At 36.7% G+C, this 72,089-nt stretch overlaps 1 long non-coding RNA gene across 1 annotated transcript; it reads right to left on the bottom strand.

Moving 5' to 3' along the window:
• Positions 1–12,990: 12,990 nt before the first annotated feature.
• LOC130683407 (uncharacterized) lies at positions 12,991–61,084 on the bottom strand. The gene is made up of 2 exons (XR_008997104.1): positions 61,013–61,084; positions 12,991–13,031 (listed from the first exon to the last, which is right to left on the bottom strand). It is a non-coding gene; the product is annotated as an uncharacterized LOC130683407 (long non-coding RNA).
• Between the last annotated feature and the right edge of the window lie 11,005 nt (positions 61,085–72,089).

The raw sequence follows: 72,089 nt of genomic DNA, 5'->3' as shown, positions 1-72,089 counted from the left end.
CTATTTGCAGATGACATGATACTGTACATAAAAAACCCTAAAGACTCCACCCCAAAACTACTAGAACTGATATCAGAATACAGCAAAGTTGCAGGATACAAAATCAACACACAGAAATCTGTGGCTTTCCTATATACTAACAATGAACCAACAGAAAGAGAAATCAGGAAAACAACTCCATTCACAATTTCACCAAAAAAAATAAAATACGTAGGAATAAACCTAACCAAAGAAGTGAACGTCTTATACTCTGAAAACTTCAAGTCACTCTTAAGAGAAATTAAAGGGGACACTAACAGATGGAAACGCATCACATGCTCGTGGCTAGGAAGAATTAATATCGTCAAAATAGCCATCCTGCCCAAAGCAATATACAGATTTGATGCAATCCTTATGAAAATACCAGCAACATTCTTCAATGAACTCAAACAAATAATTCAAAAATTCATATGGAAACACCAAAGACCCCGAATAGCCAAAGCAATCCTGAGAAAGAAGAATAAAGTAGGGGGGATCTCATTCCCCAACTTCAAGCTCTACTATAAAGCCATAGTAATCAAGACAATTTGGTACTGGCACAAGAGCAGAGCCACAGACCAATGGAACAGACTAGAGAATCCAGACATTAACCCAGACATATATGGTCAATTAATATTTGATAAAGGAGCCATGGACATACAATGGCAAAATGACAGTCTCTTCAACAGGTGGTGCTGGCAAAACTGGACAGCTACATGTAGGAGAATGAAACTGGACCATTGTCTAACCCCATATACAAAAGTAAACTCAAAATGGATCAAAGACCTGAATGTAAGCCATGAAACCATTAAACTCTTGGAAGAAAACATAGGCAAAAACCTCTTAGACATCAACATGAGTGACCTCTTCTTGAACATATCTCCCCGGGCAAAGAAAACAACAGCAAAAATGAGTAAGTGGGACTATATTAAGCTGAAAAGCTTCTGTACAGCAAAAGACACCATCAATAGAACAAAAAGGATCCCTACAGTATGGGAGAATATATTTGAAAATGACACATCCGATACAGGCTTGACATCCAGAATATATAAAGAGCTCACACGCCTCAACAAACAAAAAACAAATAACCCAATTAAAAAATGGGCAGAGGAACTGAACAGACAGTTCTCCAAAACAGAAATACAGATGGCCAACAGACACATGAAAAGATGCTCCACATCGCTAATTATCAGAGAAATGCAAATTAAAGCTACAATGAGGTATCACCTCACACCAGTAAGGATGGCTGCCATCCAAAAGACAAACAACAACAAATGTTGGCAAGGCTGTGGAGAAAGGGGAACCATCCTACACTGCTGGTGGGAATGTAAGTCAGTTCAACCATTGTGGAAAGCAGTACGGAGGTACATCAAAATGCTCAGAACAGACTTACCATTTGACCCAGGAATTCCACTTCTAGGAATTTACCCTAAAAACACAGCAATCAAGTTTAAGAAAGACAGATGCACCCCTATGTTTATCGCAGCACTATTTACAATAGTCAAGAATTGGAAGCAACCTAAATGTCCATCGATAGATGAATGGATAAAGAAGATGTGGTACATATACACAATGGAATACTACTCAGCCATAAGAAAAGGGCAAATCCAATCATTTGCAGGAACATGGATGGAGCTGGAGGGTATTATGCTCAGTGAAACAAGCCAAGCGGAGAAAGAGAAATACCAAATGATTTCACTTATCTGTGGAATATAAGAACAAAGGAAAAACTGAAGGAACAAAACAGCAGCAGAATCACAGAACTCAAGAATGGACTAACAGGTACCAAAGGGAAAGGGACTGGGGAGGATGGGTGGGTAGGGAGGGATAAGGGGGGGGAGAAGTAGGGGGGTATTAAGATTAACATGCATGGGGGGGTAGGAGAAAAGGGAGGGCTGTACAACACAGAGAAGGCAAGTAGTGATTCTACAACATTTTGCTATGCTGATGGACAGTGACTGTAAAGGGGTTTATAGGGGAGACCTGGTATAGGGGAGAGCCTAGTAAACATAATATTCGTCATGTAAGTGTAGATTAGTGATACCAAAAAAAAAAAAAAAAGGATAGTTCCTGTGTGGTAACCTCCTATGAGTTCTACACAAGGTATAAAGGGCATATAAAAGTGTAGGCAAAGGGTCTGTTTGTGTTTATACAGAGGATCAAAGCCTAATTGGGCTACCCCGAAAATGAACTAAGATACGATATGAAAGAGAACTTCCAACATCAGCACTCTCTGGAAGACTCATGCCAGAAGATGATCATCAAAAAACCCCAACAGTGATCCACGCACTGCTACAGCTTTAGATGCACTCATCCCACCAGCTCCTGGACTTGCCATGGGAATGATGAAGGAGATATCTAAGCTGGCCTGTGCATACAGTAAAACAACAAATTTGACTGGATCTATACTGTTGGAACTCATCCAAGAAATAGGAGAAGTGCAAATTGTAGCGCTCCAAAATCTTACAACTACAGACTATTTACTGTTAAAAGAACATAAGGGATGTGAACATTCCCCAGGAATGGGTTGTTTTAATTTGTCTGATTTCTCTCAGACTGTTCAAGTTCAGTTGAACAATATCCACCATATCATAGATAAGTTTTCACAAATGCCTAAGGTGCCTAACTGGTTTTCTTGGTTTCACTGGAGATGGCTGGTTATTACAGGTATGCTTTGGTTATGTAACTATACTCCTATTATGTTAATGTGTGTGTGCAATTTAATTAGTAGTTTAAAACCTATACATGCTGAAGTTACTCTACAAGAAGATATGTCAAAGAAATAATCAATCTTCCCATGTTTTCTTCCGCCTGCTACTTCTATAGCTTTTCTTCTTCCTTCCTAATTACAACCCTTAAATAGAATTCGTGCCTCATATCAAATTTACCGAGTATCATAATTCTTCCAAGTGATAAAGATACCTCAAGACAAATGCTGGGCATAGAAGCCACAGGGCATAAATATGCAAAGAAGTAAAAAGCTATCCTTTTCAAACTTTAAGGCTTCTCTCTCACTTACCAACTTTACATTTCCCTGTATGGACCCGGAAGATGACTGGCTAGCCAGAGACGGGTAAGATTCCTCAAGGGAGGAACAACCTAAGACAGGCACAGTCGCAGGGGGGCCATCAGGTGAGAAATTGGGGATCAACAGAGGTGAGGCTTAGAACCTCACCCCCCCTGTTCTGAGAGAAATCTTCTGCATACGTGGATGTTTTATTGCCCTGGTCTAGCTTGGATTAACACATGGTCTACAGGCATACACCTGATCATCTACATTTGCTCTCTTACAACACTAAACTATGTTTTCTACCTTTATCTTGTATCTACCTACCACTTCAGCTTTTTATTAAAAATAATAACAATAAAGAGAGAGATGTGGTATCCACATATAAATCAAGTGTAGAAACCAAATGAGTATTCATATTTGAACTGACTGTTTAGAGTTCATAATGCATGAGCAAAACCGAAAGTTTCTGTGATGACTGCCCTTGTACTGTTCACTATGTAACTTATTCATTATGTAAGAATTTGTTCTACATGTAAGAACTTGTTTGTTATGCCTCAGAAGATTGGAGACTGATGAAAGTTAGGCTTGGGGTGGATTAATGATTGTGCATTGAGCATTGACTCCCCTATACAGAATTTTATTGTCGTTAACAACCATTTGATCAATAAATATGAGAGATGCCCTCACAAAAAAAAAAAATAAATAAATAAATATAAATAAATAAATAAAAAAGGACAGACTTCCAATGGTAAAATAAATAAGTAACCGGGATGTAATGTATAGCATAAGGAATATAGTCAAGATATTGTAACAGCTTGGTAGGGTGATAGCTGGAACCTAGAATTATGTATATAAATGTTTTATCACTGTGTTGTACAGTTGAAACTAATGTAATGTAATAGTGTGCGTCAACTACCCTTCAATAAAAAATAATTATTTAAAAAAAAAATATCCCGTTCTAAGAACATACCATATTTATCAGTCTCCTAGTGATTGAGCTTTTATGTCTTTTACAATATTTTACAAGTGGAAAAATGCTCAAATTACTAATTTTTAACATATTTCACACAATGCAAATATTTCTATATAGGATAAATCTCAATAAATAAAGTTCTCTATGCATTTACAATTTTGATAGATATTACTACCAATTTGTGTTCCTCAAAGCAATCTAAGAAAGTGCTTATTTCTCCATAATTGCCAGCATACTGTTAACAGACTTTGCCTTTTGCACAACTTACGTGAAAAATAGCATTAGTAGTGAATCTTTAAACAACATTTTCTTACCATAGGAAAAATTTATGTATCTTCATATGTTAAAGAGCTATTTGTATTTCCATTTCTGGAAATAATTTTTTTATTAGAAATATAATTTTATCTGGAAAATAATTTTTTTCCATTTTTCTATTGGACCTATCCATTTTTAAATAACAATTTTATAGTTCTTTTATCTATATTATATTAATGAAATTTGTCCTTTGTGATCAGTGTAGAAGATATTTTCCCCAAATTTATAATTTCTCTTTAGATTCTTTTTCCTCATAATGATTTTCTGCCAGATAGGTTTTAATTTTTGTGTTGTTAAACTTATCAGTATTTTTTGTTATGATTTGTGTGTTTAGTAAATAGTTAGAATACTCTTCTTCATGCTTTCATTGTTATAAAAATACTCCCATAATTTCTTGTAGCACTTTTTGGTTTCATGTTCCTAATTTGAATATGTTCTTCATTTGAAATTAACCCTGGTAAAATATAAGGTATGGATCAGAATGAATCTACTTCTAGATAACTACCAAATTCTTCAAATAGATTTATTAAATAGTGTATCTTTTCTTCACTGATTTAATATATCACATTTTTCATATACTTTATCAGTTATTGTTGCATAACAAAGCATTAAAGTACTTTATTTGCTTACATCTCTGTGGGTCAACAATATGGACCATGCTCAGCTAGGCACTTGTACTGCTAGTTTCATGTCAGGTCACTCATGTGACTGGGGATTGATTGGTCTGGAGGGTTTCTGCTGCTTTCCTAAAATTTATCTTCTTATTTAAAATTTTAAAAAATGTATTATTTTGGGTTTTCCAGGTGAACAATCATATTATCTACACATAGCAGTAATTATCTTCCTCCTAACTTCTACAATCTAAATTTCTTTCTATTGTCTCATTGCTGTTTTTTTTTATTATTTCCAAACAATGTTAAACAATGGTGGTGAGAATGGGCATCCTTTCTCTGTTCTTTTTAAAAACAGCTTTATTCCTTGCATCTCTGGAATAAATCCCACTTGATCATGATGTATTTTTGGATTTGGTCTGCTAATATTTTGTTGAGGATTTTTGAATCTGTGTTCATCAGGGATATTGGTTTCTAATTTTCTTTTCTTGTGGTGTCTTTGCCTGGTTTTAGTATTAGAGTGATGCTGGCCTCACAGAATGAGTTTGGAAGTATTTCCTCTTCTACTTTTTGGAATGCTTTAAGAAGGATGGCTCTACTTTAAACGTTTGGTAGAATTTGTCTGTAAAGCCATCTGAACCTCAGATTTTGTTTTGGGGTTTTTTGATTATTGATTCAATTTCACTGCTGGTGGTACACATACATAATGGAATATTATTCAGACATAAAAAGAAAAGAAATGCAATTTGTAACAACATGGATGGATCTAGAGGGTGCTATGCTTGGTGAAACAAACAAATGCCATATGATTTCACTTATTTGTGCAACATAAAAACAAAACAAAACAGAAGGAACAAAACAAACTCTTGGACACTGAGAAATGATTAGTGGTTACCAAGAGGGAGGGGAGGGGGAGACAGACTGTTGAACCACAGTAATGTACATTTGATAATAATTTCAAAAAAATACATAATGCAATTACAGCCTAAAAAAACCCCAGTGAGGTATAACTGATAACAGAAATGTCATATTTAATGTGCACAATTTGATGAGTTTGGATATATGTGAACTCCCATGATATGATCACCACAAAGTAGTAGACATATTCAACAACTCCCAGATTTTGTTTATGTACCTTTGTTTATTTTTAGTGTAAGAATATTTAACATGAGATCTATCCTCTTAAATTTTTTTTTTGAGAGGGCATCTCTCATATTTATTGATCAAATGGTTGTTAACAACAATAAAATTCTGTATAGGGGACTCAATGCACAATCCTTAATCCACCCCAAGCCTAATTCTCATCAGTCTCCGATCTTCTGAAGCACAACAAACAAGTTCTTACATGGTGAACAAATTCTTACATAGTGAATAAGTTCTTACATGGTGAACAGTACAAGGGCTGTCATCACAGAAACTTTCGGTTTTGATCACGCATTATGAGCTATAAACAATCAAGTCACATATAAATATTTGTTTGATTTTTATACCTGATTTATATGTGAATCCCACATTTCTCCATTATTATTATTATTATTGTTATTATTATTATTATTTTTAATAAAATGCTGAAGTGGTAGGTAGATGCAAGATAAAGATAGAAAACATAATTTAGTGCTGTAAGAGAGCAAATGTAGATGATCAGGTGTGTGCCTATAGGCTAAGTATTAATCCAAGCTAGACAAGGGCAACAAAACATCCACGGATGTAGAAGATTTCTCTCAAAACAGGGGGGATGAGTTTCTAAGCCTCACCTCTGTTGATCCCCAATTTCTCACCTGATGGCCTCCCTGCCTGTGCCTGTCTTAGGTTGTTCCTCCCTTGAGGAATCTTACCCATCTCTGGCTGGCCAGTCATCTTCCGGGGCCATACAGAGAAATGTAAAGTTGATAAGTGAGAGAGAAGCCATATCATTTGAAAAGGTTAGCTTTTTACTTCTTTGCATATTTATGCCCTGTGAGTTTTATGCCCAGCATTTGTCTTGAGGTATCTTTACCACTTGGAAGAATTATGATACTCAGTAAATTCGATATGAGGCACGAATTCTATTTAAGAGTTGTAATTAGGAAGGAAGAAGAAAAGCTATAGACGTAGCAGACGGAAGAAAACATGGGAAGATTAGTTATTTCTTTGACATATCTTCTTGAAGAGTAACTTAAGAATGTATAGGTTTTAAACTACTAATTAAATTGTGCACACACATTAACATAATAGGAATACAGTTACATAACCAAAGCAGACCTACAATTACCAGCCATCTCCAGCGAAACCAAGAAAACCAGTTAGGCACCCTAAGCATTTGTGAAAACTTATCTATGACATGATGGATATTGTCTAACTGAATTTGAATAGTTTGAGAAAAATCGTCCATTTGAAACAACACATTCCTGGGAACTGTTCACATCCCATATGTTCTTTTAACAGTAGATAGTCTGTAGTCTCAAGATTTTGGAGCACTGCAACTTGCACTTCTCCTAATTCTTGGTTGAGTTCCAACAGTATAGATCCAGTCAAATTTGTTATTTTACTGTATGCACAGGCCAGCTTAGATATCTCCTTCTTCATTCCAATGGCAATTCCAGGAACTGGTGGTATGAATGCAGCTACAACTGAAACAGCACCAAGATCTTTGTTGACGTTTTTTGATGATCATCTTCTGGAAAGACTCTTTCAGTGTATGTTGATGTTGGAACGTCTTCTTCATATCCTATCTTATTTCATTTTCTGGGTAGCCAAATTGGGCTTTGATCCTCTGTATAAACACAAACAGACCCTTTGCCCACACTTTGATATGCCCTTTATATCATTCTGAAGAACTTATTGGAGGTCACCACACAGGAACTGCTTTTTTTTTTTAAGAGAAAGGAATATTATCAGAAAAATGTACTTCCATAGCTGATCATCTGACACCCTTTAAATGATCAAAATTAAGGATATTTAAAGCATGCATTAATTGTTGATTTACACTTAGTTTTATCCTATCAGGGAGTAAACCCCTTTGTTTTTTTGTTGTTGTTGTTATCATTAATCTACAATTACATGAAGAATATTATGTTTACTAGGCTCTCCCCTATACCAGGTCCCCCCTATAAAGCTCTTTACAGTCACTGTCCATCAGCATAGCAAAATGTTGTCGAATCACTACTTGTCTTCTCTGTGTTGTACAGCCCTCCCCTTTCTCCCACCACCCCCCATGCATGCTAATCTTAATACCCCCCTTCGTCTTACCCCCCCTTATCCCTCCCTACCCACCCATCCTCCCCAGTCCCTTTCCCTTTGGTACCTGTTAGTCCATTCCTGGGTTCTGTGATTCTGCTGCTGCTTTCTTCTTTCAGTTTTTCCTTTGTTCTTATACTCCACAGATGAGTGAAATCATTTGGTATGTCTCTTTCTCTGCTTGGCTTATTTCACTGAGCATAATACCCTCTAGCTCCATCCATGTTGCTGCAAATGGTAAGATTTGTTCTCTTCTTATGGCAGAGTAATATTCTATTGTGTATATGTACCACATCTTCTTTATCCAATCATCTACTGATGGACACTTAGGTTTCTTCCAATTCTTGGCTATTGGAAATAGTGCTGCAATAAACAAAAGGGTGCATCTGCCTTTTCAAACTTGAGTGCTGCATTCTTAGGGTAAATTCCTAGGAGTGGAATTCCTGGGTCAAATGGTAAGTCTGTTTTGAGCATTTTGAGGAACCTCCATACTGCTTTCCACAGTGGTTGAACTAACTTACATTCCCACCAGCAGTGTAGGAGGGTTCCACGTTTTCCACAGCCTTGCCATCATTTGTTGTTGTTTGTCTTTTGGATGGTAGCCATCCTTACTGGTGTTAGGTGATATCTCATTATAGTTTTAATTTGCATTTCTCTGATAATTAGCGATGTGGAACATCTTTTCATGTGTCTGTTGGCCATCTGTATTTCTTTTTTGGATAACTGTCTGTTCAGTTCCTCTGCCCGTTTTTTTAGTGGATTGTTTGTTTTTTGTTTGTTGAGGTGGATGAGCTCTTTATATATTTTGGACGTCAAGCCTCTATTGGATCTGTCATTTTCAAATATATTCTCCCATACTGTAGGGTTCCTTTTTGTTCTATTGATGGTGTCTTTTGCTCTAGAGAAGCTTTTCAGCTTAATATAGTCCCACTTGTTCATTTTTGCTGTTGTTTTCCTAACCCGGGGAGATACATTCAAGAAGAGGTCACTCATGTTTATGTCTAAAAAGTTTTTGCCTATGTTTTTTTCTAAGAGTTTTATGGTTTCATGACTTATATTCAGGTCTTTGATCCATTTCGAATTTACTTTTGTGTATGGGGTTAGACAATGATTCAGTTTCATTCTCTTACATGTAGCTGTCCAGTTTTGCCAGCACCATCTGTTGAAGAGACTGTCATTTCACCATTGTATGGCCATCGCTCCTTTATCAAATATTAACTGACCATATATGTTTGGGTTAATGTCTGGAGTCTCTAGTCTGTTCCACTGGTCTGTGGCTCTGTTCTTGTGCCAGTACCAAATTGTCTTGATTACTATGGCTTTGTAGTAGAGCTTGAAGTTGGGAGTGGGATCCCCCCTACTTTATTCTTCTTTCTCAGGATTGCTTTGGCTATTCGGGATCTTTGGTGTTTCCATATGAATTTTTGAATTATTTGTTCCAGTTCATTGAAGAATGTCGCTGGTAATTTGATAGGGATTGCATCAAATCTGTATATTGCTTTGGACAGGATGTCCATTTTGACAATACTAATTCTTCCTAGCCAGGAGCATGGGATGAATTTCCATCTGTTAGTGTCCCCTTTAATTTCTCTTAAGAGTGACTTGTAGTTTTCAGGGTATAGGTCTTTCACTTCTTTGGTTAGGTCTATTCCTAGGTATTTTATTCTTTTTGATGCAATTGTGAATGGAATTGTTTTCCTGATTTCTCTTTCTATAGTTTCATTGTTAGTGTATAGAAAAGCTACAGATTTCTGTGTGTTAATTTTGTATCCTGCAACTTTTCTGTATTCCGATATCAGTTCTAGTAGTTTTGGAATGGAGTCTTTAGGGTTTTTTATGTACGATATCATATCATCTGCAAATAGTGACAGTTTAACTTCTTATTTACCAATCTGGATTCCTTGTATTTCTTTTTTCTGTCTGCTTGCCGTGACTAAGACCTCCAGTACTATGTTAAATAGCAGTGGGGAGAGTGGGCATCCCTGTCTAGTTCCCGATCTCAGAAGAAAAGCTTTCAGCTTCTCGCTGTTCAGTATAATGTTGGCTTTGGGTTTATAATATATGGCCTTTATTATGTTGAGGTACTTGCCCTCTATTCCCATTTTGCTGAGAGTTTTTATCATGAATGGATGTTGAACTTTGTCAAATGCTTTTTCAGCATCTATGGAGATGATCATGTGGTTTTTGTCTTTCTTTTTGTTGATGTGGTGGACGATGTTGATGGATTTTCGAATGTGGTATCATCGTTGCATCCCTGGGATGATTCCCACTTGGTCATGGTGTATGATCCTTTTGATACACTTTTGAATTCGGTTTGCTAATATTTTGTTATGTATTTTTGCATTTACATTCATCAGGGATATTGGTCTGTAATTTTCTTTTTTGGTGGGGTCTTTGCCTGGTTTTGGTATTAGGGTGATGTTGGCTTCATAGAATGAGTTTGGGAGTGTTCCCTCCTCTTCTATTTTTTGGAAAACTTTAAGAAGAATGGGTATTATGTCTTCTCTGTGTGTCTGATAAAATTCTGAGGTAAATCCGTCTGGCCCGGGGTTTTGTTCTTGGGTAGTTTTTGATTACTGTTTCAATTTCTTTGATCGTAATTGGTTTGTTTAACTTTTGTGTTTCTTCCTTGGTCAGTCTTGGAAGGTTGTATTTTTCTAGGAAGTTGTCCATTTCTTCTAGGTTTTCCAGCTTGTTGGCATATAGGTTTTCGTAGTAGTCTTTAATAATTCTTTGTATTTCTGTGGAGTCTGTCGTGATCTTTCTGATCTCATTTCTGATTCTGTTGATTTGTGTTGATTCTCTTTTTCTCTTAATAAGTTTGGCTAGAGGCTTATCTATTTTGTTTATTTTCTCAAAGAAACAGCTCTTGGTTTCGTTGATTTTTGCTATTGTTTTATTCTTCTCAGTTTTGTTTATTTCTTCTCTGATCTTTATTATGTCCCTCCTTCTGCTGACTGTAGGCCTCATTTGTTCTTCTTTTTCCAATTTCGATAATTGTGATGTTAGACTATTCATTTGGGATTGTTCTTACTTCTTTATGTGTGCCTATATCGCTATATACTTTCCTCTTAAGACTGTTTTCGCTGCGTCCCACAGAAGTTGGGGCTTTGTGTTGTTGTTGTCATTTATTTCTATATATTCCTTGATCTCTATTTTGATTTGTTCATTGATCCATTGATTATTTAGAAGGATGTTGTTAAGCTTCCATGTGTTTGTGAGCCTTTTTGTTTTCTTTCTGGAATTTATTTCTAGTTTTATACCTTTGTGGTCTGAAAAATTGGTTGGTAGAATTTCAATATTTTGGAATTTACTGAGGCTCTATTTGTGGGCTAGTATGTGGTCTATTCTGGAGAATGTTCCATGTGCACTTGAGAAGAATGTATATCCTGCTCCTTTCGATGTAGAGTTCTATAGATGTCTATTAGGTCCATCTGTTCTAGTGTGTTGTTCAGTGCCTCTGTGTCCTTACTTATTTTCTGCCCGGTGGATCTATCCTTTGGGGCGAGTGGTGTGTTGAAGTCTCCTAAAATGAATGCATTGCAGTCTATTTCCCCCTTTAGTTCTGTTAGTATTTGTTTCACATATGCTGGTGCTCCTGTGTTGGGTGCATATATATTTAGAATGGTTGTATCCTCTTGTTGGACTGAGTCCTTTATCATTATGTAGTGTCCTTCTTTATCTCTTGTTACTTTCTTTGTTTTGAAGTCTATTTTGTCTGATATTAGTACTGAAACCCCTGCTTTATTCTTGCTATTGTTTGCCTGAAATATGTTTTTCTATCCCTTGACTTTTAGTCTGTGCATGTCTTTGCGTTTGAGGTGAGTTTCTTGTAAGCAGCATATAGATGGGTCTTGCTTTTTTATCCATTCTGTTACTCTGTGTCTTTTGATTGGTGCATTCAACCCATTAACATTTAGGGTGACTATTGAAAGATATGTACTTATTGCCATTGCAGGCTTTAAATTCGTGGTTACCAAAGGTTCAAGGTTAGCCTCTTTAGTATTTTACTGCCTAACTTAGCTCGCTTATTGGGCTGTTATATACACTGTCTGGAGATTCTTTTCTTCTCTCCCTTCTTGTTCCTCCTCCTTGATTCTTCATATGTTGGGTGTTTTGTGCTGTGCTCTTTCTAGGAGTGCTCCCATCTAGAGTAGTCCCTGTAAGATGTTCTGTAGAGGTGGTTTGTGGAAAGCAAATTCCCTCAGCTGTTGTTTGTCTGGGAATTGTTTAATCCCACTGTCATATTTGAATGATAGTCGTGCTGGATACAGAATCCTTGGTTCAAGGCCCTTCTGTTTCATTGTATTAAATATATCATGCCATTCTCTTCTGGCCTGTAGGGTTTCTGTTGAGAAGTCTAATGATAGCCTGATGGGTTTTCCTTTATAGGTGTCCTTTTTCTCTCTAGCTGCCTTTAAAAGTCTTTCCTTGTCCTTGATCCTTGCCATTTTAATTATTATGTGTCTTGGTGTTGTCCTTCTTGGATCCTTTCTGTTGGGGGTTCTGTGTATTTCTGTGGTCTGTTCAATTACTTCCTCCCCCAGTGTGGGGAAGTTTTCAGCAATTATTTCTTCAAAGACACTTTCCATCCCTTTTCCTCTCTCTTCTTCTTCTGGTACCCCTGTAATATGGATATTGTTCCTTTTGGATTGGTCACACAGTTCTCTTACTATTGTTTTGTTCCTGGCTATCCTTTTCTCTCTCTCTACGTCAGCTTCTATGTGTTTCTGTTCTCCCTGGTTTCTATTCCTTCAATGTCCTCTTGCATCTTATCCATTCTGCTTATAAATCCTTCCAGGGTTTGTTTCACTTCTGTAATCTCCTTCCTGGCATCTGTGATCTCCCTCTGGACTTCATCCCATTGCTCTTGCATTTTTCTCTGCATCTCAATCAGCATGTTCATGATTTTTATTTTGAATTCTTTTTCAGGAAAACTGGTTAGGTCTGTCTCCTTCTCAGGTCTTGACTCTGTGATCTTTGTCTGCCTGTAATTTTGCCTTTTCACGGTGATAGGAATAGTTTGCAGAGCTGGCACAAGTGATGGCTGGAAGAGCTTTCCTTCTTGTTGGTTTGTGGCCTTCCTCTCCTGGGAGAACAGCGACCTCTAGTGGCTTGTGCTGCGCAGCTGCAAGCAGACAGGGCTTCTGCTTTTTGACCGGCTGCTGTGGAGTTAATCTCTGCTGTTGCTGTGGGCGTGGCCTGGCTCAGGCCGCTGCTCCAAAATGGTGGAGACCTTTTGGAGGGGGAGCGGCTGGGAGGCTATTTATCTCCATAAGAGGCCTCCGTGCTCCCTGATGCCCAGGGGGTAAGAGTGCCCATAGATCCCCAGATTCCCTACCTCTGGACTAAGTGTCCCACCCTGCCCCTTTAAGACTTCCAAAAAGCACTCGCCAAAAAAAAAAAAAAAAATTGGCTGCTCTCTTTTCTTTGTTCTCTGGTGCCGGCCTCAGACACCCACTCACTGGTCTTGCTGGCCTGTTTCCCTAGTATCCAGGACCCCACGCATGCACTCTGTCTGTGCTCTGGTCCGAATGGCTGGGGCTGGGTTTTCAGCAGTCCTGGGCTCCCACTCCTTCCCCGCTCAGACTCCTCTCCTCCTGCCAGGAGTTGGGTGGAGGGGCGTTCGGGTCCCATGGGGCCGGGGCTTGTATCTTACCCACTTCAAGAGACACTGGGTTCTCGCAGGTGTGGATGTGATCTGGATGTTGTCCTGTGTCCTCTGGACTCTATTCTAGAAAGATTTGTCTTTGTTATATTTTCATAGATATATGTGGTTTGGGGAGGAGATATCTGCTGCTCTACTCACGCCACCATCTTGGCTCCAGGATATCCTCTTAAATTTTGAATTATACAATACTATTTTTCTAACTATAGCCACTATGTTTTACAGCAGATCTCTAGAATTTATTAATCTATTATAGCTGAAACGTTATACCCACTGAATAACAGTTTCCCATATTTCCTACCCTCTAGCCTGTGGCAACCACTATTATATTCCCTACTTCTATGATTTTGATGACTATTTTAGATACTCATGTAAATGCAATCATTCAGTTTTTTTTCTTCTATGACTGGCTTATTTTAATTAGCAACTACCCTCCAGGTACATAGAAAACACTAGAGAAATGTTAACATTATTATGTTGTTATTATTTTTCTCATTCAATCCATTAATTATATTAAATTTGTCCAATGGAACCCTCTTTGCATTTCTCGAATAAATCTCATCTAGTTATTAGTCCTTTAACAACCTGCATTATATTTGTTAATATTGAATTTAGCATTCTTGCACTGATATTAATATATTCATTTAGTCTTCAATCGTCTTTTCTTAGGCAACTTTTATATGTTTTTGAATCAATGTAAATATTTGTAAATGCATCCATTTTATACATTCAGGAACAATTACGAACCCCATAAATATTTGGCAGAATTTTCTCTATGAAAACATTTGAATGTAGAGTATTTTTTCAAGAAGTAGCTCACAGCCAATTTATATTTCTTCCACAGACATTGTTTAGATTTTCTGTTTCATCTAGAATTGGACCTAACAATTTATATTTTCCTAGATAAATATCCATTTTAATCAATTTTAAAATTCGTTTATGTAGCATTAAGTAAAGAATATCATAATCTTTTATTTTCCTCTAAGTCTGATCATTTTCTCACAATTTTTTATTTTGTGATTTTTGTGCTTTTTCTGTTTGTGCATTTTTCTTCAGTAAGCAAAATGGATAACTGGTAACCATTGTGTGTTTTCCCAACTATCAGCTTTGGATTTATTTTTTTATTACCTCTTTGATTTATCTATTATCTGTTATCTAGCTCTAATGTCTGCCTTTTCTCTATTAAATCTCTTCTTATATTTCCCATTGTTTACATTTTTCCAAATTTTCAAGTTAAATACTTTTTACTCTTTATTATGTGTTACTATAAATATTTAAGATTATAAATTTTCCTCTGAGCCCTTTTTTATTTGCCATCTCATTGTTCTGATATGTAGCATTTTAGGAGCTTCCATGTTTTAGATTTTCTGTAATTTGTATTTGGGCTTTCTCTTTTCTTTAGGAATTCTATAAGAGCTTTATTTCCAGTTGATAAGATGTATTTTTTGGTTCTGACTTGGTATTAATTTCATTTTATTATATTGCATTTAGAGGATATAATCTGAAAAGTTTTCACTTTGGAGAAGTTTTAAAATTTTCTTTGTGGCCTAATATTTGGTTAATTTTGGGAAATGTTTTATGCACCTTTGGTCTGTCTGCTCAGAGAGTTATATAGTTAGGCTAATTAAAGTCTCATCACTAGTTTGTTTCTACCAATTTCTCCTTATCTCTTATATTTACTGCTTCTTGATGTTGATATTAAATTATTTGCTATAACTTTAATATTTATTGTTGACGGAAAATTTAACACTGTAAGGTGCTCTTCGCTCTTTAACTTGAATTTAATCTTATATTAAGACCATCACCTTCTTTTTGTTTGCATCTATGTTGTATATATTTGCAGTCTTTGATTATTAATCTTTCAGTAGCTTTATTTTAGGTGTGTGCTTTGTATTTTATATCAGTATGAGTTTTGCTTTGTTATCCAATTGGAAAGACTTTTTCTTTTATTAGGTTGGAGTGATTCATTACATTTACTCATTTAACATATATGTTTACTTTTAGCTTTGCCTATTAATTTCTGGAATTTTTCATTTTAATGGTTAAAGGACCTTGCTTATTTTCTTTTTTTAAGTACTTATTTTAATATTTAGGGACATTTGCTTCTGGATATACTTTATTAATATTCTGCAGCCAGTCCCATTCCCCATGTATATATTTTCTTGAATTGCAGAAGCTGGAAACAAACAAAAAACCCTCTATTTTCATTCTTTTTTCCTGCTAGATTTGATTGGAAGTTAGTTTTCTCCAGAATAGACCAGCAGTCAGTGATAAGAATTTGAGTAAACAGGAGGACAGGGTGGCACCAGTGGGGTGGCAATTAAACTGTAGTTGTGTGAGTGTTTGTGTCTATACTGATCTCCTGGACTTTAGACCCATGGAGTATTATTGAACTAATGGTAGTACTGATCTGGCCTTCCTAAAAAGGTGACCCTTTGTCTCTAACTTGTCAGACATAAAGAACCTCAGTATCATGTAACTCCCTCATGATTAACCAGAATCCAGTTCTAGCCATGTAATCTGTCCTTTTCAATTTTTAAACCACAGTTGACAATTCCTAATAATTGACTGAGCAGACAGCCTCTAGCTTGGAGAAGTTAACTTCAAGGACAATATCCTAAGGGAAACCTGGATGTCTGACAGTCTATCATAACCTTGCACATGTAATCAAGAGGAAAGAACAAGGTTGTATCATTGCACATGCCATGAAAGATGTCATTGCATATGCCAGCTTTGGATGAGAGCAATTTCATGAAGGTTGAGGGCAGAAGCAAAAAAAAATCAAAGTTGGAAGCTAAGTGGGGAGAAGACAAATGAGCAATAAGCGTATACTGATTTTTTCTAAAGTTTGAGAGAAAGGGGAAGAAACAAATAGGGTGTTCACAAGAACAAAGTGGGAGAAGGGCAACATTTTAAAATGGAAATTGTTGGAATATTTCCATTATGATGGATAAAAACTGAGTAAAAGGAAAGAGAATGAAGATAGTGAAGAAAAGAGATAAATGATAGAAGTTGTCTAGGTGGATCTAGAGCGTGGGCAGAATGATTAACTTCAGGCATGAAGAGGATGATGCTGCATCTACAATGTTGCAGAAATGTAGGCAAACCTGGATGCAGTTGGTTAAGTCTGTACCTTTTGTGTTAGAATGTTGACTAATTTCTTGTTTGTTTGCTTCTATTTTCTTTGTGACATGTGGGATAAGATCATCAGGTGAGAGAGTAAGAAAAGCGAAGTGTGGCTTGTAATCTAAACAATTTGGAAAAGATTTGGAATAGCTCTTTTGGATAATAAACACAAAAGAGAAGGCAGGAAAAGAAAATCAAGGTTCCTACCAGCAATCCTGACCTGACCCTGGAGGCACTTAGTGAATTTTAGTCCACGTTATGATATTAAACAAGTTCACTTTTAAGACTGCCCAGCCCTGTTGTGAAGTCCCCAAGTATGACTGATTTGTTTCTGTTTCTAAGACTCTGTCCTCCTGTTTTCTCAAGTCCTTACTATTGGCCTCCTGGTTTGTTCTCAAAACTGAGTTCTTCTATTTACTGAACTCTTGTTCCTAAATTCCTGGACTAGTGACCCATCTGTTGCTACTGTATGTCAGTAATTTTTTGATGCATAACAAAACAAACCATTCCCAAACTTAGTGGCTTAAAAAGATAACCATTAATTTAGCATGTAATTCCATGTATTGGCAGTTTGGACTTGGCTTGGCTGAGTGGTTCTTCCACTAACTTTGGCCAGGCTTGCTCATTTACTGCAGGCAGCTGCTTGTTAGTCAGATGGTTCTGCTACTGTTGATTGGCAGATATCCATTGGCATGGGTGATGAGGGTGACAAGGACATGCATCTCTCATCATGCAATAGACTAGCCTAGGAGCTTCACATGGTGGCAATGGCCAGGGTTCCAAGAATGGTAACAGATAAGACAAACCCCAAAGAGCAAGTTATTTTCAAGCATCTACTTACAACATGTTCTCCAAAATGAGTCAAATGGTCAAAGGGGTAGAGAATCAATCAATGAAGAAGAACAGATTCCATCTTTTGCTGATGGGACAAACTGGAAAGTTTACATTGCAAAAGAACCATTTTTACAAAAGAAAACACTACACTTCCTGCCCAATTTGATACATGCCTTCCTCTTACTAGTCAGCCCCACATCAGGTGCCAGTTCCTGTGGCTTGGAGCAGTTACTTACCCACTGGCAGATCTCCAAGATGCTATGAATCTGGAATCCTTAACAGTATATATGGATTCCCATTCCTGTGTTTACCCACCTGAGAGTATACCCTTTCACATTATTTTAAGAACCCTCCACTGCATCTCCATAGTTACTGGGATCTTGTATTCTCTGGGACATAAAACACACAGTGGGTCTCTTGTCTACCAGATTACACTGCTTTTAGCAATGGTGGCTAGATAAGTATGCTGCATTTCCTTCACACTCTCTATGTTGCCTCTACTGCATTCTGCCCTTTATCCATTTTACACTCTTTGCCAATACACCTTTTCACTCCATTTTCCCCTCTATTTACTTTCTGGCCACAGATACGCTCCCCTGTCTTCTTCACTTAGGTTCAATTAGCCAGTATGCCTCAACTAACATGATACTCCTAAACTCATCCTAAAATGATACAGAATATCAAATTGTTCAGAGAATGGAGTAAACTCAGCCAACCCTTGCTTATACTTTTCTAACAATTGAACTAGCAGCAGAATAGGAAATTTTGCTGGAGTACATTATACTGTCAGTCTGAAGTTTGCTTTTAGTATAAGTAAAATTGATCTATTATACCTCCACATCGCTTTGCTCTTGAGGGTGTGTGTGTGTGTGTGTGTGTGTGTGTGTGTGTGTGTGTGTGTGCATGCACGTGCAAGAATATGTAAAGAAAAGACAGCAGGAGTCACAGCAAATGAACCAAGAAGTGAAAGGAAAAACATGAAAGGGAATTCAAAGGAGAAAGTGTGTGAAGACAGATGCCTCATACTAGAGGCCTGTAAATTTGTAAGCATGTGTGTAAAGTTGTCCATTATACACTCAAGTTTTATCAGTCACTCAACATGTGTTTATTGGGTGTCTGCTATGAGACCCACTTCAATCTAGAGGTTATGAAGTTGACCCCATGGGCAAGCATTGCACTGGATATAATTCTATCACTGGCCTAGTTTGGCCTTTTTGGAGAAAGATTCTGGTGCAAGAAAAGGTGAAGGAGAGAAGCCAGGAGGCTCCCACATGCAACCTCAACTGATTGAAACCATATTCTCTCCTGTGAAATATTCATTCTGACTTTACTGTTGGGAGATAAAACATCATTCTTCCCTCCTCTACATGTGGAGACGTTTTACAGATAATGTGGCTTTCACTGGAGAGATCCTCTCTGTAAGACGGAGCCCCCTCCCTGTTCTCTCAAGCATGAGGAGAAGGGAAGGGCCAGGAAAGTAGGCTCAGCTGGGGGCTCCTGGAAATTAGTTCCCATTTCAGGAAGGGTTAGGTGAAAACTAGATCTTGCTTCTCATTCTGTTTTTGTCACTTTCAGAAGCTAAGCCGCTCAACTTCAAATCAGGATTGAATGGCCTGCCTCCCCTCAGGAAGCCAAGTATAGAAGTGGAATAGTGAGCCTAACTCTCTTCTTCCAACTGGAAAACTAGCATTTTCCACAGAGGTAGAGTGAAGGAGAAGTGATTTCACTCTCAAACTCCAGGGTTCTTTCACCTAAGTTGTTTATTTTTGTTAGCAATAAAATTAAAAATATTCCGTATCTCTTATATGGCAAACACCCCTTTAGGTAACTGATAGGAAAAAATATGCTGTCTTATTTAATGCTCATAACAAGTGACACATGCCATCTTATTTAACACTCATTAAATAAGGCGCTAATTATTCCTACTTTGCAGATGAATACAAGGAGATTACCAAAGCCCATAGGCTATTCAAAGCCAAGGAGCTGGGAAAGCCCTGGATGTAAAGTCAGAAGCTTGGGTTCCTATCCCAGCTTTTCCATGAACTAATTAATTGTGAACCTACTTTGGCCTGTCCAGTGAACACCTTTAAGCATCAGTGTCTTCATCTGTAAATAGAGAATACCCAAACACAGAACTACTATGGTGATGAAATAAGATGATACAGTTGAACATTGATTCAGTCATTCAACAAATTTTATTTGTGGCTTTTTTCACTGCTGCACACCGTGGATGCAGTAGTGAACAAAACTGATATGATTCCTGCCCCCTTGAAGCTTGCAGTTTATTGGGAGAGACAGATAACTAAAGCTGGTATGAGGGGAGGGTAGTGAGGCACTTGCCTCTGGTGTGACATTAAGGGAATGCCAAAAACTCAGTCATCAAGATCAATGATATTTTAGTGCAATATTTAAAAAATAAAAATTAATGCAAAAATTTCATGAAGGAAAAATCAAAAAATTAAATAATGTCGTGGTCATTATTGCTAATATTTCTTTTTGCCTCAGGATCTGGTATGGTTTAGCATGGTGCTTCATATAACAAATAAGTATACACAAAAAAATAAAAACAAATATGTATATGTAAGAATTTTAGCTGAAAAAGAATGGGGGAATGATTCCTGGTAGAGGGAACATTTGCAAAGGCCCTGAGGTGGGGAAGTGCAAGAAAGTGGGTGTTGTTGGACTGTGATAGGCAGTGTTGGCCAGTATTGGCCAGTGTTGGCCAATGATGGACTGTGATGCCCCAGAACCAGTTACACAGGGCTGGGTGGCCTCAGGAAAGGATGGGGTTATGTTCTAAGTGCAATGGAAAACCACAGAAAGGTTTTAAGCAAGGAAGCGAGTTATGTCTGTTTTTAAAAATGTTACTCTGGCTGCTAAGTAGAGACAAGATTGATAAGGGAGGAGCAGAAGCACGAAGACCAGCTGAGGATCTACTGAGACAGTCCAGACCAGAGAGGAATGTCTTTGCTTGTACTAATACAGTTACTCATGTATTCTGCTAGGTACAAGGAGTACAGTGTGGGCTTTCTCACCCTCTAACTGTATGGCTCTCAGCAAATTATTTTGCCTCTCTCATCTCGGACCCTCATTGGTGAAGTGGAGAAAATAATAATGACGATGGCACAGAGTTGTTGTGAGAACAAAGTTAGATAAGGTACATAAAAGGCTGGGAATGGCAAATCGTAGGTAATGAAAAACATACTTGTTTAATGACTACTTCATACTTAGCTTCATATTCCTGTCAGTGTCTTCTAGTAGGTGCTCAGTAAAGATGTAGTGCATTAAAATGTTGTTACTGACATGCCCCTAGTGCCTTTTATACCCAGAGTTATTTTTGTCATTAGTGGGGATGATTCTGTTAATGATATTTCTTACTATTTCTCAGACTCATCCCTTGCTCTCCAACTCCACCCTAATTCTGGCTTTCATAATCTCTTGGATAAACTATTGCAATAACATATAACTCATCTCCCTGGCTCCAGACTCCTTCCACCCCAGTCTGCCCTACATACTGCTACAAGCCTTGTTTTTCTAAATACAAGCCAGTTCATGTAATTCCCCTTCTCAAAAGCCTGAGGAGCCTTCCTAGTGCCAAAGAATTAAGCCCAAATTCCTTAGTGTGGTACCTGAAAAATTCCCACAATCAAGCTGGCCTTTCCATTGCAGCTGCCCATCCCATAATGCCTCTCTGTTCTGCTTGCTGTTCACAAAATACACTCTCAAGCCTTGATGCTCTTGTTTAGAGAGTTCCCTCTGTAAGAAATGTCATCAGCCTGTTAAAGTTCATCTAACAGGACCCAGCTAAAGTGCCACCTCCTCTGTGATGCACTCTCTGGCTCTACATCAGGAAACAAATCTCTCCCTATCTTACAGTGGTTTAAATTCCCATCACTCATTTGGCGCTCTACATGCACCCATGACCCACATCTCATCTGAGGGTGAAATGAAGAAATATGGCTCCAAATAATGGTTAAAATAGTTGTAGGTCATTTAGCAGAGTAATCAAGAATACATTTTTGTGAATCTGGCAGACTTGCTCTAAATCCCAGTTAGCTATATAGACTTAAAAATGAGGATCCAGGATTCAAGATGGCAGGGTGAGAGGTGAGATGAAGAACTCCCAAAATCACAGATAGTATGGAAATGTAGTTAATTGATACAACTAACCCTAAAACAACAAGAAAGAAGGCTGAACCAGACTGCATGCAGACCTCACGAACAGAGCAGACCACATGAAACAGGGTAAGGTACAAAAGCCTTAATCAGGCAGAACCCAAGCCCTTCCACCACCCCAGCTCACCAGCGGGAGGAAGAGAATAGGAGTGGGGGAGGGGGTAGAAGGCTGTACTGCTGAACACCCAGCCCTGGAGGTCTGCTTTGGGAGCAGAAACCTGCACTGTGTGGTGCTCTGGTCATTTGGGAGCTCAGACAGGTGCAGTGCTTGAGAGACAGATTCCGGCCATTTGTGGTGGTGGGAATCCACACCCAGCCACTCTGGGACAAGGGAAAAGCAGGTGGTCTGAGAGGCTTCCTAGCAGCGAGAGGGCTGCTGAAGGGGTGGGGTTTGCACGAGGCTTGCTGTGCAGGGGAGGGGAGAGATGGAGAAGGTTGTCTAGGGGTGCTCTGCCCAGCTAGTTGGGAACATTGAGGAGCTTCAGGTGCCCAAACCCCTGGATGTCTACTCAGCTCCAAGGCCCCCCACTGTGACATGCAACCTTCTGTGCCTTCCTCCTAGCCTGCCAACACTGGTTCACAAACCTAAAGTCACTGTGCTGGCATCAGGCCAGTCAGAGGGAGACCTGCCTATGACAGCTAGAGACACAAAGCACAGAGGCTTACACCTGTGTGCTTGGCCCACTGGCTCTGAGACTGGAGACAGGCACCACAGATGGGAATCAGGAAACAGATTTTTCCTCAACCAAGGCACCAGCTGTGCTCCACTATGACCCATAACCTCACTGTAGGGGCTGAGCAGCTCCAGAGGCTGGAGCTTCTGGGCACTAGTGGGTACCACACAGAAATATGAAACATCAAAAGAACATGGTTCAGACTAAAATCTCACAAACCTCAGAAAAGTGGTCAAATGAAACTGAACTCACCAATCTGCCTGAAAGAGAGTTCACAATAAAAATCATAAACATGCTGTGGAGGTACAGAAAAATATTCAGGAATTCAAAAATGAAGGGATGGAAAAAGATATTTCATGAAAACAATAGGGATAAAAAGCAGGAGTTGCAGTACTTGTATCAGAGAAAATAGACTTCAAAACAAAGAAAGTAACAAGAGACAAAGAAGCACATTACATAATAATAAAGGGGTCAGTCCAACAAGAGGGAATAACTGTTATAAATAATTATGCATGCAACACAGGATCCCCTACATATGTGAAACAAATACTAACAGAATTAAAGGGGGAGATAAAATGCAATGCATTAATTTTAGGAAACTTCAACACACCAGTCACTCAAAATGACAGATCAACCAGACAGAAAATAAGTAAAGAGACAGAGGCACTGAACAACGTATTAGAACAGATGGACCTGAAGGACATCTACAGAACACTCCATCCAAAAGCAACAGGGTAACATTTTTCTCAAGTGCACATGGAACATTTTCCAGAATAGATAATATACTAGGCCACAAAACAAACCTCAGTAAATTCAAAAAGATTGAAGTTGTACCAACCAGCTCCTCAGAGCACAAAGGTATGAAACTAGAGATATTACACAAAGTAAATGAAAAAGCCCACAAAACACATGGAGGCTTAATAACATGCTCCTAAATAATCAATGGATCAATGACCAAATAAAAACAGAGATCAAGCAATATATGGAGAAAAATGACAACAACGACTCAACAACACAAAATCTGTGGGATGCAGTGAAGGCTGTGCTAAGAGGGAAATATATTGCAATACAGGGGAACCTCAAGAAAGAAGAACAATCCCAAATGAACAGTCTAAACTCACAATTAATGAAACTGGAAAAGGAAGAACAAATGAGGCCCAGAGTCAGTAGAAAGAGGAACATAATAAAGATTAAAGCAAAAATAAATAAAATTGAGAATAAAACACTAGTAAGAATTAATGAGAGCAAAAGCTGATTCTTTGAGAAAATAAACAAAATAGATAAAGCCCTAGCCAGACTTATCAAGAAAAAAAGAGAGTCTACACACATAAACAGAATCAGAAATGTGAAAGGAAAAATCACTACAGACACCACAGAAATACAAGGAGTTATGAGAGAATACTATGAAAATTTTATGGTAACAGGATAACCTAGAAGAAATGGACAACTTTCTAGAAAAATACAACCTTCCAAGGATGACCCAGAAAGAAACAGAAAATATAAATAGACCAATTACGACAAAGAAATTGAATTGGTAATCAAAAAACTACCTAAGGAAAAACCCCCTGAACCAGATGGTTTCACGCTGAATTTTATCAAACATTTAATGAAGACATAATATCCATCCTTAAAGTTTCCGAAAAGTAGAAGAGGAGGGAATACTCCCAAACTCATTCTGCGAGGCCAACATTACTCTGATACCAAAACCAGGCAAAGACATAACAAAAAAAGAAAATTACAGACCAATATCCCTGATGAACATAGATTCAAAAATACTCATCAAAATATTAGCAAACCAAATTCAAAAATATATCAAAAAGATCATCCATCATGATCAAGTGGGATTCATCCCAGTGATGCAAAGATGGTACAACATACGAAAATCCATCAACATCATCCATTACATCAACAAAAAGAAGGACAAAAACCACATGATCATCTCCATAGATGCTGAAAAAGCATTTGACAAAATTCAACATCCATTCATGATGAAAACTCTCAACAAAATGGGTACAGAGTAGAGGGCAAGTACCTCAACATAATAAAGGCCATATATGACAAACCCACAGCCAACATCATACTTAACAGCAAGAAGCTGAAAGCTGTTCCTTTAAGATTGGGAACAAGACAAGGATGACCACTCTCCCCACTTTTATTCAACATAGATTTGGAGGTTCTAGCCATGGCAATCAGACAACACAAATAAATAAAAGGCATCCAGATAGGTAAGGAAGAAATCAAACTGTCACTATTTGCAGATGACATGATATTGTACATAAAAAACCCTAAAAAATTAACTCCAAAACTTCTAGATCTAGTATCTGAATTCAGCAAATATTTTGCAAGATACAAAATTAATACACAGAAATCTGTTGCATGCCTATACACTAACGATGAATTAGCAGAAAGAGAAATCAGGAAAACAATTCCATTCACAATTGCATCAGAAAGAATAAAATACCTAGGAATAAACCTAACCAAGGAAGTGAAAGACCTATTACCTGAAAACTATAAGACACTCTTAAGAGGAATTAAAAAGGACACTAATAAATGGAAATTCATCCCATGCTCTTGGCTAGGAGGAATTAATATTGTCAAAATGGCCAGCCTGCCTAAATCAATCTACAGATTCAATGCCATCCCTATCAAAATATCTACAGCATTCTTTAATTAACTAGAGCAAATAGTTCTAAAATTCATATGGAATGACAAAAGACCCTGAATAGCCAAAGCAATCCTGAGAAGGAAGAATAAAGCAGGGGGAATTACACTATGAATGCAGCAGCCCAATTTGAAAAAGACATAAGCTCTACTACAAAGTCACAGTAATCAAGACAATCTGGGACTGGCACAAGAACAGACCCACACACCAGTGGAACAGAATAGAGAGAACAGATATAAGCTCAAGCATATATGGTCAATTAATATACGATAAAGGAGCCATGGATATACAACGGGGAAATGACAGCCATTTTAACAGCTGGTGTTGGCAAAACTGGACAGCTATATGCAAGAGAATGAAACTGGATTACTGTCTAACCCCATACACAAAAGTAAACTCAAAATGGATCAAAGACCTGAATGTAAGTCATGAAACCATAAAACTCTTAGAAAAAAACATAGGCAGAAATCTCTTGGACATAAACATGAGCAACTTCTTTATGAACATATCTCCCCAGGAAAGGGAAGCAAAAGCAAATATTAACAAGTGGGACTATATCAAACTAAAAACCTTCTGTAGAGCAAAGGATACCATCAGGAGAACAAAAAGACACCCAACAGTATGGGAGAATATATTCATAAATGACATATCTGATAAGGGGTTGACATCCAAAAGATGCCCATGCACCTCAACAAACAAAAAACAAATAAGCCAATTAAAAAATGGGCAGAAGATCTGAACAGACACTTCTCCAGAGAAGAAGTTCAGATGGCCAACAGGCACATGAAAAGATGCTCCACATCGCTTATCATCAGAGAAATGCAAATTAAAACCACAATGAGATATCACCTAACAGCAGTTAGGATGGCCAACATCCAAAAGACAAACAACAAATGTTGGTGAGGATGTGGAGAAAGGGGAACCGTCCTACACTGCTGGTGGGAATGTAAACTAGTTCAACCATTGTGGAAAGCTGTATGGAGGTTCCTCAAAAACTAAAAAATAGAAATACCATTTCACCCAGGAATTTCACTCCTAGGAATTTATCCTAATAATGCAGCAGCCCAATTTGAAAAAGACATATGCCCTCCTATGTTTATCACAGCACTATTACAATAGCCAAGAAATGGAAGCAACCTAAGTGCCCATCAGTAGATGAATGGATAAAGAAGATGTGGTACATATACACAATGGAATATTATTCAGCCATAAGAAGAAAACAAATCCTACCATTTGCAACAACATGGACGGAGCTAGTGGGTATTATGCTCAGTGAAATAAGCCAGGCAGAGAAAGACAAGTATCAAATGATTTCACTTATCTGTGGAGTATAAGAACAAAGAAAAAACTGAAGAAACAAAACAGTAGCAGACTCACAGAACCCAAGAATGGACTAACAGGTACCAAGGAGAAAGGGACTGGTGAGGGTGGGTGGGAAGGGAGGGATAAGGGGGAAAATGGGGCATTGGGATAAGCACACATAATGCAGGGGGTGGACACTGTTAAGGCAGTATATACAGAGAAGACAAGTAATGATTCTATAGCATCTTACTGCGCTGATGGACAGTGACTGTAATGGGGTATGTGGGGGGGACTTGATAATGGGGGGAGTCTAGTAACAATAATGTTGTTCAAGTAATTGTACATTAATGATATCAAAATTTAAAAAATTAGTTAACCCCTCTGGCTCTCAGTTTCTTTATCTGTAAAATGTAAATAGGAAGCCCCAATCCTTGTACTGTCATGAAGACTACATTAGAAACATGTATTTTAAGCTCCTGATTCAGAAGGGGCATAAGATAAATAGTTCTGTTGTTATTTGTGGTCTATGTGGAGCACGTATGAAACTTGAAATTATACAGACTCGGGATCAAGAACCAGCTTTAACTTTATTATATTTGCCTTTGGGAAAGCCACTTAAGCTCTCAGCTTCTCTTCTGGAGATAATAATACACATCAGTCAAAGATTAGAAAATGGCAGCAATAATATAAAAGAACAACAAATCCTTGATAAATACAGCTGATCCTCCTGCACAGTTGAGGATTTGCATATAACTTGTGACTCCCCAAAGATGTAACTAGTAATAGCCTACTGGTGACTGGAAGCCTTACTGATAACATAAACAGTTGATGAACACATATCTGCTATGTTATACATGCTATATACTGTATTCTTACAATAATATAAGCTAGAGAAATTATTTTTTCAAGTTGTCACAAATCTCCAAAAATTTTCCAATTTTACTTACTGAAAAAAACTCATGTATAAGCGCAACTCTGTGTGTTCAAGGGTCAGCAGTACTCATCATGATTGAGAAATTATTCTTAAAGCTTTACATATATCAATTCATTTCATTTCCAAAACAAGTTTATGAGGCAGATATTATACATCCCCTTTCTATAGATTAGGGAACTGAGATAGAGAAGTCAACTAACTTGATCAAAATCAAACACTAAGCAAATGTACTGATGTTTAAACTTCAGCAGTCTGGATTCAGTCTAAACTTTTAGAACAAATAGTTCTAAGGAACTGAGTGCCTGGATCTGGCAAGTTCTTAATGAATGTGGTAGTAAATGTTAAGAGCACCTTTCTTCCCTTCTAATTCCCTGTGCCCTAAGAGTGACCAGGTTTTACTTGACTCTATAAAGCTTTGGCACACAGCACCATGCCTAGCATACAAGCATAGTTGGATCGACTAGTTCTCAAAAACCAGCTGTGTACCTTTTTTCCAACTCCACTTTCAGTAATGTCACATTCGTAGCTTGAAATTGATTACAGGGAAGTATTTATATCACAGGAATAAGCCAATGCCAAAATGAACACTGGACTTCTCAAACAAGTCAGTAAATGCCCTTTTTTGCTTGCATTAAACTTCAGTTTCCATCATTTGCAATCCAAGGACATCACCTAGGAATATTTGTTGTTTCAGATATTCTCAGGAAGGTGAGGATGAGGAAATATGACACACAGCAATATCCACAAAATTATTACCTAGAAAGAATTGTAATATCCATGGGGCCTACTTTAGGGGAAGGGAGCATTTATTCTAAAAGTTCTGTTTCCTCAAATAATTTATTTCAACATTTAGATCTTCTGTCCATATGTTTAGCACACAGTCCAAGGTAAGTGAGAGAGAACCAAGCGTGTGGATTCTTAATGTGAGAATTTAGCTATTGGTCTTTGAAAGTCTGAGATGTTTCATAAATATGGACAGTTGACCGCCAAATGAAGGCTGTTAGTCTTGCACTGACAACAGCTCTGGCAACTAGACAAGTTGTCTCTCTTTGGCTAGAATGCAGCAAGAGAATAAAACAAAACAAAGAACTTTTGTTTTCCATGACAAGGTGGGTGGTCCACAAGGACCCATAAGATTTTGTTTGATTTGTAAGACTCTACTTTATAAAGTTTGTTTGCAATGCTTTATAGTTGCATTACATTTTATATTTTTCATTGAATAAAGTTTTAAAAATACATTACTTCTTTTGAACCTCCTAATAGCTTTAGTAAAGAAAGAGAAACACAAGGAGGTTAAGTGACCTGTTCGAAATCACAGCCAGGTAATGGCAGAGATGGAGTAATAATAACTCAGAACGGTAGTATCAACCATTGACCTTACACTACAATGAGCTGCTGATAGGTTTCAGATAGCATTCCCCTGGGTGGTCCACATCAGTCCTCTAGGTATTTGAGAAGCTGATCAAAATGAAAAGAAGATTAAAAAAAGAATGCAACACCATTTTTCTCTTGCAAATTTGAGTCTGCAATAAAATACATAAAAATTAGCCAGAACTGGAGAAGAGGAGAAATGGAAGTTTAAATACCACAAATGCCTGGTTATCTAAAGAAAAGAGCCATAGGGTTCATTTTATTACCTCTTTTTTTCCTTGTAGTGGAAGCAAAAATAAGATGGCTCAGGAGACATTCAGTCTTGCAAAGTGGATTTTAGAAAATTAGGTATAAACATCTCAAAGCAAATCAGAAAAATAGCCAGGAATATATTACATGCATCCTGACATTAGGACATTTGTTCCTTTAAAAAATGTTTATTGAAAACTATGTGCTAGGCACTATGGTCAGTGCTGAGAAGAGTTCAAAGGTGCATAAAATGGAGAGTTTCTGCTTATAATGAACTAAAATATAGCCATAAGCAACAGGATTCTAAGCAAGAGAGTCCATCTTTTGGTAATATTCAATAAGCAGTCTGTGTCTTACTTCCTTTGTGAAGCAGAAGAGAATATAAGAGGTTTGGGAAGAATACAAGCAAGTAATTTGTGTCCAGCATTGCCAAACGAATTTAAATTCCTTTAGTTATGCCTTAAAAGTTCTTTTCCCATTTCCTTAATCCTTTGATATACCCGGAGAGCATCTGTACTGGCCTGTCTTTACCCCTGACTAAATTCTCTATACGGGGACTAGCTGACGTTCAGGAGTCATTGGATATGGAAGGAAGGACTGGAACTTCAAACAGAAGAAACTCCAGCCAAAGCCATGCAAACCAACAGCTTTCAGGCGTGTTGTGTACAAGGGCATTCAGAAGGGCAAGAGCAGGTGGTAACTGGAAGTCCTTAGCACATCTGGACATGTTCTAAGACCTAGGGCAACACAGCAGGCTAACTCAAGTCATCCCTGGAAACCAAGATTCCCAAGAAAATCACATTAAGTATTTCTGAGGGTACAGGCAGATCATTTATTATTAAAAGAGAATATAAGAAAAAGGGCCAATCAAGTTGATAAAATTAAAAAGACCGATAAGGTGAAGTAGAAGTGAAAGTACTGGGGAAATGTACAGTCCATCCCTTGCCCTCCACCTTTTTTACTGTGGTAAAATATAGAATAAAATTTACCATCTTAAAAATTGTTAAGCATACAGTTTGGTGGTATTAAGTACATTCATATTGTGTGACCATCATATCACCATCCATCTCCAGAACTTTTTCAACTCGTAAAACTGAAATTCTGTACCCATTAAACCATAATGCCCCATTTACCCTACCCCCAGCCCCTGGAAACCACCATTCTTTTTATCCCTGATTTTGACTACTCTATGTACTATGTGAGTATATATATATATATAAAATCATGTAGTATTTGTCTTCTCGTGACTAACTTACTTCACTTTGCATAATGTCTTCAAGGTTCATCCATATTGTATCAGGTATCAGGAATTTCTTTTCTTTTTAACTTGAAAATTATTCAATTGTGTGTATACACACACACAACACATTTTGTTGATTCATTCATACATCAATGGACACTATGATTGCTTCCACATTTCAGCCACTGTAAATAATGCTGCTGTGAACATAGGTGTACAGATATCTCTTCAAGACATTGCTTTCAATTCTTTTGGGTGTATACACAGAAGTGAAATTCCTGGATCACATGATAAATTTATTTTTAATTTTTTGAGGAACCACCATACATTTCCCATAACAGCTGTATCGTCTGACATGCCCACCTACAGTGCACAAGGGTTCCAGCTTCTCCATATCCTCATCAACACTGTTAATTCATTTTTGTGTTCATAACCATCCTAATGGGGTGAAGTAATATCTCACTGTAGTTTTGGTATGTATTTCCCTAGCGGTCAGTCATGTTGAGCATCACTTCATTTGCTTATTGGCTATTCATGTATCTCCTTTAGAGAAATGTCCATTTAAATCCTTTGCCTACCTTTGAATTGGATTTGGCTTGTTCTGGTGTGGTTTCAGGAGCTCTCTATAAAGGTATACTTCATTTTATTGTGCTTCACAGATACTGTGTGTTTTACAAATTGAAAGTTTGTGGCAACCCTGCAACAAGCAAGTCCATTGGTACCACTTTTCCAACAGCATTTGATCACTTTGTCTCTCTGTCACATTTTGGTAATTCTCTCAATATTTCAAAATGTTCATTATTATTATATTTGCTGTGATGATCTGTTATCAGTTATTATGACTCACTGAAAGCTCAGATAACATTTTTTACAATAAAGTATTTCTTAATTAAGATATATATATATAGTTTTTTAGACATAATGTTATTGCACACTTAATAGACTACAGTATAGTATAAGCATAAATTTCATATGCACTAGGAAACAAAAAAATTCATCTGACTCACTTTATTGTGATATTAGCTTTATTGCACTGGTCTGGAACCAAACCTGCAATGCCTCTGAAGTATGCCTGTATATTCTGAATATGAATCCTTTATCAGGTATTTTTGCAAATATTTTCTTCTATTCAGTAGGTTGCTTCTTTACTTTGTTGACAATGTCCTTTCAGGCACAGACATTTTTAATTTTCAGGAAGTCCAATTTGTTTATTTTCAATTTTGTTCCCTGTACTTTTCATGTCATATACAAGAAATCATTGTCAAATTCAATGCTGAAGAACTTTTGTCCTCTGTTTTCTTGTAGGAATTTTATAGTTTTAGCCCTTAAAGTTATGTCTTTGACCCATTTTGAGTTAATTTTTATATATGGTATGAGGCCCAACTTCATTTTACTTGAGGATATCCAGTTTTACCAGCAGTATTTGTTGAAAAGCCTGTCTTTTCCTCATTGAATGGTCTTGGCACTTGCTGGAAAATCACTTGACTGCATCTGTAAGAGTTTATTTCTGAGCTCTCTATTCAAGTCCATTGGTCTATATGTCTATCTTTGTGATAATACCACACTGTTTTGATTACTGTAGCTTTATAGTAAGTTTTGAAATCAGAAGGTTGAGTCTTCCAATCTTTCATGTTTTTCATGATTGTTTCCACTATTTGGGGTTCCTTGGGATTCTATGTGAATTTGAGGATATATTTTTTATTTCTGAAAAAAGTGTCCTTTGGATTTGGGCAGGGATTGCTCTGTATCTGTAGATTGCTTTGGGTAATATTGACATTTTAATAATATTAAGTCTTCTAATACATTAACATGGGATGTCTTTCATTTAATTTATGTCTTGTTCAATTTTTTCAGCAAAGTTTTATAGTTTTCATTGTAAAAATCTTTTACTTCCTTGGTTAAGTTAATTCCTAAGTATTCTATTCTTTTTGATGTTATTGTAAATGGAATTGTTTTTTTAATTTCCTTCTTAGATTGTTCATACTTTATGAACTGCAAGTGTTTATTGTATGTTGACTTTTTATCTTACTACTTTGCTGAGTTTTTTTATTTTAACTTTCTTTGCTGTATTTTTTAATTCTGAATTTTTTTGTAGAAAATTTAGGGTTTTCTATGTATAAGATCTGCACACAGAGATAATTTCACTTCTTCCTCTCCAGTGTGGATACCTTTTATATTTTTTTCCTTGTCTAATGGCTCTGGCTAATACTTACAAGTATTATGTCAAACATAAGTGACAAAAGTGGGCATGTGCAGTGACTTTATAATTTCTCCTATGTATGCAGTTGCTTTTCAATAGTCTTTAATGCCAAACTTCCAAAAGGGAAAACAAAAAACAAAAATGAAGGGTGGAAAATGTACCAGCCCTTTAAATCCTCCAGAAATTGCTTCAGCTGGAGGGAGAAGGGCTTGCAACAGTGGAGGGTTTGGGGTGTTATAAAATAGCTGCCTGTTTTGATAGAGGCAGCAATCAGCAATCAGAGCACAGATATTTAATATCTGGAGAACAAGATCCCTATTACCCACCTTGGTTCCTGCAAGCTCCAAGAATACATACATAGCTGCCCGCCATGGGTCTGGGGAGGGTGGAAGGAAGATGGGTAGGCTCTTCTGAGCTTACAGCTGAAATGGTTGGAAATTAACTATAATTTACTCTCCAAGTCTTCCCTGGGTGCTTCAAGCCTTCAACAGGCTCCAGTATTCCAAAATAATTACATTAGATAGATTCTGCTAGTATAATTATTATATGGGTGAGGATCTGTTTTGTTTTTTTTAAGAGGCCAATTTAACAGAATCTATTGAATTGCCTTATCTCTGAACCCAGCAATTCCACTGTTAGAAATTGGTCCTAGAAAATATTCACAAATATATATATTCACACACTAACATGTACAAGGAAGTTCCCTGGCAAGATTGTTAATAACAACAACAAATTAGAAATAACCTAAATCTAAATGTTCATCAACAGCAGAATGGTTAAATATTTGTATTATTTATATATTTACATAATATAATGACATAATACATGTAATTGTATATCACATTTATAATGTATCATATACTTATAATGCATATTGTATAAGTACATAATACATCATAAATATATATGTATGTAATACATTATAAATATATGTAATGTATTTTACTGTGTATTAAGAGACTGGGATAGATAAAATGGACTGGCATAGAAAAATTCTAAGTTCTAATATTTGATTACAAAAATCAAATTGTAGAAAAACATATTTAGTATGATTCCATTTGTGTATGAGAAATACACATGTATGTAATCGTAAAAAAAGTTCTGCAAGTATAAGCAAGTATTTATTAATAATTGTTATTTCTGGGAGAGGCATGGGAATAGAGGGAGTGTCAAAGAAAAAATCAACTTATTTATTCCATATATGTCTGTATTGTTTGATTTATTTTTTGTTTTTGTAAGGGGCATGTGTTTCTGCAGTACATACATAATGTTTGTAAATAATAAAGAAAACAGCTCTTAGTGACTTTTCATGTTTCTGCATGGTCAGGGCTTACTGAACAGAAATATCTGGAAACTTGGGTTATAGAGTTGTTGAATGGCAAATAGGCCTTGAAAGCTGGAGAATATGTATTGTTCTAGAGGTATTTAAAGTCTTCTCACCCTGGAGCCATTTGTTTATATCCCAGGGTTGTGAAGGAAGCTGGAGACCTCTTCTCTTCTCCCTGGAGTTCTGTTTATATTTAGAGCAAATGTCTCCCTCATTCTCATTCTCTCTCTCTGTTGTTTTGGAGAAGTATGTCAGCAGCTCCTTTATAAGCTCCAAGTTTCATTTCAGTGTTCCTCTTATTTTTCTCAGACTTTGCAGCACATGCAAGTACATCTGGCTCTCAATACATTATCCTATGACAATTACAACATGGGCGACTGATACAAGATGTTCTGTATGTCAATAAAGGGTCCATTCACTGATTCAGAGGTTTTGTGTTTCTGTAAATATGTGTGTGTGTGTTTGCACGTGCATGTGTTTGTATAATTATGCAGGTTAGCTTGTTAGCTTTCAAGTAGGAAAAATATCTCATGCTCTTCACTGAGTTTCAGACTCAACATCAGGTATGGTGAGTTTAGTTCAATTGCTTGGTTCATTTTGCCACTCCACAAACTAGAGATGGAGCAACAATAATCACAGACTGTCCACAATGTTGAGTTGGTTTTTCTGAGGCAGTCCTTGAATGAAGATCTGGATTGTGTGCCCCAGTGAGGGGAGAAAGCATTTCTATTACAATAAGGGTCCCATGTAAGTGGAGGAGACCTGAGCTGGGTGAGTTACAACTGGATTCCATCTTGCACAGGAGATCAGTCTGAATTTTGTCTCCACCATCTCAGCCTTTCCCAAGAGAAAGAAAATGATTAAGATCATTTTAGAAAGGAATGTACAGTTCTGAATATATGTATTTTAAAGTGCTTACAGTCCTCTTCTAGGCTGCTTTCAGAACACACCCAGGAGAACACTCCTCATCCCTCCCCCTCACACCTAAAAGGAAATTCCTGCACTTACATTTCAGTTTTATAGGTCTCATCTCAAGAACCTTTAATGCTTGACAGTATTTGTATTCTACTGAGAATGCCCCTTGGAGATTACAATCTTAGAATATTAGTCAAGGAAGCACAAGGAAAAGACTAAAAAAATGCATTTTTGTGGACATGAAACCCTCATTTTGTGGACATGAAACACTTGTAGCTGTGAGGAGTTTGGAGCCCACTGTCTTCTACTAGCCATTTTTCTGCTAATGCACTCATTCCTTTTGTTGCTCATTATATTAAAGCTCAAGGCTTATCAGCTTTTTCCTGTCACATGGGTTTGGTCTTAATCATTTTCTCTCTAAAGGTCACCTCTGAGTTCTTAAGATTTGACTGTGTTTATCATAGGGATCTTTAGCCACAGACTGGGGTTAATAACTACATTTCCTCCATTCATTCATAAGCTATATATATATATATATGCCTTATTTCATTTAATCTTTATAACAGCCCCATGAGGTAGATACTGATTTTTTCCCCTTTACAGTCGAGGAACCGAAACATCACATAACTACTAAGTGGAGAATTTGAGACCCCAAATCAGGTATACCTACTCCCAAAGCCTCTGCATAAGTTCACCTCTATACTAGAAGGTGGGAGGTGGGGGCAGAGTTCCGGTTGCAGTACCCCCGTTTTGTGTGGTCTTGTGCAAATAGCCTTTTCTCTCTGGGCTTCAGTTTCTCTGTTTGTAAAATATAGAGTTTGGATTCAGTGGTTTCTACATTCTCATTTAACTTTGACATCCTAACAATCTGATACTGAAATGGCCCCTAATTTCTTTGCAGATTTCAACATATCAAATGTAAGTGAAAACTAAAATGGGACGGACTGCTTTTTTGCTGTCTTCCCGTTCACTCTCTCGTTCTGTGAGCCACAAACGGATCTGATTCGGACAGCAATGACCTTCCCGGATTTTCTCTGTAGGTCAGACATTAAAGAGTAGTTAGACATTCTTCTAAAAATGTTAAAGAGACATTTTCTTTTGAAACGTATGAATGTCCACATGATTTTAGTGATACCTTGCCAGCAACATAAAACATCATAAATTGCTCTCCTGGTGTGGGAGTTCATTATCAAGGAGAGCTTTCTGTGGGGACTGCAAGCAGTTGTCGATATCTAGGACGGGTGTTCTTTTTTTAATCATATTCAACAGCACAATGAAGATATGCTGCTTGGAAAAATGAGGGGTATTTTATTTTACTAATATTAAGTAAAGCTCTATGAAAATCTGCTGATATATGTGAAGAATATATGGGAGCAGTGGTTCTGTATGGGGAGAAGGGAAGAGACATACTATCCAGGAAGGAAGATGAGGGGTGGCCAGGATTTTGTGGAGAGGGTGTGAAAGTATGTTTTCTTGAGAATTAAGGTTCTTATTTCCTCTTCATATTAGTTTAATTACAAAAGACTTAAGTTTATTGTAAAGAGTCAAACTATACAGAAATTTATAAAGAAAAAAATATAAGAAAAAACCATTTTTTTCTTTATAAACACATACCAGTTTATTTGTTATGAACAGCTATACACATCACATCATACAATATGCATATACAATCACTTCTACACCAGTGGGCGTTCATTTTCTAAGACGTATTTTGTGTATCCAAAAAAATTAAAGGGTGAGAAAAGTCTGCCTTAAATTTGCACCTGATACTAAATTTGAAGATTTGGACTGGTAGGGGCAGAAAGCTAGACTAGGCAGCTCCAGGGATCGTGCAACCAGGACTGCCATACAGATAGTTCATGTGGCAGAAACTGAGTAAATTCCTGACATCATAAAGTCATAGATGAGAAAACTGAAAGGGACTTAAAATAAAGAAGTTCAGCCCCTAATTTTACCAAGGAGACAATTGAGGCCTAAAGTTGTCTCCCTCAATTAATAAGGAACTAGTAAAGCCTGATTAAAGTCTCTTGGCTTTAGACTAGCCTTCCTTAAAAGAAAGAAGTAATAAAAGGACACTGTAAGTCCCTCCATGATCAGGTGCTGAAGTGTTTCTTCTTCTGAATGATTTTGGCTGTATTTAGGCAGGTTTTAAAGTTCTACACAGCTTAGGCCCCATTCTTGTCCTATTCCAAAAACACTTTCCCACTTATTCTATACATAGACATATTATCTTACATTAATGTAAGCATTCAAAGGCTATTACTGAGCCTCTTCTACTACCTTCTATCTCTACTCTCTGGGGCGATAGTATGTAATGGTTAAAGGCCCAGATCCCACTCCCTGCCCTCCTCTTTCTGGTTGCCTGACCGTGGGTAAGTTAACTGATCTCTCTACGCTTCAGTGTTCCCATCTATAATGGGTGAGAAGAAAATTCTGTCTCATATTTTTCTTATGAGGATTAAAATAGATAATACAGGTAGAATGCAAATAAAATACAATTAAATAGAGTACTTAAGAATATAGTTAAAATAGAAAGTAGATGTCAAATAATAAGTAAACTTCAGCCATCACTATGACACATTGTGCTAGGTCCTAGAGATAAGCAATGAACAAGATATAAATATGATTCCAATTCTTAAAGAACTCATCATATGCTTGAAATTCTCTGAATTAAATCTACATTTCACTGTTCTGTGCCTTTCTACAAGACATTAGTCCTTTTGTTTGATCCTTTACCTGGTCACTATAAATTACTTGCCATTGGAAGTCCCACCTCTTCCATGAAATCCTTCCAGATTACCCCAGTTGAAAGTCATATCTCTTTACTTATACTTCCATAACCCCATATCACATGGTTTAGCAGCATTTTTCACCATCCTCCTTGTGCCAAACTCAATTATATATGTCTTCTGTAATCTTTGTGGTCAGTGCTGAATTGGTAATTGGCAAACTCAATTGTAATAACAACCTTATCAAGAATTATTATTATGTAGATAATAATTGTTTTATAGATGTAAAAGCTAACATTCAAAAAGATAAATTCACCCACGTAAATTCTACTGGCCAAAAAGAAGTAAAAATCAGGACTAGAACCAAGATATGGTTCCAACAACAACTGTGGAAATGGACTCATCTCCTGACTTACCTCAGCCTAGACAAGACACTCAACTGCAGTTTCTTCATCCACACATGAACAAGAAAAACGATGGTGAACATGCGTAGGGAAATATAGAGTGCAATGGGATGCCATAAAAACACCTAATAAAATAAAAATTTTCCCTATATGACTGTCCACTTTGTGTGAGACATACATCTAGATTTAACTGTTAGCTAGTTAGCCAGCCAGTGGCAGAAGTGCAGGAATATCCTTGTCCCCTGAAGCTCAGTTCAGTGGTCATTCCAGTACAACACACCTGTCTGTTGGCATTAGGTGTCCCTTATCCATCATCCTTCTCCAGCTTTTAAATTGAAAGGGATGTCATATGTTTCGACTGTGTTACTTTTGCTTGGGTGGATGTTTAGAAGTAAAGGAAGCTGGTTAAAAGAATAATTCAATTCATAAATGATCAGATTAAACGGTTTGCATTACCATTAAAACATATAATAGCCCACTTCTTAACCAGTAACAATATGACTTACTAGTCTCTTTTATTTACAGTGAAATGCTTTAAGCAATTTCTTGTCAAAAAGCACATCAGCAGTTTTTAGTGTGTCATTAATATCCTACAAATCAGTACTTTGGAACTGATTAGTATCTTTTCCACTGAAAAATTGTGTACTGTAGTGGAGGTTTTTCATGTTAAAATACATACATACCCAAAATACCAAAAACAAAATACTTCCACAATTTTTGGAAATTTTTAGGGCTAGATTCTGTTTGGAAGATGCCTTTCAGAACTGGTGATCCTCTTCCTCTCTCTCTCTCTCTCTCTTTTTCTCTCTTTCTCCCTTACCCCTATCATTATTTTTTTAATTACTTACTTCTACTACTCTACGTCCACTTCCAAGTTTTTAAATATTTTCTTTAAAAACGCAGCAAAACTAAGATGTACCTTGCTTAGCTGGTCATGTGTATATAAGACAGAATAAAGAAGTCACAGAAAACTAGATCATAGCACCAAAAATGGAGATATCTGCCATGGCGGTACTGACTGAGATTAGGACTTTCCTGCTATACTGGATGTTCAGTGCAGATCAAATATGCACTATATATGATGGAGGTTAGGAAATGAAATAAGGAAAACAACAATATGTACTTTATCCGTGGAGTTGCCTCTCTGCTTGGAGATCAAAATTTACACACTATGAAAAGTTTTACACAAGCAAACATAAATGAGGGCAAGCATAGAACAGATGGCATATGGAACACACTGACTCAGGTACAGTGAAATTGCTATGGTGGTAAGATGATTCATGGAATAATTATAAACGTTAGCACATTTAACCCCATTATAGATGAAGAAACTGGTTCAAGACCTTTCCCTGGAATATAAAGCTAGTAAGTGGTACAACCAGGATTTAACCTAAAGTCTGACTCCAAATACCCCTATGTCCTTCTTTTATTGAAAAATATAAGAAAACTCTACTGCAAAGTGTCTGCTCTGCTTTTTTCTAATGAGATGGTAATGAGCAGAAGCACTTTTGATTTATATTATAAGAGATGTTGGGCACTGAATCTGTATAGAGGTGATGTAATTTATGAATTATGTGGGAGTTTAACTTCAATGCCCAATTCAACTCTGGCATTATTATCATACTAAGCTTTATACTAGAGGAAACAACTTAGGCCTGTGAGAGGAGAAAGGTCTAGGGCAGTGGCCCAGATTTCTTGTTTCACCAGGACTATGTACAGGTCTTAAAAATCTACCTGGACCCAGGCTAACACCAGTGTTTGGTCTGATAACACAGGCCTGATAACCCCAGGCAAGAGACACACTCAACATTTTTTCTTTTGCCCATGACTAGGTCAAGGTATTCCCTGTGCCCAGAGAATCTCAGCTTTTTCTAAATTCTATCAAAAGAAGTTAACTCAATAAGCAAGAAGAAGCAAGCTCAGAGTGCAGCTGTTAACCATTTTGTTTTAAAATGCAGCCCCATCTGCCATAGCAACAAACGTGCTCATCACAAAGCCATTCTCAGATCTGTGATGTATGGGAAGGTTCATGATCCCATCTGTGAGCTCCCCAGACATAAACTTATCACATTAAACAGGTGGGTAATAACATAGAACTTCCACTCCAGTAAAAAGTTACCGCCTCCTTCTATCAATTGGTCAGATCAGACCAGACACCAGAGTGTTCTCAGATCTAACCAAACACAGAAGGTTGCTTTTTTTGCACACTGGAAATGGAAAATGGTTAAAAAAATATTTTCTGAGCTTAAGTCTATCCAAGACCAACACATCCAGCTCTTTTTTAAAGGGCATAGGCTTGTTCAGAGTCAGGCTGTTGCATGACCTCAAAGCAAGGATGATTCTTCTTCTAAGGAAGAAAGGCTTTTATATTTATGAAATAATGAAATTCAAAAATACCTTAAAGCTCACCCAGCTCAATCTCCTTCCCAGAGCAAAAACATTTTCTAAAGCACCAAAGATGGATGGGACCACCAACAGTTTGAAAATATTTTTAAAATATTTTTTTTAATTACGAGATAAATTCAGTAACAGTAAACCCCAAATTTCACAAAAGCTGTCCTTCTGACATTTCACCCGAGATTTTAAAAAAATGAAAATAAAACTTTACTTACACATAAGTATCTAATACATGTACACATACTGTATATCCTGTATACATATATGTGTGTGTATAGCATTGTTTTTGTTTTAAATTTTACATAAATGATATCAAGAGGGTGTATAGCAACTTGCGATTTGAATTATTTCATTCAACATTATGCTTTTTTCTAGATTTGTCCAGGTTACCTTATGCCGACATGTTTATTTCATTTAAGTAATTTTTCAGCATTTCATTGTATGGGTATATCTAGAGTAACTATGTAATTTATTTTCCAAAAGTTGGCTTCTCCTGAAAATTAAAATAGGCTCAATTAATAATTACCCCAATATAATAGAAATAACCTAGGACTTTTCCAGGCAAATTAAGAGGTAGGGTCATCCTGAGTACACTATAATTTATATGCATCCCTATTGATTAACATTTAGATTGGTTCAAATTTCGGGAAATATAAACAGTGATGCAATGATTATCTTCAAACATACTTTTGGTGCACAAGTATAAAAGTTTTCTTTAACATTCTAGTGTAAGTTCTGAGCCACAGATGTGCATATTTTCACTTTAATACATATTAACATATTGCTTTGCAAATTTATATCCCTATTAATTAATTGTGCATATGAATTATTAGTTCCCCACTCTTTCACCAACACTTACAGAATCACTTGAGCAGTGACATTTCATTATTGTTTAAACTTTCATTTGCCTGATTAACAGTGAGCATGCATATGCATACCTTCAATATAGTCACTGGCTACTTGAATTTCCTCTTCTGGTAAACAGTTTTTTGAAACATTTTTGTTATTAGATTTGAGTTAATTCAGCTAAACAAAATTCAGCTACTTGTTTTTAACCCTGTTTGAAAATCTGTGTTTTAGGTTAAGTTTAGGCAATTTGTATTTTCTGATTATAAATACTTTTTTTTTTCTTGATCAACCCTACTATAGGTTATCAATTTCATTGATCTTTTCAAATAATCAGATGTTGATTATAGACAAATTTGACAAGAATTGAAATCTTAACAACATGAGTCTTCCAATCCATGAACATTGGCTATCTCTCTATTTATTTGGATCTTTAATTTTCCATAGCAATATTTTATTACTAGCTTTATGCTTAGTATTTATTATTTTTGTTTCTATTGTAAATCATATTTTATAATTCATTTCAGATTGCTGCTAGGGTATAGAAACACAATAGATTTTTATGTATTCATCCTGTATGAGTTAATTGACCAATAGTGGCCTTGCTAAATTAACTCATTGACTCAAATTGTAGATATGGAGATATTTTTTTAAATGCAAACCATATTATTTATGAATAAAAGTTTTACTTCTTTCTTTCCAGCCTTTATGCCTTTTATTTCCTGTTTTTCTTCTCTTCACACTGGAGTACAGTAGTAAGTGAAAATAGTGAGACCAGGTATTTGTGCCTTGTTTCTGACTTCAGGGAGGAAATTTCAATGTTACAACACTGGGCATACCATCTATAAGATTTTTGCAGTGGTCTTTATCATATTTAGGTTCTCTCTTATTCCCAGCTTGCTGAAAATTTCTAACACAAATGTGCTGAGTTTTATTGAAGATATTTGCATATATTGAGGTAAACATGTTTTCCCCCTGCTTTATTCAGTTAGTATGAATAATTACATTGGTCAATTTTTCTGAATGCTAAGCCCACCTTGGAATAAACCAATCCTGCTTGGTCATAATGTATTATGCTTTTAATATTTTGACTTTTGATTGATAACCTGGCAAGTTTGGGCCCTGACACACTTTATGAGATTCACTTTTAACATGAAGAGATTTCAAGCTTATCTTTGAGACTTCTGTCCCATGCAGTTTGAAAATACAGCAATAATTTGAGACTTCCACGCTGGTAGGACTTTATCTCCTAAGTCCTTCAAGATGATGGTGATTTCACTCTGATTTTTAAAAGTTTGCAGCCCAGCTCCTTAGCTTCCTCTGCTGTCCCAGAACTCAATCAAATATCCTTTTATGAAAACTGGTCATGTGTTTCAATCTCTTTGAAACTATGGAGTTTAATTTTCAAAATTCAGGAATGTAAGTTTCAACTGAGGAGAGAATAAATTATGTGGGAAGGAATCATTGTTTATCAGATAATGCAGAGTTAATACTGACCACTGTCTAGCCTGTAAAATGTGTATCTTTAAGCCAGAGAAAAGAAAGGAGGGGCTCTAGGACTCTAGTCAAGGTACTAGATTAATTTTAATGCTATTGTATCTCCAACACTTAGTCCTAATCATCTCCTCTTGAACACTCAGTACCTGCATTCATGTTGGCTTGCCGCAGAAATGCAGAGCAGCCCATTGTCCCCACTGAAAGGAAATGAAGAATCGGCTGATGCTAAACAGACCTCCTTCAGCAACTACAGCCACCTAAGCACTGTATCCTGAAGTGTGATTAATGATTTTTCTTTTCTTTTACATTTAAAAGCAATGTGTTTTAGAAAGGAAAGGAGAGAAATAGAATGAGGAAGGGGCATAGGATAAGGAAGAGAGAGGGCAGAGATACAAAAGTGAAAGAAGAGAAACTATATGAGGACAACAGAGGAAAGAAAGTTTCTCAATATGAAATAGAGTGTATTTCATAGAATTAGCCAGAACTGTATATTTTCTCCTAATATAAAGGATTCCACCTCTATCCTACATAAGAATGTCAAGGTATTTAGGTCTATCTTATCTAAATGATACACTTTACTAAAAGCAATAAAAAGAAAGGAAAACTAAAAGAGCTCTGCATCCCCCTACAATATTTTTTCAAGTCATTTATCCCTGACCTCAAAAAGGAATGAAGCTTCATTATCACTCTCTATAATTGTACATTAGTGGTTGTAATGTGAGAATTATATACACTGGGAGGGTCAAGGAATTTAGAGAACCAACACACTGATACCCTACTCTCTTCCTGCTTCCTCAAGACCTCCTATTTTATATATATGTGTGTGTGTGTGTGTGTGTATGTATTTATATATATGATGCTTATGTATATGATATATGTTGCATATACACATAGATAAATCATACAAATAGATAGGTAGACACAGATACATCACGAGGGACATGAGGTTGTAACATCTCTCATCTCATTTATTGATGGAGGTAATTTTCCAGATCTGAATGCTTAGACCAGTGTCTTCTTTCTCCTTTACTTTCCCAAATGTGTCAAATGGCTCTGCAACATGGAAAAATCTTTTCCCAGAGGCTCATACATTATGAATCCTGGTCTTTCTTCATCAGCCTCAGCCTAAGTTAAAGGTATAAAGGCTATTTCCCTTCTCCATTTTCAGTACCTATTCTGTGCTTTAATGTTTCTCAGAGGCTATATAGCTCTCTTGTTAACATGGACCCTGTGCACTGGGGTCTGAAGGCTATGTCAGAGATGACTCCTGAGGAGCATTTTGCTGAGAGACTTGGTGGAAAAAGAGGGGGAAGATATTTAGGGGTATTATGTGCAGTTAAGGTTTGAAACAATCAGCAGCCAAGAATTAAGCACTTGTGCATACAAAAGAGCAAGCAGGTTTGCTTGGCTAGAGCAGAAAATAATTGAAGGTCAAAGGTCAGTCATAAACGATAACAAGAACACTGGGAGATGTTGATAGACAGCCCTAAAGACCAGTATGAAGCATTTGTATTTGATTAAAAAGAAAAAGACAGCAGAAAACCTTGTAAATTTCTAAGAGCTTATCAATAGATCAAAGATGAGATTCATGCTTACCAGTCACAGCCCTTGAGTGTAACTTGATCAAAATGTTTGAGAAAGAAGATTCTTTCTACCTTATAAAGAGCATATAGAAGGGGCAGGCAGCTGGCAAGAGAGATGATTTGTAATATTCTAGGTGTCATGTGATTAGAGAAGGCCTAGACTAGAATATAGACTAGAAAGAGACAGGAAAGGATGGCTCTGAAAAGTGTTTCAAATAAAGAAACAGGACTTAGAAACACACTAGTCATGGGGATGCTGGAGGAAGTAACTTGTAACACTCCAGATGGTGTGCCAGGAGAGAAGGATGGTAACAAGCTACTGATGGAGATGCAAAGTTAGGAAGGAATGAGGGTCCTGTCTAGGCTGCAGTATGAGTTTCCTTGCCACCTCTTTATTAATGCAGGTTTTATGACACAGGTGTAATAATTAATCTAAATGGCTAGCAGATGTGGCTATCCATCTTTGGGCGTACTGGCCCCCAAGCAGTCTCCCAATCAGCAAATTCTCAAGCAAGGCCAAAGAAAATTAAAGAAAATAAATTCTGTTGAGATATTTATGGAGGCCACCTGGATAGAAATTTGACAGCTAAGAGCTTGCCAGGATGCCAGGCACTCAGGAAGGGTCAGAGAGAGCCTCTGGGGCAACAGGGCTTGGGGAGCCAAAGAACAGAAATGGAGGGGAGGAGTGTTCAGGCACAATCCCATCTCAAAAAGAATAAAAATGGAGTTTTACTTTTCAGAAAGAAACATTGCTAAAGGCTTTCCCTATATGTTCTGGAGAAACCTGCCTTGTCTCTTGACAAGGGTCCCACGATTTCCTTTCATTATGTTCTCTACCCTGGATGAACCAATCACTCAGTGAGTGATTTACATATCAGTCACCTCTCTTTATTTCTTCTGTCACTTCTTTGATTCATGCTCCAAAATTATCACCTCCCAATATAGACAGTTTCTAAGTAGTCTCCTTGCCTTAAATCTCTTCTTGCTGTTGTCATAGCAATCATTCTAAATGAAAGCTTTGATCATACTGTTTACCTGTTTAAAACTTTTATCACTTTTCCTTTGCCCACTGAATAAGATCTAAATACCTTTGCCTTTTATTAAAACCTCTAAATAAGTTAGATAGAATTTTTCTTTCTTGGCTCATTGCATGCTACGTGAACCCACTGCTTCAAATAAACTCGTTAATCTCTATCCTTCACAGTAATTCCTAACCATCTTTTGTTCCTTACATATGGCTTTAATGAGTGAAAATGCCTCTTTTTTTTTCTCTACACCTCTCCAAAACCATAATCGCATACTTTAAGGGTCCATTTATAGCCCATTTTCATTTATATGGTCAATTCACAACCCACTTCCATTTATTTGGTCATTGAACAGATATTTATTAAATTAAAAGTTAGGGTTAAATACTGTTATGGCAAAAAAGATAGACAAGGTTATTGCCCTCAGGAGTTTCCATTCTAATGGGAGAAATAACAAAAAATAAATAAGTCAAAGAAAATAAGAGGAATAAATTAAGATAATGATAAGAGCTATGAGGAAAACAGGATGATGCGGTTTCCGGTTCAGGGTAAAATGGACTAAGCACACTCCACCCTGTTTTTCCTAATGAATACAACTACAAAACCTGGACAGCATGCATGAAGCAGCAATTTTCATGACTCTGAAAAGTAAATAGCTTCAGGCATATTTGGGAAGAAGACAAGAATTCTGAGTGTACCTGAACCAACAATTGTTTTATCTTTATTCCACCTCCAATATCCCCTACTCTAAACTCAGTGCACTAGGAACAGAGAAATAGATATCTGAGTGCAAACAAAAAGCAATCCAGGGTTTCTGGCTTAAGAAGTAAAGAAAGGCAGTTATTAATACTCAGGGAATGCAGAAATCCCACCTTTTCTTCTTCCTCTTTTTGTCCATCTTCTCACCTTTCAGTCTGCAAGCAATCCTGCTGTAGTGATGAAAGGTAACAGGAGCCCAAAGGAACCAAAACTCTGAGGGAGGAAACCTTCAATGGAGCTGTGGTTTCAAGAGTATAAGGCCAACACCTTTTTCATGTTTTTTCTCCTTTTGCTTGGCCCCTGATGTAGCTGCACTTGTAAAAGCTTGTTAAAAAAATAAAGAAGGAAAAGGATGGAAACTGCTGCCCCAGTTTGCAGCCAGAACACCAGAAAAAGGAGCCCCAATACTAGGGAAAGAATTATAGACTTTCTCAGACAGAGGAAATCAGGAAAGATACTCCATAAAGTATTTATGGATTCTTTGGGTCACACCTTACCATGTAAGAATGTATCTGATCATATTCAGACTATCAAAGACTTTGAGAACTGAACTAACAGACCATATTTCAAGTCCAGACTGGTGTACATTAAGAATAGATCCAAAGAGCACTGAGATGGCTTTGAAAACAGAATTGACATTGGACTAACAGTCCATAGAAGGTAGTCAGAAATTATCATCTACATCTAACCAGTTCAACTATTTACAAAAGCAAAAGTATCGACATTCCTCATAGGTTTTAATTAAGAACAAAATCTCATATGCTAAAGTGTGTACAATAAAATCTAAAATTACTCAACATCAGAACCAAGGACATCACAACTTACATGAGAAAAGACAATAGATGCCAACACTTAGATGACATGGATGCTAGCATTATCTGACAAGGCCTGTAAAGCTGCTGTTTTTAAAATGCTTCAACAAGCAATTGTGAATATTCTTGAAACAAATTGTATAACAGAAAGTCACAACAAAGAAATAGAAGATATAATGAAGGTGCTATGAAAATTTTAGACAATAACCAAAAATTTAAAAACTTACCAGATAGGTTCAATAACAGAATGGAAATAATAGAGGAAAGAGTCAGTGAACTTGAAGACAGATCAATAGAAATTATCCTATGCAGAAAATAGGAAGAAGAAAAAGAAAAAAGAAACCAATAGAACCTTAGGCAATTGTGGATGATATGTAAAAAAAAGGACCTAATCCTGTTTCACTGGAGTCCAGAAGGAGGGGAAAAAGGTATACTGCTGACAAAAGATATTTGAAGACATAAAAAGCCAAAAATGTATTAAATTTGGTAAAATAAAGTTTACAGATTCAAGCAGTTCAGTGAACTGTAAACAGAGTAAACCTAAAGAAATCTATGTACGGATATATCATAATCAAAACAATGAAAACTGAGCACAAAGAAAAATATTTGAAAGCAGCCAGAGGAAGCCAGGGCATTACCTACATAACTACCATAATTTGAATGATTGTAGATTACTCAGAAATCATGAATTCCAGGAAAAAAGTGGTACTTAAAAAAAAAAGACTTTACTTTTTAGAGTACTTTGAGGTTCATAAAAAAACTGAGCAGAAGGGACAGAGATTTCCCATGTATCCCTTTCCCCTACACTTGCATTGCCTCACCTGTTATCAACATCCCCCACCAGTGTGGTGCGTTTGTTATAGTTGAGGAATCTACATTGACACACCATTATCACCCAAAGTCCAAAGTTTATACTAGAATTCATTGTCGGTGCTGTACTCATTGCTGAGTTTGAACAAATGCATAATGACATGTATACACCATTAAGATAACATACAGTATAGTTTCACTGCCCTAAAAGTCCTCAGTTCTCCACCTATTCATCCCTCCATCTCATTAACCACCAGCAACCACTGATCTTTTAATGCCTCCATAGTTTTGCTTTACCAAAATATCGTATAGTGGGAATCATACAATATGTAGCCTTTTCAGATTGGTGTCTTTCACTCAGTAAAATGCATTTAAGATTTTCCATATCTTTTCACTGCTTCATAGCTCATTTCTTTTTAGCTCTGAATAACATTCCATTATTTGAATGAACTGTAGCTCATTTATCCCTTCACCTACTGAAGGACATTTTGGTTGCTTACAACTTTTGGAAACTACAAAAAAGCTTCTACAAACAAACATGTCCAGGGTTTTGTTTGGATATAAGGTTTCAGCTCCTTTTGGTAAATACCAAGCAGTGATTGCCAGATTGTATGGTAAGAGTATGTTTGGTTACATAAGAAACCACCAAACTGCTTTCCAAAGTAGCTGTACCATTTTTCATTTCTACCAGCAATGAATGAGAGTTCTGGTTGTGCTACATTGTCACTAGCATTTGGTGTTGTCCGTGTTCTGGATGTAGGTCATTCTTGTAGATGTGCAGCAGTATCTCATGTTTTAATTTGCATATCTCTGATGGCATATGATGTGGAGTATCTTTTCATATGCTTACTTGCCATCTGTACAATTTAGATAATTTAGTCCTTTATAAGATATGTCTTTTGCAAATGTTCAAAAATCTTTTCAACAAATGTTCCTGTCACAGCTGGATATCCACATGCAAAAAGAAATGAATCAACACAGGTATTACACCCTTCACAAAAATTAACTCACAATGGAGTGCAGACCTAATTATAAAATGCAAAATTGTACAATTCTGAGAAGCTAATAGGAGGAAATCTAAATGACCTTGTGGCTTGTCTTTTCATTCTCTGGACAGTTGCAGAGTTGAAATTTTAATTTTAATAAGTTACAGCCCATTAATTATTTCCTTCATGGATAATGTATTGGTGTCATATCTTAAAAGTCAATGCCAATACCACGGTCATTTAAGTCAACCAGAACTTTCTATAAAGGGGAACTTCATGGGTCGGGTGACCTGGCTCTTCAGTTGTTTAGCTGGTACTGTGTTTGAGATGGACATCTTTGAAACTGGTGCCTTGGCAATCAAAAGCTTAATGTCAGACACATTAAAATCAGAAAAGCTAACTGCCAGGCACTTATGCTACATAAAGTGTCAAGTGGCCTCCATGCTCATCCAGATGCTAAAATGAGGAAGAATCTGCTTTCATGATCATTCAAGTTTTTGGTAGAATTCATTTCCTTGCACCTATGTGACTGAGGGCTCTGGTGTTTTGATGACTGCTGGGGGCCACTAGAAACTGCTGCCGATCCTAACAGCTGCCTATAGTTCCTTGCCACGCTAACTTCTCCAATATGGGCACTTGCATAATTCAGCCCACAAGGAGAGTCTCTAGGTAAAGTCTACTAAGATGGAGTCAAATAATTTTAATCACAGGACTGGCAACCCACTACTTTTGCCACGTAGGTAAATTAATCACGGGAGTGACATCCCATCACCTTCACTGTATTCTACTGGTTAGATGCAAGACACAGGTTCTGCCCACATTCACAGGGAACAGATTCCATAAAGGTGTGAACATCAGGAGGCAAGCAGTGTTGGGGGCCATCTTACAGTCTGTCTGCCACAACTATAAGTTACTCACCCAAGATGAAATATATAACCTAAATAGTCCTATAAGAATTTTAAAAATAGAATTCATAGTTCAAAAACTCTCAATAAAGAAACTTCCAGACCCAGAGGATTATTTTACTGTGGAACACTATCATTTACAAAGCAAATAACACAAATTCCACAAAATCTCTTCTAGAAGTAGGAAATGAGGAAACACCTCCCAACATATTTTATAGGCCAAAGATAGTACAAAAGTAGAAAAGTGTCCATATAGAATCTGTAGGCTGAAGACTATCTATAGCCTTCATTAACATAGAAACAAGAATTCTCAAATTATTAGCAAATTAAGCCAACATATGGAGAATAATATAGCACAACCAAGTGGGGTTTATCCCAGGAATGCGAGGCTGTTTCAGTATTCTGCAGTCAAGCAATGTTGCCCACAATCTGAGCAATAAAAAGAAGAAAAAGTACATGATAATGTGAGTTGCTGCAGAAAGAAATCACTTGATGAAATTCACTATCCATTAAAAAAAAATTAGCAAACTAGGAACAGAAAGAACCCACTCAATCTGGCAAAGAATAGATACCCCAAAATCTCCAGCTAACATTATAATTAATGGTGGAAGACAGAATGCTTTTTCCCTAACACAGAAAAAGGCTAAGGATACTACTCTTAACTCAAGGTTGCACTATAAGTCTTAGTCAGTACAATAATGCAAGAAAGATAAATTAAAAGGCATACAGATTGAAATGAAGAAGTAAAAATGTCCTTCTTCATAGACAACATAGTTGTCTTCATAGAAAAACTCCAAGATTCTATCTAAAACAAAACAAGACAACCTACTAGAATTAATAAGTGAGTTTAGCAAGGTGTTATTTCACCATCCTAAAATAAACAATTGGAAAATGAAATGCTTAAAAACAATGCCATTTATAATAGCTCCAAAAAATCTGAAACACTTGGGTGTAAATATAAGCACAGCCTGTGCAGGATCTGTTTGCTAAAATCTATAACACACTAAAAAAAAATTTTTAAATATTGAAATAAGTGGAAAGTCATAATGTGTTCATGGATTAGAACACTCACTGTAGTTAGGTTATTTTTCTCCAAGTGTACCTATATTTAACACAATTACTAAAAATCCTAAAAGGTTTTTTTTATGGATAGAAACAAGTAGCTTCTGGAAATGAATATGGGGAGGCAAAGACATAGGAATAGCTGAAACAATTTGGAGAAGGAAGAATAAAGTTTGAGGAACTACACTACTAATTTTAAGACTTACTATAAAGCTATAGTAATAAAGACAGTGTGGTATAGGCAAAGGTATAGACATATAGAGCAGTGGAAGAGAATAGAGGGTCCAGAAACAGACCTAATGCAAACATGGCCATTTTATTTTTGAGAAATTGACAAAAACAAATGAAAGGAGGAAGGATAGTCTTCATAAAAATGGTTTTAGAAACAACTGCATATCCATATGCAAAAAAATAAACCTCAGCCTATATTTCATATCTTAAACAAAAAGTAACTCAAGATTAATCACAGATCTATATGCAAAACCTAAAACCATGAGACTTAAAAAAAAAACACAGAAATTAATTTTTATGTCCAGGAGTTAGGTAAAGAGTTTTTAAACATTACATCAAAAGAATGATATGATAACATGAAGAAAAAAAATGATAAACTGGAATACATCAAAACTTTTAACTGTTGCCATGCCAAAGATCTTGTTAAAAGAATAAAAGACAAGCTACCAGCTAGGAGAACTATTTACTAATCATATATCTGAAAAAAAGGACTTGTCTCCAGACTATATAAAGAAATCTTAATACTCAGCAATATGAAAACAACCCAGTTAAAACATAGTAAAAGACTTAAACTTGAACATATCCTTAGAAAAGAGAATATATGGATGGCAATAATTACATACATGACAAGATGTTTAACATTATTAGCCATTGGGGAAATGCAAATTAAAATCATGATGAAATACCACTATCTATCTACTTATTAAAATAGCTAAAATCTTTCAAAAATCACTGATAATACCAAGTACTCATGGGAATTCAGGGCAAGTGGAACTCTCATACATTGCTGGTAGGAATGCAGCAGTTTGGTACCTCCACTTGAAATAGTTCAGCAGTTTCTCATAAAGTTAAACATATGACCCAGCAATGCCATTCCTGGGAATGTACCCCAGAGAAATGAAGAGTTATGTTCACACAAAATCTTACAAAGGATTGTTTATACCAGCCCTATTCATAATAACCAAATAAAACAATCCAAATTTCCTTCAACAGGTGGATAGATAAACAAACTTCATTATACCCATACAATGGAACCCTAGTCAGAAATAAAAAGGAATGAACTATTGATACAAGCAACAACTTGGTTGAATCTGCAAGGCATTATGCTACTGAAAGAAACCAGTTTTAAAATGTTACACTGTATGATTCCATTTGTATGACATTCTCAAAAAGATGAAACTATAGTTAGTCCATTAAGGAGAGATCAGTATTGTCAGAGGCCAGGAGTGGGGTGAATTTAATACTCTTCAGAAGTACCACAGGGAGCTTTTTTTAGAGGTAATAGAACTGTTCTGTGTCCTGATTATGGTGGTGGGTACATGAATCTCTACATGTAATAGGATTCATAAAACTAACCTCCCTTCCCCCATAAAAGTCAATTTGACTACATTATAATTTTTAAAAATTAAAAAGAAAACCCATGGTGCTGTGCTCAGAGCACGATGACAGTTCTTTACGTTGGCAATCAAGAAGTTAACCTAAAACCTGATGTTTGAGCAAAAGACCTGAATGATGAAAATATTTCAAAAAGGTCTGTGAGCCTTAGTTAAGAAGTAATGCATATGGTAGGTTTAAATAAATGCTTCTGGGATGAAAAAAAAAACAGAAAAATGAATTCTAATAATTGTCTTTAAGAAGCGTTGTCTTTCTGTAATGTTAATAGTATAGACTTCATACATATTTGTTATTTCTATGTATACAGCCAATGCATGATGACCAGAAAAAGACTATGCATTTACTGTCTTTGGATAAATAAGCCTGAAGGAGATTGATTTTACTGTTTCATACTCAACTAAATAAAATAAATGTGGACTCAGTAATCATCCATGTTCTCACTCCATATTCCCTTGCCATTTCCCACGAGTTTAGTGTCTAAAAATACTACATCTGCTCTTTTACACAAATATGGCCTTTATTCATTCACCTAGACAAGGCCCAGTCTTGTGTTGAATAAACGAATAAACCCCATTGGGTTGAAGGTACTCAATTCAGCTTAAGAACTTAGCAACTACAGAGCATAAATGGTATAACTCCTTGGAAAGGGCCTGCATCTCTAGTAGGTAAATCCTTGCTTTCATGAATAAGAACAGATTTACCATTTTACTCCTTTCTCCCTCCCTGTTCAATGCCCTTTTCTAGTTGAAAGAGCTCACTTCAGTAGCTATGCCTGGTGATTTGAGAAATACAATTATATTTGCATTAAAAAAGATACTTTCCCTCTTCTTTAGAATATGTGCAAATAGCTATAAAACATCCTAAGAGAAATAGGGGTAGGAAGGAGTATAGACAAATGACTGTGCCTGCATCTGAATATAAATGTAAAATGGGGTAATAGGGACACTCACAGGAGTGTTCATGGGCAATCTCCTTTTCTTTTCATTCATTCATTTAATTCACATAATTGGGTGAATTGTAACTTGCAATTATTAAACAACTGCTTTGTTAGGCTAAATAAGTTAATGGTAATCAACAAGTAAAATGGGATTTTTGAATTCTTGAGTAAAATTATAAAAGAATACCCACTCTCATAATCCATCCTTGCTTATAGAAATTCTCTCACTATATTTGGGGAAAGTGAGAGAGATGCTCTTTTTATGGGCTCCCAAGCCTACTGGTAATGCTTGGGTGGCAGGTGGAATCAATAATGCAGAAAGCCAGAACTCAAAGTGATCTTACGCATATAACTTTTTCCTTTGGGAATGAAAAAACTTAGGTGGAGAAAAAACAAATTGCAGTGGCCTGGCAACTTGGCCAGGGTAACACAGCCTGTTTAGTAGTAGAACCACATGAAAAATCAGGTCTCTTAACTTGACATCCATTGCTGTTTTCTTTAATCCACCTTATCACACATTTCAAGGAGGCAGCGAAAAAAATCTCCCTGCAAAAAATTTAGCTGTCTGAGCCTGGGGTCAAATTTGAGTTGGTTTTTCTCTTCTTGCTTTCCACCTTGCTCAAAGACTTTGGAGGTCTTTTTCCCACTGATATAATTTTTCTTAAGTCTTTATCCTGTAAGTCTATTATCCTATAAGTCTCCAAATCTTGGCCTAAACTGAATTACATGGATCTCTATGCCTTGGCATATGCCCCTACTCAGCAGTCTTTGCCTTCTGAAACATGTCTTTCTTTAAATCCCAATGCAAAGCACTTTTTCTATTTTAGACTTACCACTAGGTCTATGCTATTGTTTACCACTGAATTATCTGACTACTTTAGAACTAGTGTGTTTTTGGTTTTTTTTTTTACTTGTGAAGAAGTGAGTTCTTAATTCTATTTATTATTCTTTGAGAGGGCATCTCTCATATTTATTGATCAAATGGTTGTTAACAACAATAAAATTCTGTATAGGGGACTCAATGCTCAATGCACAATCATTAATCCACCCCAAGCCTAATTCTCATCAGTCTCCAATCTTCTGAAGCATAACGAACAAGTTCTTACATGGTGAACAAATTCTTACATAGTGAATAAGTTCTTACATGGTGAACAGTACAGGGCAGTCATTACAGAAACTTTTGGTTTTGATCACGCATTATGAACTATAAACAATCAGGTCAAATATGAATATTCATTTGATTTTTATACTTGATTTATATGTGAATCCCACATTTCTCCCTTATTATTAATATTATTTTTTTAAAATAAAATGCTGATGTGGTAGGTAGATACAAGATAAAGGTAGAAAACATAGTTTAGTGTTGTAAGAGAGCAAATGTAGATGATCAGGTGTGTGCCTGTAGACTATGTGTTAATCCAAGCTAGACAAGGGCAATAAAACATCCACGTATGCAGAAGATTTCTCTCAGAACAGGGGGGGTGAGGTTCTAAGCCTCACCTCTGTTGATCCCCAATTTCTCACCTGATGGCCCCCCTGCGACTGTGCCTGTCTTAGGTTGTTCCTCCCTTGAGGAATCTTACCCGTCTCTGGCTAACCAGTCATCTTCCGGGGCCATACAGGGAAATGTAAAGTTGGTAAGTGAGAGAGAGGCAATATTGTTTGAAAAGGTTAGCTATTTACTTCTTTGCAGATTTATATCCTGTGGCTTTTATGCTCAGTGTTTGTCTTGAGGTATCTTTACCACTTGGTAGAATTATGATACTCGATAAATTCGATATGAGGCACGAATTCTATTTAAGGATTGTAATTAGGAAGGAAGAAGAAAAGCTATAGGAGTAGCAGATGGAAGAAAGCATGGGAAGATTGATTATTTCTTTGACATATCTTCTTGTAGAGTAACTTAAGCATATATAGGTTTTAAACTATTAACTAAATTGTGTACACACATTAACATAATAGGAATACAGTTACATAACCAAAGCAGACCTCTAATTACCAGCCATCTCCAGTGAAACCAAGAAAACCAGTTAGGCACTCTAGGCATTTGTGAAAACTTATCTATGATATGGTGGATATTGTCCAACTGAACTTGAACAGTCTGAGAGAAATCAGACAAATTAAAACAACCCATTCCTGGGGACTGTTCACATCCCATATGTTTTTTTAACAGTAGATAGTCTGTAGTCGTAAGATTTTGGAGCGCTACAACTTGCACTTCTCCTAATTCTTGGTTGAGTTCCAACAGTATAGATCCAGTCAAATTTGTTGTTTTACTGTATGCACAGGCCAGCTTAGATATCTCCTTCTCCATTCCCATGGCAAGTCCAGGAACTGGTGGGATGAGTGCATCTATACCTGTAGCAGTGCGTGGATCTTTGTTGGGGTTTTTTGATGATCATCTTCTGACATGAGTCTTCCAGAGAGTGCTGATGTTGGAAGTTCTTTTTCCTATCGTATCTTAGTTCATTTTCGGGGTAGCCAAATTAGGCTGTGATCCTCTGTATAAACACAAACAGACCCTTTGCCCACACTTTGATATGCCCTTTATACCATTGTGTAGAACTCATTGGAGGTCACCACACAGGAATTGCTTTGTTGTTGCTGTTTTTTAAGAGAAAGGAATATTATCAGAAAAATGTACCTCCATAGCTGATCATCTGACACCCTTTAGCAAAATTAAGGATATTTAAAGCATGCATTAAATGTTGATTTACAGTTAGTTTTATCCTATCAGGGAGTAATCCCCCTTTTCTTTCATTCTTTTTTTTTGTTATCATTAATCTACACTTACATGAAGAATATTATGTTTACTAGGCTCTCCCCTATACCAGGTCCCCCGCTATAAACCCCTTTACAGTCACTCTCCATCAGCATAGCAAAATGTTGTAGAATCACTACTTGTCTTCACTGTGTTGTACAGCCCTCCCCATTCTCCCACCCCCCCATGCATGCTTATCTTAATACCCCCCTTCTTCATTCCCCCCCTTATCCCTCCCTACCCACCCATCCTCCTGAGTCCCTTTCCTTTTGGTAACTGTTAGTCCATTCTTGGGTTCTATGATTCTGCTGCTGTTTTGTTCCTTCAGTTTTTCCTTTGTTCTTATACTCCACAGATGAGTGAAATCATTTGGTATTTCTCTTTCTCCGCTTGGCTTGTTTCACTGAGCATAATACCCTCTAGATCCATCCATGTTGTTGCAAATGGTAGGTTTTTTCCTCTTCCTATGGCTGAGTAGTATTCCACTGTGTATATGTACCACATCTTCTTTATCCATTCATCAACCGATGGACATTTAGGTTGCTTCCAATTCTTGGCTATTGTAAATAGTTCTGCAATAAACATAGGGGTGCATCTGTCTTTTTCAAACTTGATTGCTGCGTTCTTACGGTAAATTCCTAGAAGTGGAATTCCTGGATCAAATGTTTTGAGCATTTTGATGAACCTCCATACTGCTTTCCACAAGGGTTGAACTAATTTACATTCCCACCAGCAGTGTAGGACGGTTCCCCTTTCTTCACAGCCTCACCAACATTTGTTGTTGTTTGTCTTTTGGATGGCAGCCATCCTTACTGGTGTGAGGTGATACCTCATTGTAGTTTTAATTTGCATTTCTCTGATAATTAGCGATGTGGAGCATCTTTTCATGTGTCTGTTGGCCATCTGTATTTCTGTTTTGGAGAACTGTCTGTTCAGTTCCTCTGCCCATTTTTTAATTGGATTATTTGTTTTTTGTTTGTTGAGGCGTGTGAGCTCTTTATATATTCTGGACATCAAGCCTTTATCGGATGTGTCATTTACAAATATATTCTCCCATACTGTAGGGTTCCTTTTTGTTCAAGTGATGGTGTCTTTTGCTGTACAGAAGCTTTTCAGCTTAATATAGTCCCACTTGTTTATTTTTGCTTTTGTTTTCCTTGCCTGGGGAGATACGTTCAAGAAGAGGTCACTCATGTTTATGTCTAAGAGGTTTTTGCCTGTTTTTTTCCAAGAGTTTAATGGTTTCATGACTTACATTCAGGTATTTGATCCATTTTGAATTTACTTTTGTATATGGGGTTAGACAATGGTCCAGTTTCATTCTCCTATATGTAGCTGTCCAGTTTTGCCAGCACCATCTGTTCAAGAGACTGTCATTTCACCATTGTCTGTCCATGGCTCCTTTATTAAATATTAATTGACCATATATGTTTGGGTTAATGTCTGGAGTCTCTAGTCTGTTCCACTGGTCTGTGGCTCTGTTCTTGTGCCAGTACCAAATTGTCTTGATTACTATGGCTTTATAGTAGAGCTTGAAGTTGGGGAGTGAGATCCCCCCTACATTATTCTTCTTTCTCAGAATTGCTTTGGTTATTCGGGTCTTTGGTGTTTCCATATGAATTTTTGAATTATTTGTTCTAGTTCATTGATGAATGTTGCTGGTATCTTGATAGGGATTGCATCAAATCTGTATATTGCTTTGGGCAGGATGGCCATTTTAACGATATTAATTCTTCCTAGTCATGAGCATGGGATGAGTTTCCATCTGTTAGTGTCCCCTTAAATTTCTCTTAAGAGTGACTTGTAGTTTTCAGGGAATAGGTCTTTCACTTTTTTGGTTAGGTCTATTCCTAGGTATTTTATTCTTTTTGATGCAATTGTGAATGGAGTTGTTTTCCTGATTTCTCTTTCTATTGGTTTGTTGTTAGTGTATAGGAAAGCTACAGATTTCTGTGTGTTAATTTTGTATCCTGCAACTTTGCTGTATTCCGATATCAGTTCTAATAGTTTTGGGGTGGAGTCTTCAGGGTTTTTTATGTACAATATCATGTCATCTGCAAATAGTGACAGTTTTAACTTTTTCTTTACCAATCTGGATTCCTTGTATTTCTTTGTTTTGTCTGATTGCCATGGCTAGGACCTCCAGTACTATGTTAAATAACAGTGGGGAGAGTGGACATCCCTGTCTAGTTCCCGATCTCAGAGGAAAAACTTTCAGCTTCTCGCTGTTCAGTATAATGTTGACTGTGTGTTTATGATATATGCCCTTTATTATGTTGAGGTACTTGCCCTCTATTCCCATTTTGCTGAGAGTTTTTATCATGAATGGATATTGAATTTTGTCAAATGCTTTTTCAGCATCTATGGAGAGGATCATGTGGTTTTTGTCTTTCTTTTTGTTGATGTGGTGGATGATGTTGATGGATTTTCGAATGTTGTACCATCGTTGCATCCTGGGATGAATCCCACTTGGTCGTGGTGTATGATCCTTTTGATATACTGTTGAATTCGGTTTGCTAATATTTTATTGAGTATTTTTGCATCTACATTCATCAGGGATATTGGTTTGTAATTTTCTTTTTTGGCAGGGTCTTTGCCTGATTTTGGTATTAGGGTGATGTTGGCTTCATAGAATGAGTTTGGGAGTATTCCCTCCTCTTCTATTTTTTGGAAAACTTTAAGGAGAATGGGTATTATGTCTTCACTGTGGGTCTGATAAAATCCAAGGTAAATCTGTCCGGCCCGGGGGTCTTGTTCTTTGGTAGTTTTTTGATTACCGTTTCAATTTCTTTGCTCGTAATTGGTTTGTTTAACTTTTGTGTTTCTTCCTTGTCAGTCTTGGAAGGTTGTATTTTTCTAGGAAGTTGTCCATTTCTTCTAGGTTTTCCAGCTTGTTGGCATATAGGTTTTCATATTAGTCTTTAATAATTTTTTGTATTTCTGTGGACTCTGTCTTGATTTTTCCGTTCTCATTTCTGATTCTGTTGATTTGTGTTGATTCTCTTTTTCTCTTAATAAGTTTGGCTAGAGGCTTATCTATTTTGTTTATTTACTCAAAGAACCAGCTCTTGGTTTCATTGATTTTTGCTATTGTTTTATTCTTCTCAATTTTGTTTATTTCTTCTCTGATCTTAATTATGTCCCTCCTTCTGCTGACTTTAGGCCTCATTTATTCTCCTTTATCCAATTTCGATAATTGTGATGTTAGACTATTCATTTGGGATTTTTCTTCCTTCTTCAAGTGTGCCTGGATCGCTATATACTTTCCTCTTAAGACTGCTTTCGCTGCGTCCCACAGAAGTTGGGGCTTTGTGCTGTTGTTGTCATTTGTTTCTATATATTCCTTGATCTCTATTTTAATTTGTTCGTTGAGCCATTGATTATTTAGAAGGATGTTGTTTAGCCTCCATGTGTTTGTGGGCCTTTTGTTTTCTTTGTAGAATTTATTTCTAGTTTTATACCTTTGTGGTCTGAAAAATTGGTTGGTATTACTTCAATATTTTGGATTTTACTGAGGCTCTGTTTGTGGGCTAGTATGTGGTCTATTCTGGAGAATGTTCCATGTGCACTTGAGAAGAATGTATATCCTGTTGCTTTTGGATGTAGAGTTCTATAAATGTCTATTAGGTCCATCTGTTCTACTGTGTTATTCAGTGCTTCCATGTCCTTACTTATTTTCTGCCTGGTGGATCTATCCTTTGGGGTGAGTGGTGTGTTGAAGTCTCCTAGAATGAATGCATTGCAGTCTATTTCCCCCTTTAGTTCTGTTAGTATTTGTTTCACATATACTGGTGCTCCTGTGTTGGGTGCATATATATTTAGAATAGTTATATCCTCTTGTTGGACTGAGCCCTTTATCATTATGTAGTTTCCTTCTTTATCTCTTGTTACTTTCTTTGTTTTGAAGTCTATTTTGTCTGATATTAGTACTGCAACCCCTGCTTTCTTCTCGCTGTTGTTTGCCTGAAATATGTTTTTCCATCCCTTGACTTTTAGTCTGTACATGTCTTTGGGTTTGAGGTGAGTTTCTTGTAAGCAGCATATAGATGGGTCTTGCTTTTTTATCCATTCTGTTACTCTGTGTCTTTGGATTGGTGCATTCAGTCCATTTACATTTAGGGTGACTATTGAAAGATATGTACTTATTGCCATTGCAGGCTTTAAATTCGTGGTTACCAAAGGTTCAAGGTTAGCCTCTTTAGTATCTTACTGCCTAACTTAGCTCGATTATTGAGCTGTTATATACACTGTCTGGAGATTCTTTTCTTCTCTCCCTTCTTATTCTTCCTCTTCCATTCTTCATATGTTGGGTGTTTTGTTCTGTGCTCTTTTTATGAGTGCTCCCATCTAGAGCAGTCTCTGTAAGATGCCCTGTAGAGGTGGTTTGTGGGAAGCAAATTCCCTCAGCTTTTGCTTGTCTGGGAATTGTTTAATCCCACCATCATATTTAAATGATATTCGTGCTGGATACAGTATCCTTGGTTCAAGTCCCTTCTGTTTCATTGCATTAAGTATATCATGCCATTCTCTTCTGGCCTGTAGGGTTTCTGTTGAGAAGTCTGATGTTAGCCTGATGGGTTTTCCATTGTAGGTTACCTTTTTCTCTCTAGCTGCCTTTAAAACTCTTTCCTTTTCCTTGATCTTTGCCATTTTAATTATTATGTGTCTTGGTGTTGTCCTCCTTGGATCCTTTCTGTTGGGAGTTCTGTATATTTCCGTGGTCTGTTCGATTGTTTCCTCCCCCAGTTTAGGGAAGTTTTCAGCAATTATTTCTTCCAAGATACTTGCCATCCCTTTTCCTCTCTCTTCTTCTTCTGGTACCCCTATAATATGGATATTGTTTCTTTTGGATTGGTCACACAGTTCTCTTAATATTGTTTCATTCCTGGAGATCCTTTTATCTCTCTCTATGTCAGCTTCTATGCGTTCCTGTTCTCTGGTTTCTATTCCATCAATGGCCTCTTGAATCTTATCAATTCTGCTTATAAATCCTTCCAGAGTTTGTTTCATTTCTGTAATCTCCTTCCTGGCCTCTGTGATCTCCCTCCAGACTTCATCCCATTTCTCTTGCCTATTTCTCTGCATCTCTGTCAGCATGTTTACGATTTTTATTTTGAATTCTTTGTCAGGAAGACTGGTTAGATCTGTCTCTTTATCTGGTGTTGACTCTGTGATCTTGGTTTGCCTGTAATTTTGTCTTTTCATGGTGATAGGAATAGTTTGCAGAGCTGGGACGAGTGACAGCTGGAAGAACTTCCCTTCTTGTTGGTTTGTGGCCCTCCTCTCCTGGGAGAACAGCGACCTCTAGTGGCTTGTGCTGGGCAGCTGCGCGCAGACAGGGCTTCTGCTTCCTGCCTGGCTTCTATGGAGTTTATCTCTGCTGTTGCTGTGGGCGTGGCCTGGCTCATGCCGCTGCTACAAAATGGAGTCACGTTGTAGGGGGAGCTGCTAGGAGGCTATTTATCTCCGTAATGGTCCTCCGTGCTCCCTGCTGCCCAGGGGGTTAGAGTGCCCAGAGATCCCCAGATTCCCTACCTCTGGATTAAGTGTCCCGCCCTGCCCCTTTAAGACTTCCAAAGAGCACTCACCAAAACAAAATGACAACAACAACAAAAAATAAAATTAAAAATAAATTAAAAAAGAAAGAAGAAAAAAGGCCGCTCTCTTTTCTTTTGTTCTCCTGCGCCGGCCTCTGGTACCCGCTCACCGGTCTTGCTGCCCTGTTTCCCTAGTGTTGGGGTCCCTGTCCCTTTAAGACTTCCAAAAATCACTGGCCAAAACAAAACAACAACAACAACAACAACAAAAATGGCCACACTTTTTTCTTTATTCTCCGGTGCCAGTTTCCGGCACCTGCTCTCCAGTCTTGCTGCCCTGTTTCCCTAGTATTGGGGTCCCTGTCCCCTTAAGACTTCCAAAAATCACTCACCAAAACAAATAAAAAAAATGGCTAATCGCTTTCCTTTTATTCTCCGGCGCCCGCCTCAGATGCCCACTCACCAGCCTTGCTGCCCTGTTTCCCTAGTATTGGTGTCCCTGTCTGTTTAAGATTTCCAAAAAGCACTCGCCAAAACAAAACAACAACAACAACAACAAAAAATGGCCGCTCGCTTTTCTTTTGTTCTCTGGCACTGACCTCCGATACCCGCTCACCAGCCTTGCTCCTTGTTTCCCTAGTATTGGGGTCCCTGTCCCTTTGAGACTTCCAAAAAGCACTCTCCAAAACAAAACAACAACAACAACAACAACAAAAATGGCCACTCGCTTTTCTTTTGTCGTCTGGCACCGGCCTCCGGTACCCGCTCACCGGTCTTGCTGTCCTGTTTCCCTAGTGTCCAGGACCCCACGCATGCACTGTTTCTGCGCTCTGGCCCGGATGGCTTGGGTTGTGTGTTCAGCAGTCCTGGCTCTACTCTACAGCAGCTCTACTCATGCCGCCATCTTGGCTCCGCCCCAGAACTAGTGTGTTTAACACAGATCTGTAAGTAGAATGGCCTGGACTCTACTTTATTTGACTGGATATTGGCCAAAAAAACTAATGTACACTCTTCTGAATATCCATCCAGAGAGAAATTGATAGGAGAATCTGAGCCTTCTGTAAATAACAGGAAGCCTGCCAAAACTATCAGGCTCTGCAAATTCTAAGAAATCTACAAAGAAGCTCCTTAAATATATTTGAAAAAAGGAAACAAGTAGGATAATTATGGTGATGCTCAGGAATAAAACAAAAAAGTGACAAAGCAAATGAATGACATCCTTACCTTGGTATTTATTGCAAAATTCACAGCCCAAAATATTTTCTGAAATGGCCGTTGCAGTAGTACTAGATCAGGGTGGGCCCCCCCATACCAATGATCCCTGCCAAGACTGTACCCCCATCCCTAGACCATGAGCAATGGGCAGAGAGTGGGCACATAGCCCTGTTATCTGGAATCAAGAATGTAAAGCTGGAAAGGGAAAAACAATGAAGAACTGTCAAACACAGTAGGGGTAATAAAGGATATGTGTAACTTTTATGGCCAAATTTGATGCAATTTATTTATAGTGCCTTCTAAGAATTCACTGGGTCAATTCAAATATCTATTTATCATATTACACTTTACAGTTTGAAGAAAGCTCTTAGTTACCTCATTTGATTCTCATTTAACATGTATTATCTACCAAGGCCTGTGATTATCAACCTGCTAACCTGCTTTCCATTAAGGAAAGGCCAATCTGCTTTTATGACCATCTTGATTAAAGTCCCCATATTAGGATAAAGCTTAACTGTGAGCATCTAAAGAACTAGAACTCTACATGCAGGTTCCACTTCAGCTCAAAAGGTAGCACTTGATAATTGGAGGGAAAAAGAAGTTACTGCAGTTATTAAAAATAATCAGCAAAATTGGGGTCATACAAAGTACTGTTAAAGGATGAGGGTAGGAAGAGAAGTACCAGTTTGGAGGATTCCAAGAGGAGGGACTTTAGGGGAAAAACAACCAGCCACACTTTGTTTCTGTTATATCCCACTTGGAAGGTGTAAATTGATTTGCTGCTTCTTCTTGTCCTCCCCTGTCACATTTGGACTTTCCTGCTCTAATCAATTACCACTTGGCCATCCACTTGCAAGCTCCCCAAATTTTGTTGACATCTCTCATTATCATCTCTTTTCACATTTATTCATGGTTATGAGTTTAAGCCAAAGAGAATTCCTTTACTGTCATTATACGGTATCTCAAGAGGGAGCATAAATCAAAATGGGGACATTTTGTTAGCTCTCCACAATATAAAGCTGTTTCTGTTATATCTTACCACTAATGCTTTGATCCAATGGAATTTTTTATAGAAACAGAAAAAATCAATCCTAACATTTATATGGAACCATGAAAAATTTAATTTCCAACTGTCCTCTTGATTTCTATAAAAATTTTAATGAAACTGCAAAAAAAAACAAAAAATTGTTAATATGCTGTTCAGATACAAACTAGACATTGCTCATCTATCTGAATATTTGGCAGACAGTGCAAATGTAAACTTTGGCAATTTTCATTCAGTCTGTAAGCTTTTTTTTAAGAAAATGAAAATATCTTACTTGCTAAATGTCCCACACACTTTGTGTACAACACTGCTAAAAAGAGATATTATCTGCTTATGAGTGATATTGAGACTGTCATAATGTAGGTTTGTTTATCACTTTTAAGTTTCCTTAAGGTGTGTAGAAGCACGTAATGAGATTTTTTACTTTATGTAGAGAGAAAATAGCCTTGTTAGATGTGTGCCTATAAGATGGCTATCATTGTTGCCAGCCATGGAGAAGATGTTAAAATGTTAGCCTGAAAGTAAATTGTATTCCAAAGTCTGAGATAAGAAGAATCCTTATCTAACCTAGAAATATATTGAGAACGAGAATGGAGAAAATAACTACAGTAAAACAGAAATTTTTTTTTAATTGTTTGATGACTTTTAAAGAGGTCATAAAGAGCCTAGAAAAGGTTGGACTAACTAAACCTGAATTGTCTGATGTTATGTAGGTTATGACAAAATCTCATACTGTTGGAAGTAAAACTGCTTTTGAACTTAAAAAAAAATCACCATAAATGGACAATCAAGTTACATAAAACCATTTCAATTTTTTTGTTATAACTGTAGCTTACTTTGAATTCAACTTTAATTTCATGAGTTCAAATAACTTTTGACTTTAAAACAATTTTCTCTGAAAAAGAGAGCTTTAAAATTTATGCCGATGTTCAATATTTCAGAGTTTAAAAATGATGGACTTTTTAGATGCAAGTGGTACAGTAGTTTTCTTTTGCTACATAACATGTTACCATAAACCTAGTGACTTAAAACAAATATCACAATAATTCATCTGAGAGTCCTGCAGACCAGAAATCCAAGCACAGTGTTATGGGGTCCTCTGTTTAGAGTCTCACAAGTCTGAAATTAAGGTATCAGGCAGCTCATGGTCCTTATCTAAAACCATAGGTCTCTGCCTTCTTGATGGCTGTCATCTGAGGACTGTTCTCAGTTTCTACAAGTGGCCTGCTGTCATCTGCACATGTGACCTTCACTACAGTATAGCAATTTACTTCTTCATGGGCAGAGGATGATGTCTCTCTCACTTTGAATCTCTTCCTATAGAAAGGCACCAGTCCCTTTTAAGTGCTCCCTTGATAAATCAGACCCACCAAGGATAATCTCCCTTCTGATTAACTCGAAGTTAACTAATTTGGGGCCTTTATTAAATCTGCAAAAACCTTTCACCTTTTGTATATAACTTAACCATAAGAGTGAACTACATCATATTCAGTCACACTCACACTCCAGATGAGGGGATTATACATGGCATGTACATTAGGGGACAGAAATCATGGGAATAACAAATAGATTATATGATGGATTTATAGTTGCAAAGGACCTGACTGACAAGTGGCCTACCAAAACAAGCTTATATGCATCTTTGGAGAGCTGGAAACTAATTGCTAAAATCTAAAAATATACTGTTGTTAATAAGGAAAACTCAAAGTATTCCATCCAAGAAGGATTCTTGTTAAGAAGATATTTAGATCAATGTCATCACATTGAAATGACACAAAGAATCAGTGTAATGTGAGCTCGATAGGAGCACAGTTGAAAGTCAATTTTACATTTGACTTTATCCAATTTTACCACCATATAAAATAAAAGAATTATGTCCAAAAGGTTAAAGGCAGGTCAAAGCAATATTAGAAAAGAGAGCAGAAAGAGTAAATAAGATAGTAAACTATGATATGAAAATTAAAGCAATTATTAACTCCGGGGAAAATAGAAAGTGGTATAAAAAAGGACATGAAAACATTGCCTCTTCTTAGCTCACATATGATCAATATTTCAGCAGTCATAATAAACAAGCTATAATGTCAAAATTGGGAAGGGCAAGTTTTGCATTCAGGGAAGTAGGTAGAAGAGAGGTCAATCCTCACTTTCCATTGTGAAAAGTTAATAGAAGACCACTAACTAAAATTGAAAAATCTTAAAGAGCAGCAAAAGGATGGTAATTAGAAAGTGGTTGCCATTGGAAGTAGTATATTGGCAGGTAGGGGCACAAGAAACCTGTGTTTTTGTTTTTCTAAATCTTGTGGTATATTTGATATTTTTAAAGAATTTATATTGATAAAAATAAAACTGAACAAAGAAACTAGTGTTATTTTCCAGACACAGACAGAGGCAGAAATAGAGCTTTTGGGGAAGGACAGGTGGCGGTAAAAGGATATGCTCTGTCTCACTCAGTTATTAGTTCATTCTATGAGATGTTTTCTACTGAAGAGAGAAAAATTTCAAAAGAATAATTACAGTGTTCAAAGTCACACAATTATGAAGTGGAAGAGTCAGGTTTCAATCCAGATCTTTAAAGTCATGACTCAAAGATAATGTATGAATACAAAATTCATAGGGAAAGCTGACATTTTTAGATGGACCATGAAACATTTATGTGATTTGAATACATGGAAATATGAAAAAAGAGTATTCCAAGCATAGAGAATGACTTTAGAAAAATCAGAGTTGAAAAATGAAGAAGGCTCATAGGCAAAAGACATATTTGACTAAAAGAGTGGGAAATGAAATTCAAGACCTGATGCAGAATTTCTTGACAATGCTTGACATAATTTTAGGCTATGCTCATTATTTCTGTTTTAAATTGTAATGTGTTTCCCAGTCATTTAGAAAAGTTCTTCATAATGAAAGCTGAACACATATAGTATGAATCATACTTATCTGGAGGGAAATCAAAACCAGAATATTAACATCTAGAGGAGGAAAATGGCAGAATAAGAGGTCACTGATAACCTTCTACCACATAGAAATTGAGGAAGCAGCTATATCAAATTCGGCTAACCCTAAAAATGATATGAACATGGCAAAACAGACCATCTACAACTGGTGAAGAAGAGAAGGCTAGATTGAGAAGGGTAAAGAGGCATAACCATGATCAATTGGGACCCAAGTCTTTCCCCCATTGCAGCCCACAAATAGGAGGGAGAGAAATGGAGTGGGGAGGGGATAAACCTCAGGAATCAAACAAACCTGGACCTGGAGATCTTCTCTGGGAAGATGAATACACATTGCACTGGGATTTGGTGACTAGGCCCATTAATCACCAAAGCCCAGTGAAAACCCTAAATAGAACAATATTCATGCAATAGGGGTCCCAGAAGGACAAGAGGGAAAGAAAGGGGTAGAAAGTCTAATTGAAGAAATAACAACTGAAAACTTCCTCAACCTGGGAAAGGAAATAGACATCCAGGTGCTGGAAGCACAGAGAGCACCTAACAAGAAGAAACCAAGGAGAACACTAAGACACATAGCAATTAAAGTGGCAAAGATTAAGATAAGAAAAGAATCTTAAAAGTAGCAAGAGAAAGGTAGATACTTACTTACAAGAAAACTCTACAAGGCTGACAGCAGATTTCTTAGCAGAAACTTTACAGGCCAGGGGGAGTGGCATGAAATATTTAAAATATTGAAAGGGAAAAATCTACAAAGAAGAATCCTCTGTCTCACAAGGTTATCATTTAGAATTGAAGGAGAGATTAAGTTTCCCAGATAAATGAAGTTAAAAGGAATTCAGCACCATTAAGCAGACATTACATGATATGTTAAAGGGACTTCTTTAGATGGAAATATTCTTAAGTCTAAATATTTTTCATCAGTGAAAATAAACCTACAGTAAATGTTGTAGACCAATCACTTACAAAGCAAGTATGAAATTAGAAAAACAAAAGTAGTGAAATCAGCTATATACAAAATTAGTAAAGGGATACAACAAAAGGTATAGATTATAACATCATATGCATAAAATATGGAGGAGGAAAAAGAAAAAGTAGTACTTTTAGATTGTGTTTGAAATTGAGTGACCATCAATTTCATAAAGACTGCTGCATATTGAGGAGGCTATATATGAACCTTATGATAACCATAGACCTAAAGCCTATAATAGGTACACAAAAAATAAAAAAGAATCCAAGCATAACACTAAAGAAAGCCATCAAATTACAAGAGTATAAAAGAGGAAGAAAGGAATAGAGATGAACTACAAAACCAAGAAAACAATTAACCAAATGACAATAAGTACATATGTATCAATAATTATGTTAAATGTAAATGAACTGTATGTACCAATCAAAAGACAAACAGGGGTGCTGAATGGATAAAGAAACAAGATATATCTATATCCTACCTACAAGACACCCATTTTGGACCTGAAGACATACATAGACTTGGAAAAAAACAGTTCATGCAAACAGAAAAGGAAAAGCAGGAGTAGCAACACTTGCTTTAGAGAAAATAGACTACAAAACAGAGAAAGTAACAGGAAACAAATAAGGACATTACGTAGTGAAAAAGAGATCAACCCTACTAGAGGATATAACATTGTAAATGTGTATGTACTAACTCAGGAGAACCTAAATATATAAAGCAAATACTAGAAGACCTAAAGGGAGAAACTGATAGCATCATAAGAGTAGGAGATTTTAACACCCTACTTACATCAATAGTTAGAACATCAGGCAGAAAACAAATAAGGAAACAAGGGTTGAAAACACATTAAACCAGATGGACTTAACAGATACATACAGAACATTGTACCCAAAAGCAGCAGGAAACATTCTCAAGTGCACATGGAATGTTTTTCAGAATAGAAAACATATTAGGACACAATAAAAGTCTCAACAAATTTAAGAAGATTGAAATTGTATCAAGCATCTTTTCAGACTACAGTGTTATAAAGCTAGAAATCAATTACATGAAAAAAACAGAAAAATCAGAAGCACATGGAGGCTAAACAACATGCTTCTAAATAGTCAGTGAATCAATGAACAAATCAAAGAAGAAATCAAATAATACACGGAGACAAATGAAAACAGAAACACAATGGCTGAAAATATGTGGGATGTAGCAAAAGCATTTCTAAAAGGGAATTTTGTAGCAATACAGGCCTACCTCCAGAAATTAGAATAATCTCAAACAATCTAACCCTATAACTAAAGGAACTAGAAAAAGAAGCACAGTCAAAGCCCAAAATTAGTAGAAGGGACATAATAAAAACCAGTGGAAATAAATAAAGTAGAGACCAAGAAAACAATGAATTAAGAGATGGTTCTTTGAGAAGATAAACAAAATAGACAGACCCTTAGCTAGACTTACCAGGAAAAAAGGAGGACACAAATAAATAAAATCTGAAACAAAATAGGAGAAGTTACAACTGAAACCACAGAAATGCAAAGAATTACAAAAGAATGCTATGAAAAATTATAACATATTAGACAACACAGAAGAATGAATAAATTCCTAGAAATATACAGTCTTTTAAGACTGAACCATGAAGAAACAGAAAATCTGAACAGACCAATTCCCAGTAATGAAATTGATCTGATAATCAAACTCCCAACAAACAGAAGTCCAGGAATAGATAGCTTCACAAGTGAATTGTATCAAACACTTAAAGAAGAACAAAAACCCATCCTTCTTAAAGTATTCCAAAAAATAGAAGAGGACAGAACACTTCCAAATTCATTCTATGAGGCCAGCATCACTCTAATGCCAAAACCAAAGACACTACAAAAAAAAAAAGGAAATTAGAGACCAATGTCCCTGATGAATATAGATGCAAAAATCTTCAACAAAATATTAACAAACCAAATTCAAAAATACATCAAAAGGATCATCCATCATGAACAAGTAGAATTTATTCCAGGGATGCAAGCATGGCACAATATTCATAAATCTATTAGTGTGTTACACCACATTAACAAAAGGAAGAATGAAAACCATATCATAATCTCAATAGATGCTGTAAAAGCATTTTTAAAAAATTCAACATCCATTAATGATAAAACTCCCAACAAAGAGGGTATAGAGGGAACATACCTCAACATAAAAGCCAAATATGACAAACATACAACTAACATCCTACTCAATGGTGAAAAGCTGAAACTTTTTCCTCTAACATCAGGAACAAGACAAGGATGCCTACTCATCATTTTTATTCAACGTAGAACTGTAAGTTCTAGCCACAACAATTAGGCATGAAAAAGAAATAAAAGGCATCCAAATTGGTAAGGAAGAAGTAAAACTGTCACTATTTGCAAAGGATATGATTTAATATATAGAAAACTCTAAAGACTTCACCAGAAACTATTAGAACTAATAAATGGATTCAGCAAAGTTGTGGGATACAGAATCAATGTACAGAAATCTGTTGCATTCTTATACACTAACAACAAACTAGCAGAAAGCAAAATCAAGAAATCAATTCATTTACAATTGCACCAAAAAGAATAAAATACCCAGGAATAAACCTAACCAAGGAGGTGAAAGACCTGTACTATAAGACTCTGAAAACTCTAAGATACTGGTGAAAAACGTTAAAGAAGACACAGATAAGTGGACATCTCTCCCATGCTCATGGATAGGAAGAATTAATATTGTCAAAATGGCCACCTGCCCAAACAATTTAGAGATTCAGGGCAATCCCTACTTAAATACCAGTGACATTTTTCAATGAACTAGAGCAAAAAATCCTAAAATTTTAAGGAATCATAAAAGATTCTGAATAGCCAAAGCAATCCTGAGAAAGAAGAACAAAGCTGGGGGCATCATGCTCACTAATTTCAAGCCATACTACAAAGCTATAGTGATCAAAACAATATGGTACTAGCACAAGAACAGATCCATAGATCAATGGAACAGAATAGAAAGCCCAGGAATAAATTCATGCATATATGGTCAAGAAATATATGACAAAGGGGCTGTGAATATACAATGGGGAAAGACAGTCTCTTCAATAAATGGTATTGAGAAAACTGGACAGCTACATATAAGTGAATGAAACTGGATTACTCCCTAACACCACACACAAAAGTAAACTCTAAGTGGATTAAAGAACTAAATGTAAGACATGAAATATTAAAAATAATGGGAGAACACACAAGCCAGAATCTCATGAACATCAGCATAAGAAATTTCTTTCTGGATACATCTCCCTACTGGGTAAGGAGAGAAAAAGCAAAAATAAGGAAGTGGGACTGTATCAAACTAAACACCTGCACAGCAAAGAAGCCTTCAACAAAACAAAAAGACAGCATACCATATGAAAGAATGTATTTGCAAATGATATATCCAATAAGAGGCTAATCCCAAAATGTATATTAAGAACTCATACAATTCAACACTAAAAAAAACAAATAATCCAAATAAAAGGTCAGAGTACCTGAATAGACATTTTTCCAAAGAAGACATACAGATGGCCAAAAAACCCAAGAGAAGATGCTCCACATCACTAATCATCAGGGAACAATGAGGTATTGCCTCACACCAGTCAGAATGGCTGCTATCCAAAAGAAAAGAAATAACAAGTGCTGATGATAGTGTGGAGGAAAGGAAACCCTCCCACACTGTTGATGAGAACGTAAATTAGTCCAGCCACTGTGGAAAACAATATGGAGGTTCCTCAAAAACTAAAATAGAAATATCATACATCCCAGTAATTCCATTTCTAGGAATCTACCCAAGAAAACAAACTCTCTGAGTTTTAAAAGACATATGCACCGCTATGTTTACTGCTGATTTACAATAGCCAAGATATGGAAGCAACCAAAGAATCCATCAATAGATGAATGGATAAAGATGTAGTACATACACAATGGGTTGTTATTCAGCCATAAAAAGAAAGAAATCTTGCCATTTGCAACAACATGGAAGGACTTAAGAGGGTATTATGCTAAATGAAATAAGCTGGGTGGAGAAAGACAAATAGAATACAATTTCACTTTTATGTGTAATCTAAAACAAAACAAAACAAAATGAATGAAAGAGCAATAGACTTACAGACACTAAGAACTGACAGGTGGTTTCCATTGGGGAGAGGTTGGCATGGATGGGTGAATTAAATGAAGGGAATAAATAGGCACAAAATCTCCATTATTACATAAATTAGTCGTGGGGATGAAAATACAGCATAGAGAATATATAGTCAATAATTATGTAACATCTTCCTATGTAGATAGAAAGTAACTACACTAGTTGGGGTAAACATTAATATTGTAGATAACTGTCCAGTCACTATGTTATATACTTAATACCAATATAATATTGTCAACTATACTTCAAT

Source organism: Manis pentadactyla, chromosome 4 (genome assembly GCF_030020395.1).
Source record: "Manis pentadactyla isolate mManPen7 chromosome 4, mManPen7.hap1, whole genome shotgun sequence".
Taxonomy (NCBI): Eukaryota; Metazoa; Chordata; class Mammalia; order Pholidota; family Manidae; genus Manis; species Manis pentadactyla.
Note: the sequence above shows the minus strand (reverse complement) of the source record. Positions and strands in the feature narration are given on the sequence as shown.